Genomic DNA, 72089 nt, shown 5'->3' with positions numbered 1-72089 from the left:
CCTTCAAAAAGGGCTCCAACCCTCTCCATCAAAAGCACAGTGGGGGATTTCTTTTGGAGTTTCAAATGAAGAATTTCCAAGGACCTTAGTTAATGCTCGCAAGCAAAGTCTTCAGCTTTAAATTTCCATCAGATGCACTGTGATTGGGACGTGATCCCTCTTTCAGGAAGGCTCTAATGTGAAGCCGAGCCATATCTGGGACAGGGAAGGTTTTTGGCAGTGCACACGGAGCGAAACCTGGCATATGCAAAGTCAGGAAAAAAAGAGGACATTTCAATCTCATAACCGGCCAGCTTGCACTTTCACTCTTAATGCAGTGCGGCACTGATAGAAGCTAATAGATGGGGTCTTACCTGTTTACTACCTCCCACGCTAGCATCCCTCTACCCCCCCCCTCCTTTTACCCGGTTACTGCCTCATCCTCATCTTCTGTCTCAGTCCTGTCTTCTACGTCTCCACTCTCCACCTCCCACGATTCCCTCCTCCCTTCTCTCATCACCGACAGTCTCTCTTCCTCTCATCTTGCTTTCTTTTTCCTTCCTGTTGAGGAAGGCACGCCAGGACTCTGACGTTCTCATCATTTCTGTCCACGTCCCTCGCCGTATTGCTCCATCTCTGTATTTCTTTCCCTCCACATTCCACAAATTTGCATGTCGTCTTTTTGGAGAGTCCTCGCTGATTCTAATTTATATGTTTTGCATGTTTTGCTTCGCTTCTCTTTTTCCCTTCCTCTATGTTTTTGTCTCCCTTTCTTTTTTTACTTTTTTTTTTTCTCTTTGCATGCTGGAGATTGGAATGCAAGGTCCCTCTGGTGAAGGTCTCCGGGAGAAATAACAGAGCAAGAAACACTACTCTTCAAAAGCAATTAGAGGAAACTGCGCGGCAGAATGATTAAAATAAATCGACCGGTCCCTGCCAGATCAGTGTACGTCCCGTGTAGTAAATGTAAAGGCAGCTTTCTCATCCAAATGCTGTGCCTGATTTTACCCCGATCCTTACGTGGTAACGCCAGTTTTGAGAGTGGCTTGTTAAATGCATAACTGTAATTGCAACAGGTGAATCAGTCCAAGATTGCCCCAGGATGATGTGCTTCCTAATCAGTGCTAACCCATTATACGCTCAATCTACAATACATTCACACTAGTTGAGCGGCATGCCTCTCAAATGCCAACAAATACATAGTTTCTCACAATACTTTGCATTTATTCAACTTATAAGGCCTCTTGATAGGGATACCAGTCTGTTTGTATTGGTAAATGCCTGTAAATCAGCATGTGGAAGGAGAGACCACGCTACCATACCAAATTAATTGGCACTACTAACCAAGGTGCCAATCGCGACCATGCTCATTGTTAGCTGTGCATACACATTTCACGCCCTTGTGAGCGTTTTGGCGACCTTGCAAGGATTTGACGGTAGCATTGCTAAAAAGCTTTAGGTCCGTGTACTGTTGACACATTTGAAGCGCGATCCAGCGTTTTGTTTTCACCCAACAAACAGCCTGCGCAGGTTTTCTCTCTGATATGTGAAATTGCATATCTCTTTTGATCCAGAATAAATCTTAAAAAAAAACCTGTTGAGACTGCGTCGGGGGCCTTTCTAATAGCAGCCCAAAAAAGGGAAAGAGGTGTCACGAGAGGTAGCTGCTAGTGTTGGCCATTCAACCTGGAGTGAATGGACTTAAAAGCTAGATTCCTTTCTCTTTCTCCATTTTCTTGTCTGCCTGGTGAAATATCTTCATAATTGGGGGTTTAGTGGATTTTATAGCACATGAAAGCAGCATGGATTATATAAAAAAAAAAAAGCTCCGGATTTCAGTTTTGACAGATGAGTTAAAAAAAAATCTCTAAAAACATCATGAAACAATGAAGCTAATCCATGCAGAAGTAAACAGAGGGAACATACTGTACAGATGGATTGCCTGAGAGAGCAAGAACAGCCTAGACGTTATGCGAACAATGCTTTAATACATAATTCTTATAATTGCACAAGCCACAGCGGACTGTTGAGGTCTGCCAGCGGATGCACAAACTAAACTTTTACATAAATACTGAAAAACTAGCCTGTTAGGGTTGCGACTGAATGTTCTCTGAAATGTAATTTTGGTCGTATGTTTATGTTGGAGAAAAATAGCCTAGTGAATACGGTCAGTAAATTATATTGTTCCAAAATGTAATCCAGAAGTGGCTTGTATAACAAACATACATTAATCTGCTTATCTATGGTGAGGACAATTAACTACATGGGGACCCCTCTGCCTAAGCCCAGCAGGCCGATAGAGCTTAATATCTGTAGGAACACTTGACTTAAAAATATTTAAAGGATTGCTATAAGTTTTTTGCACGTGTTGGTGAGAGCTTCTAACTCTCTAAATGCATCTTCTTGATCAATTAGGTGCTCAAAAATAGTTGTAAGGTGTGTGTTATTGCATTATTTTGCAAAAAAAAAAGGAAATACAATGACTTTGCACTACCTTGTGCAGCCGACATTGCAAATTACCTAGCTGATATGTCCATGGATGTATGGTTGCATGACTTGGTTTGGTTCTGTTTTAAACTAGTTGCAAATCTGGGATAACACTGTCTGCCATGAAAAATTCAGGTGGAACATGTGTTCATTATCCTGTATTCAAATGTGTGTTTGTGTGTGTGTGAAACTTGACTATTCTCTCTGGACGTCCTGAACCCATCCTCTCTTTGACATTGCAAGAACGCAACTGAGCACATGTAAGTCTTATCCCCAAACATTGTATGGGAGCGTTGCTGAAATTCCTACCAACTGCCTTGCCATCTGTTTCCAAGCAGACAGAGCTCTCAGATTTCTGTCTTGCTGGATGACTAAAAGGATGTTGCTACTGTTGGCTGCCTGGGCTGGAATTAGTGATAGAAGTGCTTTTCTGACCCAGTTGGATTTGGTAATTGCCGCTGTCCCCTTTGTGCCATTTTGGGAAAATTAGTGTGTTTGTGCGGAGCTGCGTCTTGAAATTTATGCAAAGTGTTGAGAGAAATTACGCAGCCATTTCAACGCTGGATATGTGATTAGATTGTTGTCAGTCTTTTACGAGTTTCAACTCTTTGTCCAACTTGAGGTTATTAGCTTTAGTAGAGTTAATACTTGACAAACTGAACACCACCGTGGTTACTAGATCTTTTAAATCATTTTTATTCATATAACATCAGGTAAATACCAGTGAGGAGTAGTAGCTTAGCTTTCTTATTTCGTTTTGGATACTTGCAATAGGTGAGTCTTATATATTTACAATAGTCAAGATTATAAAACCCCTAGGAAAGGCAGAATGGAATTATTAAGAGCATCAATTTTTTCTCATGAACTGACAGCAGTCAGTAAAAACAAAATAGGAGAATCAGTTCTCTGAAACAATGACGACAATGTGAACGTAGTCTTTCACACATTTCACAGTTTAACAGCGATGCTCTCCTGGGGTCCTCCTACAAGATTCACCTGGATAGACATACATGTTTTCTTTATAAGTATAATGTGAGACATGAAACATGGTGAAGAATGATTTGCAAAGACATTCTACAAAGTGATTAAAGCACTTTTAATTATGAGGTGGGCTTTTACCTGAGGTGCCTCCGTAATTAGAATCTATGGCTTTTTCATTTATAGCCTCTGTTCAGACAGGATTAGGCTTTGGCATGCGCTGTTTTTGTTCCTTTCCAGTGCACACACACATTTTTCTTTTCTTTCCCCTGCATGTATTTGTTGTAAACACTGCCATTGTTAAAAGAACACCTAAACGTCCTTGTCTTTTGGCTTTTAACGTGATTGACGGATTGAAAAGATTTAAATAATTACCAATTACAAATCTTGTTTTTTTTTTTTTTTGTTTTTTTTTATACATTTTAGTATTTGTGCACCAACAAATTCTCTGCATGCCAATTGAGTTCAACAATGAACAATGGAAGTAGTTAGTTGCTACATTTTTAACCTGAATAGAAATCCATTAACACAAACGAATGAGAAAGAAACTGCTTCGAAACGTAGACCTTGTAGGATCATAATAAGAGTTCATTGTCACATCAAGTGTTGTTTTTTTTAGCATTACTAGCAATGTTCTTGAAACTCCACTAAGGTTACTTGACAAACCTTCTGTTGAAAGAATATTCTGTATAATGGATTATTTTGGGCGTTCTGTCCAGAACAATCCAGTTACCAAGCAGCGTTTGTTAATGTTTTGTCACTCACTTCCCCTGGGAATATTTGACTCATCCTCACGGGACTCGATGGTATCCAGGAACCCACTTTATTTGATGCTTGAATTCCTCGGGTAAAAACTGTAAAATAAGGACACGCTCAATTACATAAGGCACACAGCTCATTTCGTGAGTCCTAGCTGGAAAGCGAGGCTGCTCTAGAGCTTTCATATCAATGGAAAAGGAGACGAGTGCACCAAAAATAAGATTGTCTGCTTGAATTTCTATTTTAGAGTTTCCTGAAATAGAGAAGAATTCAGTCTGGAAGTTTTCAGTCACGTAATAAAGAAGCTCTGACTGGATTTGATCCCGATAACGTTTTAGTCTGCATTGGATCTGCTTCCATACTAAAGTTTGTTGAGCAGCCTGAAGGTTGAGAATGGTATTTCCTTAACAGACCTTTCTTATGTGCTATTGTCATGAAAACCTCTACTGCCCAAGCCGGGGTAACAGAGGCCCAGCATTAAAGGAAGACATATCCTGGTCATTGTTCACTGGTGGATGAAATAGTATCTTTGTATTAAGGGAAACTGTAACTATTTGAGGTTGAAAAAGCTGTTTGTATTAGGTTATCTCTTTAGATCATCTGCAGTCCATACTCCATACAGTGTGTAATACTATCTATAAGCTTGGAAGTAGTTGACTGTGTGCCATATCAGACATTGCAGATGCGCCGCAGCATGAAAAGGTGGTTCAGAGAGAAAAATCGGGCTTTAAAGTCAACAGGCCCTCGAGATTTTTCCCAGCCTTGAAATGGATTCATTAAGTGTGCCGTAATTGACAGTCCCTGTGATTTCACTGTCAGTTTGAGTGCTCCTCCTCGGCTGTAATGTCCCACTGAGCCTCAGCAAACCAAACAGATAATCTTGTGGCCATGTTGATGTTTATGGTAATGCAGCTTGGGAAGGTTTGTGTTAAGATACCGAGCACGCATCTCAACCAGAGATGTGGTTTAGCGCTTAAGATATTTTAAACGTCAGTCAAAATAGGACTGCTCTTAATCTGAAAGGAATGCTTATGTTTCAGTGTTTTGCTCTACTTCGTCTTTTCTTAAAAATATCCTTACAACTGTAACCATTGTGAATTTATCTGTGTTAGATACCCTGAGAATGTGGTTTCAAATCTTTTGTAATTCACTGTGACATTTAATATTTATGACTAGATACTTTATACTTCGACAAAGCTGAACCAAACAGCCATTCAAATACACAGAATTAAGTCAAGGGGACACAAAAAATAAGTATATAAAAGAACAAATGCAGTATCCATAGTACAAAGAATATCAACCAAAATAAAATGGTGTACCTATTAAGAAAGATTTCTGTTGTGTTTTTCAAAAGAAGTCACCGACTAGGCTACCCTGACATCCCCTAGGAGGGGGATCTCATATTGTGATGCTGATCAGTCTTTATTTCCAAAAATAAAATATTAATGGAATGGGCTTTTACTTCCCGTCCGCATGCACTGAACATTTGCCAAGTCCACTGGCTTCCAGTCTCCTGAGACCTTGACAAGAGCATTGGTTCGTTCACATTGAGAGTTACAAAACGGCAAAGCCAGATCACCTATGTTGTTTGGCGAGTCGGCGTTGAGGTGTTGCTTAAGAGCTCATTGATGTTGTTTGATGAAGGTGTGCCACCGTGTCATTGGAGTGTTGAAACGAGTTAAATCCAGCTCAAATTTAATATTAAGTGTTGGTCATCAGTTCATTGCTTCATATTGAAAAGGTCTGTTGCTTTTTTTGCTGCTAGTGTGAACACACCTTAAGGATCAAATGGATAGATGGGTATTTCTTGTGTACTATTTAGCAGATGTGTTATGAAACTCTTACTGTGCAGAGCAGAATGCACATTGAATTGTAGATTTAAGAATGGTCCAAGAAAAGTAGCAGTGTTTGGCGAGGACACATGCATTGAGGGCATTTTCATCTCGGCACGAAAACTTGAATGAATCCCCACCACAAAGTCATTGAGCCACAGAGGCAAAATGCTCGTAATGAAAGACATCATGGTTTTGTTTGTTGGTTCCGCTGAGGTCCTAGATTGTGCCAGGGGTGGTTGACACATAAATCCGAATTGATTTACTGAAAGTAGCAGCAGCAGCAGCTTTTGGCTGAACCATCAACAGCCTTCCTGCTTTGCAGATCCGTGTACAAAGCCAGAGATTGTGCTGATCATGGAGGATTCCTCTCTGTCACTTGTTAGATTGGATGTGGTGCTCATTTTGTAGCAATTATATTTCAGGTTGATGGAAGATTTTCATCATTTTCTTTTATTCAGCCTACTTTTTAGTCTATCAATGTCCATTCTAATTTACCAAGGTGATGTTCTCCTTTTACTTTTTTGATCTGCACTCACAGCAAGGCTTTCAAGTTACAATGATAAAAAAAACTAGCAAATCCCACTGCTTAGATAAACTGAAACCAGATACTAGTTTGCCTTGGTTGTTAATAAATTGAGTGATTTCTACATTATAGAAGTATTTGATAATTGTTTTAGCATTAGTGGATTCCACTGCCTACTCCTCAGATACACATAAACTGGGCCAGAAGATGGGACAAGTTCAAGTAGACCTGTAAAAAAAAAAACTTTTAATCCATAAAAATGAGTCAGAATTCCCAGGCTTACAACATCTGGCTTGCAGGTGGTGGAAGCAGAAACCAAAACAGGAAAGTGGCCTGTCATGATCTGCAGTCCTCACCCGAAATGTTTCTGCTCACTTATAGGTGACGGCTTTGAGAGTAAGAGTGGAGTTTCCCCTTCTTATGTGTACTAGATTTCAGCTTCATGGCTTTGTAAAGAAAAAACATTTGGTATAACAGCATCACTCTCTTTACTATTCATCCCGTCACGTTTTCAGCCGAGCCACGGCTCTGCAATGGCATTCAGAGGAATGTGCGAGAATGCCGTGTGTACACAATAGGGATGACCTCATCCTTTTCTACTTTGTTTAAGCTCAACATGCTGAAAAACAATGAAATCTGCGAGTCCCGCTACCCAGGCCCACCTTCCTCTGCTTCGCGTGTAAGCGTGTGTGTTTATGACCCATCACAGAGGTGTGTATTTACCTCCTAGATTACAAAGGTTCTTGAAATATTTACCCAGGGATGAGCTTGTTAATGATTATTTGGAAATAGCAGGGTTGGAAGTCTTGGGCTGCACTCACTGGGGCATGTTGCTGCAGAGGAGCCAACTCCGACGGGGCTTTGTGCCTGGTGTCAGTTAGTGAATGCCGTCTTAACCTTGGTGACCCTCAGAGCTGCTCAGATTGTGGGGTCTTTGGAAAGCATAAATTAGATGTTCCTTTAGTTTAGAGGATGACTGAAGATGGCTGGTTTTACAGCTTCTCGAGATTTTTGTTGTTTCGATCTAACAACATTATTTTGGGCTGCAGTGAGGAATTATTGTTTTTGTTAATTAATTTTTTAATGTGTTTGGTACATTCGACATCCGAAAAGTCTTGTTTTATCCAAACAACATCCAGAAAATAAGTCCCAGTTTACTTTAATGAAAGACAAGAAAAAGCAAATCAAATGCATTTTTAAATATAGTGATAAAAATCATTAATTATCTCGTCAATTGACCAAAAATAATCTGCACCTTCTCTGTAGATTCCCAACAAAACGATTGGAGCAGTTTCTTAAATATGAGGTTTGGCTTCGTTTTTTTGGCCGTGTATCATAGTCGACTTAACAGCCTTATGTTTTGACAAAACTAAAGTACTTGTTCCTCAATAATGAAACTAATTGTTATTGGAATTCACAAAATATCTATTTCTGTGTTGTTTGTTCTCTCTTACAACTTTCGCTGAACCCTTTTTTGCCTTTGAATTAGACACTTATGACTAGCTTTCTGTCATCGTTCAGTCATCTGGAAAATGCTCTCAACTCAGCGAGAAAGGGATGGCAACCCTCTCCGCCAGAATACCTCTTCAGCGAACTCTTACTTTCCCCCTGTCACAGCTGTTTCCTCTGCGTCGCTCCCTGTCATCATAAACGTATGCTGCCTTCTTACTCAGTCACTCAGATGGAGTGGGCTTGCTCTATGGCGTTAGAGTGCTTTGAATGGTCATTGGAGGTGATTTACCACATAGCGCTTTCCATCCATTCCTGCGGTGTTCAAACAATTTCTAGCTAGTGCCTCTGCTGGCTCTCACCAACTACGAGGAGGGAACGCTTGATCGGTGGTTTGTGGATGTGAGAGCTGGTGTTTTTCATTAACTGGCACGTGGTACGAGAGATGACAGCCATAGTAATGACAGCAGGCCGGTTAGTAGCTTATTCAGCGAGGTCCCACAGACTTGTTTTTAATGCAATGGCTACCTGAAGCCGTTTAACGCAGTTTAAACTTCCTTGCCTCACTATTTCTCTGTAATATATCGTCTCATAGCGAGTTCAATTTTGTGCTTGCGCAGGATTATGTTGATGATTGTCAGGGGTTAAGACATAACCGGCATCTAGCAGATGACTTGAATAGCATGATTGTAGTTGGACATCACAGTCTGTACCCGAGATGTGAAAAAGTATCTAGAGGTTTGCAGCTCCAAAGCACCGGTGGTTCTCATTGCTTCCTGATATGAGATTCAATAAGCTAATGTTGCCAGGCAACGGGTGCAATTCCACTTTTGGCAAGTATTGCTTAGTAACAAAATTTGTTTCCAAGAAGCAAAGGCAGAATCAGTGGATGGATACAACCCTGGGATCTATCACCTGTTTTACGACTAATGTGTAGCTGCCTCACAAATTGTGTGAAGAAGCAATGAACACAATAAGATAATAAGATAATTTATTTATTTTTTTGTCGGAATTAGTAGCTTAAATATTTTGAGTTCCTAAGCCGAGTCCTCCACAAATACCACCACAAGCTGTGTCAATACTGGAGCACTCTTGTCTCGCAATGCACCTATTCCTGCAAATAGCCAGTGGTGCACTAGAGAGGTGGAGTAGGAGGAGAGGGGCGGTTGTGAACGAGGCCTGCGGGGGTGGTGCTGGGTTACATAATATCAGATGAGCCCAGCTGTGCCGTGTTGTTTTGCTCATGGGTGAAGTGCTGCCAGCCAGGCCGACTGATGTGTCCACCTGCGCTCGTCCGACGAGGTTGGGGATTAGGGTGCAGGTCAGTGAACACATTGACACTGATCACATGCAGTTGGTGTGGATCAGAGGCGAAATTGAAATGGGCCAAAACATCAAACCGCCTAGCACCAACGTCCCTTTTTTTTTTTTTTTTTGCTGAAGTGTGTTGCCATGGCAGCGCAGTTGTTGTGTTGTCAGAAACCATGGCGTGTAATGATAATGCAGGGTTCTAACAACAGTAATTAGAAGTCCTTTTTACTTTTTTTTTTTTTTCTTACAAACAAAGCTTTCTCCTCCTGTGCCTTCTTACTGGAGCGATGCACTAAAAACTTTTATCCTGTTCTTAAAAAAAAAAAAAAAAAAAAAAAAGACACACTAGTTGGTATCGGTTCACTCTATTTTCTCTCCTCATGTTGGCAATGAGCAGCTCATTCATTGTGGACAGGAACGTCTGTGAGCACGCAGTTACTGTTAATTTCCCAGGCCGACTAGTCTGTTTCTTTTGGCAGACTATTCATGTTGCATGGAGCATGAATAAAGACTGAATAATATGCTACAGGTGTCTTCCAGGAAGGGGCCTATCACCCCTGCAAGCTCTATTTAAAAAGCCCGTGTCAGAGTCTCTGCCATTAAAAGCTCATCACGTTGCCCCCGGAGTCCTCCATAATTAAAGGAAGAGGCGTCTGAGTTTTAGCTTGAAATTTGTGTCTTTGATGCGGCATTGCATCTAGATTTGCAGGCAAAGTGTTTTTTTCTTGCATGTCCTGTTTGTTAGAAGAGTGTTTTGAAATCCACACAAAGCCATCTCACCTCTCTATAGAGATCAGCCATTAAAGCACTGCAGCCACTGAAAGAAATGCAAGCACCTCCACTGGCCGACCTTTGTTTGTGTTGTAAAGCAATCTCTGTTGTGTTTTCCAAAGCTTCAGCTCTTCATTTGCTGGTAGACACACCATAACATTATGACCACCTTCCCAATATTGTGCCTCAAAAACAGTTGTGACTCATCAGAGAATGGACATGAGTCTTCTGAGGGTGTCCTGTGGTGTCTGTCAACAGAATTTTGTTAGTTGGGGCCTTTGGGTCCTATGGGTTGAGGGGGAGGGGTCTCTCACTTGAGCAGTTTGGGATCTAGTGAATTTGGAGGCCAGGTCAACACCTTGTGCTGTTCTTCATGTTTTTTTCGTGTGTACCTGTGTCAGACTGCATCCTGCTGGGGATGGCTGCTGCCATCAAGGAGTGTCATTGCTATGGGATGGGGGTGCCTGGTCTGGTCTAGGTGGGTGCTACATGTCAAAGTAACAACCACATGAATGAATCCAAAAGTTTCCCTTCAGAACATTGAATTGCCACAAGATGGTCAATGTTATTTACTTCTCCTCCTGTCAGTGGTTTTAATGTTGTGGCTGACTGGTGTATGTTCAACCTCCATGAAAAGCTTTCTCTCTCCGTGTTTCTGTCTTCTTCATGAAAATGTAATTGGGGAAATGAAAGCTTTCCTATAGGTTGTCACATTCCTGTCATACCAGTGGCAGTGCAGCAGACAGGAATGTAAAGTTGGGCAAAACAATTTCACTACCTTGTGTGCATTACATCTAAGGGCAACAAATAGAGACCGCCCGGACAGGCCTCTGCCGCTGTCTGAAAATACCTTGTCTGATAGTTTCCCCTTCACTGAGGCTCTCTGCTTCTTTTTTTTTCTTCTGCCCCTCTGTCGAGGTTTGATGGAAGCACGGTGGAGATCAGCAGGCTTCCTCTGGGGTTGTTGTGCAAAAGTTAGTACTTTGCCTCTGGCGCTGTCTGACTGCACCCAAAGTCTCCCTTGCCTCCCTGTCTCAGCCCTCAAATCAGTGGATGAAAATACAAGAGTTTGGACAAAATTGGAGGTCGGATGTGGTCACAAAAGTTGCACACAGAAACATCTGTAGAGCCTGAGAAGTTGATGGCATAAAGACAGGGTAGAGATACGACAGAAGGATAGAAAAAGTTTGAGGTTAGACAGGTAAAAATGGAGTGGACAAACTAAAAGCAAAGAAAAAAGACATTTCATCTGTGTGGAGGAAATAGGCAAAGGGTAAAGACAAAATACTAGTGGAACAGAAGAAGCTGTGATCAATACGAGGGAGAAGGAGGGAAAGGTGAACCTCAAGAAGATCCAGCCCCCGCATTTAATTGTTTTGTTTTGCCAGGAAAAGCCCCAGATGCCTGTAGTCAAGCAACGGCCTGACCCTTTCTTTGGTTTTTGAGCTGTGGGGCTGAGGGCACTGCACAGAAAGCTCAGCAGTAGGCCTATTATTCAAAGGGCCTTTTTTTCTGTGCCGCTTTGGGAGGTGCAAAAAAAAAAAACCTCATATCTGTCAAAGTGTCACAGGGCTTGCCGTCTGCAGCCTCATCCTCCTCCCTTTCCATCCCTTATAACGGCGATTACCCAGGAACCCTTGCACAGTGTTTCTCACGGCCATCAAACACGCACTTGTCAATCTGCCTTGTCTTTGTGTGACCGATGGCCTCGTAGCCATTTGCTTCTCAGCTGGCTAGGTCTAATCGATACAAGCCTGCCTTTGTGTTTGGTTAGAAAGCAACTACTTAGACATTTATAGATGGGCGTTACCACTGTGGAGATCAATGCAGGCTTTTGCAAACTAAAGCTAGTTAGAGTAAAACTGGTGTGAGGCATGCTTCTGTAACCATGTGAGGATCCACATTTTAATGTGTGCAAAACAACCATATGTGTTTTTATACACCAATCAGCCACAACATTATGACCATTGACAGGAGAGGTAAATAACATTGACCATCTTGTGACAGTTCAGTGTTGTGCTTGGAAACTTTTGGACCTGGGATTCATGTGGATGTTACTTAGACATGTAGCACCCACCTAGACCAGACCAGGCACCCCCACCCCATAGCAATGACACTCATTGATGGCAGCAGCCATCCCCAGCAGGATGCAGCCTGACACAGGAACACACACAAAAACGCTTTAGGAACAACTCAAAAAACATGAAAAACTGCACAAGGTGTTGACCTGGCCTCCACATTCACTAGATCCCAAACTGATCAAGTATCAGTGAGATGCACTGGGACAAGCCTGATCCACAGAGACCCCTCCCCTCAACCCGTAGGACCCAAAGGCCCCCCACTAACAACATTCTGTTGCCAGACACCACAGGAGTCACAAGGCACAAGGGAGACCTACACAATGTTAGGAAGGTGGTCATAATGCTATGCCTGATCGGTGCATATGCATATATATATATATAAGGGGATACATGGTCGAGTTGTATATGCTTGGTGAGTTGATAGTTATTGTGAGCCATGCAGGAATTGATGTTACGCAACTCATTCTCTAGATTGCTTTTATGAAAGTAATAGGTTTTATTGGACCAAGAAACATGTAATGTCCTGCTGTTGACAGAATATGATTTATGATTAGAAGTAAATGCACTGTGCTGTGTTGCAAATGAATTTTCACTGGTACAATGAAATCCTGGTATGTTTAATTTAAAAAAAAAAACAAAAAAAAAAACAAAAAAAAACAAAAAAAACCTTGGGGACTGGCTTCAATTCATTCCAGTGGATTTTTTGCTTTTATCGTGTTAGCTATTCACTACCAACAGTTTAAATGTGGGACTGCACCACCAATCAAAAAGCTATTTGTCTTTTGTTAAAACACGGCAATTCGTTTATGCCTTTTATTCACGGTTGACTACCCTCCCTCTGTTAAATTGATCAGTTAACTTGTGCTGTCCTCCCACAGAACTCATCAGACATTATTTTTGGCTTCGCCTGTACTGACGCTACCTGATACTCAGTCTGCTGCTTTTTAGATTGTTTAGAGTGTCAGCACAACAAAGAGAAGAGAGAGAACAAGAGTCTGGGCTAATTACTGTAAGTAGTGGGATTGTGTCTTCAGATGTCAGGTTTAAAAGCGTTAGCATACTCTTTCGTTTCTCTCCCTCCTCTGTTTACCTTGATGTTCGAGCGGCATTATTTTTTCTTCTCGGCTTTGTTTGAGAGCCGTTCTGTGTGTGGTTGGTAAATTGGCCTACCTCTAAATAGCATTGACTCAAATTTCCAGACTTTATATCCTGTGAAGTAACACACGTATGTAATAACGTTTAATTTGATTCAGTGTGGAACGATAGAAGAGAAATTAGATCAGATTGCATAGGATTCAGTATTAGATTCCTTTACGAAGATGGGTTCTTATATATAGACTCATCAGTGGCATCTATTTATGTGTAATGTGACGGCATGTCACATCCCCAATTATGAGTTCTGCTGCCGCCAGTCGTGCCAAACATGACTGAAAAGCCAGAACTGCCAGCATAAAACAAGACTGCAGCATCAGTGTTTGAACTATTACAGTTAGTTTTGTCTTGATTGTTGGTCGATGGTCGGTGTCTGGGAGTTGTAGATGAGTCCTCCTCTGTTGTTTTTCAGATAGAAAATGCAACCAGAACTCTTTGAGCAAATGGAAATGCTGCACTTACAGTAGAAATAGATAACATTGACTGTCTTGTGACAATGCAGTGTTCTGCTGGGAAACCTTTGGACCTGGCATTCATGTGGTTGTTACTTAGACATGTACCAACCACCTAGACCAGACCAGGCACCCCCACCCCATAGCAATGACACTTCTTGATGGCAGCAGCCATCCCCAACAGGATGCAGCCTGACACATGCACACACAAAAACACCTTAGGAACAACTAAAAAAAAAACAGGTGTTGACCTGGCCTCCAAATTCACTAGATCCCAAACTGATCAAGTATGTTTGGGATGATCCACACCCAAAGCCCTTCCCCCACTGATAAGATTCTGTTTCCAGACACCACAGGACACCCTCAGAAGGCCCATGTCCATTCTCTGATGAGACACAACTGTTCTGGAGGCACAAGGGAGACCTACACAATATTAGGAAGGTGGTCATAATGTTATGCCTGATCAGTGCATACACTTATAAAACTAAACTGCATAGATTTTAGATTAGACCCATAAAGTAGTGGACTGATCAATAATTTAAAAAAGAATCAATAGAAATATTAGTTTTTTGAAGCCATAAAAGCACTTTATGGATGTAGGCACACGCATGACTCAGTCATCTACAGTAGTGAGACACATGTGTGACGTTTGGAGGGCTGATTAAAAAAAAAAAAAAGGTTTGAGTCAGAGGGGGAACAATGTCTTTAAAAGGATTACTGACTACAGCAGGGAGTTCTACACTAAATCCCCTTGGAGACCAAGCGGTTAGAAGAGGATGGGAGTCTTTATGGTGACTTGGCTGTGCCATGGCTACCCCTGTCACTGCAGTTGTTTATAGTGTGAACTATAGTAGAGAATACATTCATTCATTCATTCATTCATCTTCTGTAACCGCTTGTCCTCTGGAGGGCTGGAGCCTATCCCAGCTGTCATCAGGTGAGAGGCGGGGTACACCCTGGACAGGTCGCCAGTCTAACACAGGGCTATCACAGAGAGACAGACAACCATTCATGCTACAATTTAGAATCAACAGTGAACTTAACCAGCATGTCTTTGGACAGTGGGAGGAAGCAGGAGTACCTGGAGAGAATCCACACACACACAGAAAGGCTGCAGTCGGCCTGGATTCGAACCCAGAACCTTCTTGCTGTGAGGCTAGTAAAGAAAATACAGAGTGAAAAAAAAAAAAAAAAGGAGAGCAGCATGTTGTTGTTGTCAGGCTGTTGTAGGCAGGAGTTTTATGAGCTTTGAGGCTTGGGATGTTGTAGCGGTGATTTATAGCTTTCATTATCAAGGTTTTACCACAGTGTTGGATCCCAGTAGGCACCAGGCACAACTACACACACACACATATTTGTAGACTTGTGCTTTACCAGACTGTGGTTAGACAGAGTCACTGAACAGTTAAAAGTTTTCTAAGGTGCAGATCTAACCACAAGGATTAAATATTAATGTTCCCCTCCAAGGTATGCATCAGGTGCTGGTGGCTTTTTGGAGACACACACGAATACACACACATCCTGGCTACCTTAATCTTTGATATTTGTGCATTTCCTGTGCTCAACACACAACAGTGTGCAGATGGGAAGTACACAGAAGGGAAAGATTTTGAACTTGTGAACTCAAGTCAGGACTTCTCTGCCTTTAACATTTTCCTTTTTGCCTCACATAACCTTTTTATATTTCTCCCTGTAGCACACTGTTTGGCCTTAAAACTGCTTTTTCTTTTCTTTTTTTTTTAACAATGTTTCAGCATGCTCTTCTTAACGACACTTTCTTCCTCACTTTGCTGTCCCCCTCTGTTGCTCGTAGACTTCAGCTCTGATGTGATTTACAGTCGTAGCAGACGATCTGTTACTTTGGTCATGCTTTTCTTCCATGCCACATTTTCTCAATTCTACTCCGTGCAGATGTTTCCCAGGCTGTTTCAGAAACACACACTTGCTTCTTTTTTTCCTCCTTTTTTTTGTAGAAATACTTGGTTATAAAAATAAGCAAATCACTGTCATGGCACTTCTCCTCAATACTCTTGGGCTTACCGTTAATTTTCTCAAAAGTCTTTGTATGTAGACTTGTTGGAGAAAGACACACTCACGTGGCATTGGTTATGAGCACACACTACTGGAGATTATTAACGTAATGATCGTAAGGCAGAAGCTTGTGTGGCCGTTTGGTGAATTCCTTTTGGCAAGTAGGGGGAGCCTCACGAATAGCCCTGCCTGTCAAGCCTCACTGGACGTCGGTGCTAGCGAACGCACACTCGCCAGGTTTGCTGAATAGCGGCAGCAGCAAGCTAAAAGCAGGCCTAATCCAGGATCCAGTCTGAAGAAGGTTTAACAGACAAATAGATTTGATACAGTGACTCCGCCAGCTTGTGTCCCTGTTTTCCAAAAGCCTGCAGAGTGTGGGAGAGGAAAACGGAGGCTTATGTCTCCATGACTGAGGAATGCGAAGAGCCGGCATCTGAGGATTGATAGAGAGCTGTGGCCAAACAATAAAAGATAGGTTTAGAATGGGCGCAACGTTGGGATAAGGTGGCACAGGAACAAAGCTGCTTATGCAGTGGCTTTGAAATGGCTTCGGAAGGGAAATCCACAGAGAATTCGATGCACTATGAGTTTCTGCAAGTTCTCTGAGCCTTCCCACTTCCCTTCATGAGGTTTTACACTGTATGCTACTTTCCTCCCACCTTCAGTCTACCCCACACTTTATTGACTCACTCCTGTAACACGGGGCATTCTCTTAGTATGTGGTGTGACGTTGATATTTTTATGGGGCAATAAAATAAGGTGTTGATTTTACATCAGTGCGGTGCAGTTTTCCTTTTTCACACTCCTGGCATTTGTAAAGCGTTGCCAGCTGAGGATTAGAGCTCAGGCAAAGGTAGAGTGGGTTACGTAAGAAGTACTTCAAAGGTGTTAATTATTCTCCAGGTTAAATGCTTCTTCTCAAGTAGACAGAATGCGAGAGCCTAATGGGGCACGTGGCAACCCTTGATTTTGTGTCCTTAATAGGTGTAAGTAATTTGTTACAGGAGCAAGCATATTTTGGTCAAGCCGTCCATTGGGATCATTAATTCTCCCTTGTCTGTATTAAAACAGTCACAGGCTTTCATCAGTCTTCATGATTAGACCTGAACTGGAAGAGAAGTGTGTCATTGTGAGAAATGTTCTTTTCAGTCTCTCGAATCTGTGGCAGTTTATTATTTTTTTCCCGAAGAAGATGTTAAAGTATGATGCACCCTGGGTCCCCTGGCCCACCATCACTGCTAGACAAAGAGCTAAAATCTCTTAAATCCTGGTTAAATACAGCGGACATTGACTTTAGATTAATAATTTCCTGTGTTGCCAAAGCCTGAAACAACTTATCAGCTTGGGCTTTACACCTCCACTGTTGTCCAGAACTTTAAAAAAAACACACACAGCCGAGCCACAACATTGCATTATTGGCATTCCTTCATCCTAAAGTTTTGAACTCGGAGGAGCCACGACCCTCAGTAGCTGACTGCGAAGAGAACTACTTAAATCCTCTGCCGCGTTCCTGTACGTCCTGCCAGACATCTGGACATTGTCTGTTTTACGAGCTGCAACTCGAGCTCCATCTGAATCCAGTATACCCCTGCATGATTTGCATTGTGATGCTGTCTCCTAAAACAAATCTTCGCCAAAGTACACATTCTTCTTAATCACTTGAGTCCTTTTTTGTCATATTGGGTTTTGTTTTGTAACCAGAGTTAATGGTTGGAACATGCTTCTTGTCTACAGTAAGAATGCCTCATCTTGTGTAAATCATCAACAGTTGGTATTTTGGAAGTTTACATTTGAAGGATCTTTTGCAGATTTAATTTGGCATCAATACTTGACATACCTGGGCATCATGAATCACTAAATCCAAGGTTATGCAGAGCTCAGTGGTAAGAATGCATCTGAAAAGCTGATATTTACATTTTCATTGAACGCACAACAAGATGCTCTTTGCTTTTCTTTGGAGGTCAAAGCATCTGGAGAATCTCGTAGCTTTGTCTTAAGGCATGAAGCACCAGTTCACATTAAGGCTTCATCTTTGACTTTTCTCACAAACAAAGCTTTCACAACGTTTTTTTTTTCTATTTTTTTTTTTAACTCTCCTCTGTCATTTGAGCCCACAGACTTCAACCACATATATGTGTGTGTATACATATAAATATATATATATATATATATATATATATATATATATATATATATATATATATATTTTAATGTTTCGCAACAGGGCTCGCGATCATTAACTAGTAATCCTAACAGGGCTTGACTAATGGCCGAGTTCCTGCGAAAGTGGGGCCTTGCTAAGCCGATCGACGTTGAGCCGTGCAGCAGCAGTCACCACCAGCGGACACCCATAATGATATAAACACGTGGACAATACGTGCAAAGTGGAATGTGCAAGCTGCTGGTCATTTCCTGAATATTAGTCAGACACATCAGTCAGTAAGGAGAAGTAAGAAAGAAGCTGCTTTGTTAATGGATAATCAGTGGGAAGCAGTTCTTTTTGTTTCTTTCGGAAGTTGCTGTTTCACACAAAAATGAGTTTTGTAACAGTGCTAAAGCTAATTATAGTAACCCAAGTTAATAGCCGCAGATCCATTGATGTCTATCTTACCAGGAAAGAGGAGCACAGAGTGTGTGATAGAGTAGGATTGATGGCATTGTCTCATGCTTAGGTTATCCTTGTCCCTTTTATTAACTAAGCAACTGTGTACATGTGTTCCAGTTTGAATAGAGTAGAAGGTTTTCCTCAGAATGACATGAGAGGACCATTAGCAAGCCTCATTAGGCTGAATGCCATCCTGCAGAAACAGACTACAGAGAGGTCCAAGGTCCAGGTCTGCACTCTGTGCTAATAGCCTGGCGCACGGAGAAATGACAATGAAGATGACTAGTTTGTGCTCGGAGAATACAAATGGGTAGGAGACGAAAGGTAATAAAGTTTGGAGTTTATTAAAACTTGGAAATAGTACTTTGAAGTAATGCAGTTTCCTCCTTGGCTCAACATTTGACTCCGACCGAAACAGCTCACGGGATAAGATGTTATAAGCACTGAATATGTGTCTGAAGAAATGATTACATTATAAAATAGCTCAGGTGCTACAAGGCTGGTATTCTATGTATTATGGCTTCACTGACTGAATAGATCAGAAAATTAGATGTGAATGTTCCAACCCTTTGTAACAATTTCCTCAATTGTTGCCTGGTGTTTGGTAATATTGAAAATGGTTGCGATAGCAGCGGCGGACGCTAGCTGGTAGACCACTTTCTGAGAAATGACTGCTTCCTGAATAAGAAATCCAAAACTAACCTGTGATTTAATCTATTTACAAGACAATGAAGACAATACGTTACACGTCTTGTTGAATTTCAAAGATTTTACTACTTTGCTGATATCTTCAACTTACTGCCACTTGGCTTAGTCTTTTTTCTATGCAAGTTTGCCGTTGGCAGTTCTGTTTCAATGAAGCTGTCAGTCACACGAAGCCAAGCCATACACATTGCATTGTCAGATCTGTCAGACCGCGGAGTTTGGACTAACTAAAAATTGGTGATATCTGGCAAAGAGTAGAAGTTAAAGCTGGTAGCCATGGGCACCAACCACAGATCTAGTCAAATCAAATTAATTCACAGACCACACAGATGGAACTCATAACAAGTGTTTCAGCAGTGTGCAGAATTGGCGACTGCCGCTGCCGGTCTCTCCAGGAAATTCAGCCAGCCTCCGTGGAGAGGAAATTAAATATGTGTGTGCGTGTTTGAAAACAACTGCCAGATGACCGGTTTGAGTTGTGATTACAGTGGACTCTGCACTCGACGTGTTAGCCTTTGTCACCAACTGTACAATTTGGATTTTAGTTTGCAGCACGTTTTGGGGTCTTGGGATTTTACTTTGCACCCTCTTCTTTGGTGTCCACCCACCAAAGCTGGCTATGAACATCACTAATACATTTCCCTTTGGGATTTAATGCTTTTTTTTTTTTTACACTGTGTCATTTAAGACTTTATTATAGACATGATGATTTTTAGAGTCTTGTTAGTGATGGTCCTTGAACTGAGATTGCCAAAGCCATTTTGAGATACTCCATTAAAATTAGCGCTGCTATTTTTTCCCCTTTAGAAGCAGGCTTTTAGAGCTGATTATTACGGGCTAAAGAGATTAGAAAAAGATAAGGGGTTTTACATTTTGTCGCTGCTTTATTAATAACTTGATCAGCAGTGATTGGATCTAACTCAGTTTATCTGTCCTTCAAACACAGCATAATCAAAATATGGCCATGGTTGTTATTGTTATGTATCTGCAGTGAGACGTCTGTCTCGCTTAGCACGTCATAGGATGATAATGTGACGAAAATACACTAACTTATAGGTAACTTATGAGTAGCAGCAAAGTAGACTATAGCGGGTTACTAATGGGAAGCGCTGCTATCTGACGATCTTGATATTTTCATCAAGGATTTAGACAGAGATCAAACTAACATTCTGACTTTATGGTGCTGTTGGACAGGTTCAGTCTTGAAGAATAAGGACTGCACCTAATAATGATTGCCGACTTAAACTTTCCTGAACAGCCGTTACCGCCAAGCCTGCTTTAGAGCAATTTGTTGCGCATTGTACTTTTATTTTCTTATTTAAGCATCGTTTTCATACGCTTAATGTATTCTCATTATTGTAGTCTGGCTTGCCTTCACTATGCTCACCGTTCCTCATTTGAAAATTTATTCCAGGTCCCTGGCTGTGTCATCTGTAATTCAGTGGTCTGGACAAGATACTTGGACCATAAGTGAGTATCCAACTCTCTCAGCTGGAGCTGTTCTCCTCAGTCTGGGTTAAATTAATCGCAGATGGTGATACAGATGTTGTCAAGAGTAATGTTCTTCTATTGTGCTTATAGTTTCTAAAAAAGAATTAGACACTAGAACGTCTTGGAGTGAATGTCCCCGTCTTATAGAGCTACCACAAGAAAAGCACAAGCATCGGTTAGTTTGTTTGTTGTCGTTGCAACCATCTGCACATTAAAATAATACGGACTTTTCTTGAAATATTTTATAGTAAATCACCTGCAAATAAATATTCCTGTTGTCCATGGTCATATTCATAGATCTAGACCATACAAAAGATGGACATAAACACCAGTCTGTAAAGTGAAGCCAATTTTGAGTAGGATAGGAGTGCAATACCAGTGATGGTCACTAGGTGCTAACCTCCATGCCATGTCATTATGGCGTCAGTAGCTAAATTCACTTCTGCTGATCAGTTTGATTGCTGATCCTTTTGAGAATGTTGTCATAATTACGTAGATAATGGGGCTTGATTGACATGCCTGTCTGGTGTAGAGTGATTGATGAACCCTTCGCTCGTCCCCAGCTCCTCCCTCTTGTACGAATATGTCAGGCGTCAGATCGGTAGTCCTCAAATCAGTTGGTGATAATAATGTGTCTGTTGCTGTAAAAAAAATTAAAAAAAAAGTGTAAGGGGCTGTCTCCATACTAAAAATCTAAAGCCATCCCTTCTTGAAATGTGGAGTTGCACTGTAGACACAGGACAGATGGTAGGTCTAGCGACTCTAATGTAGTTCAGCTGGGCGGTAAGAATCCCAATGAGTAATGTTCCTGTTGTGCTAGAGTATAAATAATTATCATAATAACAATATATAAAACATAGGGAATAATACAGATGGTGGGAAAAAAACAAAAAAAAACGAGGAGTAATCTGCCGTGAGATAAAGACGGGTGAGTAGGCGGCTCTTATCTATGAGTTAGAAACGGCATGTTTTGTTCCAGTAAATGCCTTCCTTCTCTCTCTGCGTATTTCTTTCCCTCTCTCGCTTCTTTTTCTTCCTCTCTCACCTCCTCCTCCTCCAGCCAGCAGTACTGCTCTCTTCCCCTCCCACACACGCACATACGCACCGACACATAGATACAGACACTACTATAGTCACACAAGTAAGAGGGGGAGAAAGGGAGAGAGAGTGAGAGAGGGAGGGAGGAACGAATGAGACACGGTGGAGAGAGATAATAGAAAGTGGAAGAAATGGAAAAACATAAACAAAACGCTTGTGAAAGAACGAAGCGTTAGTTAACTGAAAGAAGGTCGATAAAGTGTCTTGTAATTTAGAGCCCTGGAAGTCAGTCAGTCTGTTTAAAGAAAACAAGATGTAATCCAATTTTGTGATATAAATCTCAGAAAAACATTCTCCTCTGCAACAAATACAAATAAGAGTATACTTTATGTGTGTATTTGGTACTAAGCTCTACGAATGGCGTACTCGACTAGGTTTTTATTTATGTTTCTGTCTGGGTTTACACTATACTTCGGCACCGAATTACATTTGTTTAGAAATTATTGCTATTGGAGCCAGCTTCATGTCCTAGTAGGTATGATTGAGATTTACTTTTAATTAAAATAAGCTTGTGTTCTATTGCATGCAGCTGTTTATATTATGCTGTAGCACTGGCACCGGCACTGATTACGTATGGATTTTCTGATTACACTTGAATCTAAATGATGTACAAGAGCTACATACACCGATCAGCCGCCACATTATGACCACTGACAGGAGGAGAAGTGAATAACATTGACCATCTTGTGACAATTCAGTGTTCAGCTGGGAAACTTTTGGACCTGGCATTCGTGTGGGTGTTACTTAGATATGTAGCACCCACCTAGACCAGACCAGGCACCCCCACCCCATAGCAATGACACTCCTTGATGGCAGCAGACATCCCCAGCAGGACGCAGCCTGACAAAGACACACACACAAACAGTTTAGGAACAACTCAAAAAACATGAAGAACAGCACAAGGTGTTGACCTGGACTCCAAATTCACCAGATCCCAAACTGATCAAGTATCTGTGGGATGATCCACAGAGGCCCCTCCCCTCAACCCATAGGACCCAAAGGCCCCCACTAACAACATCCTGTTGCCAGACACCACAGGACACCCTCAGAAGGCCCATGTCCATTCTCTGATTAGTCCCAACTGTTTTGGAGGCACAGGGGAGACCTACACAATATTAGGAAGGTGGTCATAATGTTATGCCTGATCAATGTATGTGTTCAGTCTAGTACATTAGAGATCCCATTAAGATTGTGCCTGAACGGAATGAATGGCTCCTGTCATATGCTTGCTCTGGTTTTTCAGGTTTTGTTCTGCTCCCAGCAAATGTCGCTCAGCAGCAACGTGTCAGTAGTTGCATTACAGGCTTAGATGTGTTTGCACGCAGTGAGACTTAAATGAAGGTTTATATCATTATGGGTGTTTCCCCCAGCGCTGCCTTTGGCAGCCGTGTGTCTTTCACTGAGTCGTCTGGATGGACAGAACAGAGGGAAGATAGTTGTCTTGATGGACGGACTACTCACTCACTTTCTGCATCCATCTTTTTCCCACTTTCAGTCTCAGCATCTCATCTCCTCCCACATACTCTCACATCGAGTGAGGAATCAATCCTTCTCACTTCCATTATCTCTCCCTATCTATCTCTGTCGCTCTCTCTGCCACTTCATTCCGGCCATTCTGTACCAATCGAATATGCCTGCTGTGGGCTCAAATGAGTCCCGCAGCAATCATACCACGTCCTCATTATGTCTGTTCTAGTGGCCAGCCTTATCCCGCTTCATCCCTTTTCCCCCTGTAATTGGACGAAAACCTCTGCCTACCTGTCAGCAGCACCCCGAGTTCAAATGCTGCATTTTATTCTTCACTGCCACTGGGTTTATTAGCAAGTGTGCTGGCTCTGACAAATGTCTCAGAGTTAGCAAGGGTCATTTCTGTCCAGTGTCGGTTTCAACAAATGGGTGTATTCCGGTGAATCAGATCTCACTTAGGCCACCGCCACCTTTGCCACCTTATAGATAATGACTGTAGTGCAGACGGCAAGAGGCAGCTTTCAAAAATGAAATGTTTGTTGTTTCTGTTCAGGCTTTCTAGGTCCAAGTTTGGAAGCTCATTAGTGCTTTCTTTTTCTATCATGACCAATTATGAAGATGGTGATCTCTCTCTTACATAGTAAACTACACAGTAAAACATATAGTAATTTCTCATTATCAAACGAGAAACATTCATCTTTACAAGTCTCTTTATACATCTTAACCCTGAAATGGCCTTAAATGCAAAGCCTTTACACTTGAGCAAAGAGCTGCTGTTTATTGTATTTCTGAACCAGTTTGTCAGTGGTTTTATTATTTATTTTTCTTGGAAAATCACCCTGTGCCAGACTTAAAAGTCTTGAGTGTGACTGGCTCCCCCCGTTCACCGACCTGTCACTTCCTCAGGGGAAGCAGGAAGTGGCTGAGATGTGTTTCCTGTTGGAATGTGAGACAGTTTCCTTGGCAAAAGCACAAGCTGGCACAGCCCCCGGGTCTGAAAGCGACAGGAAGCAGCGAGATTTCCTTAATACTGTATATTATTCTCCACAAAACCTGGTGTGGTATTTTCACTATTAGTAGTTCTCTAATGACCCATTGTCAGGAACTCCAGACTCAAGATGTGAATGGGGACAGATGTTCTAACCCTGTTGTAAGTGCCTAAGCGATATTTTGTTTCTCAGAAATGGTGCAAGAACAGTTTTTTTTCATTTTACTTCACAAATCAATCAAAACGGGCAGCACAGTGGTGTGGTGGTTTAGAAATGATGCTTCACAGCAAGAAGGTTCTGGTTTTGAATCCAGGTCGACTGGGTCCTTTCTGTGTGGAGTTTGCATGTTCTCCGTGTGTCTGCGTTGGTTCTCTCCGGGTACTCCGGCTTCCTCCCACCGTCCAAAGACATGCTCGTTGGGTTTATTGGTGATTCTCTGGGATAGCCTCCAGCACCCATGCGACCCTTGACAGGACAAGCGGTTACAGAAGATGAATGAATGAATGAATGAGTGAAATCAATCAAAACACTTTCAGAAATATCCAGACAAATAAGTGTGTCAAATACGTGCAGACTTACTCTGAAGTTGAGCGCTTTCTGTTCTTTATCAGATAATATCTGAGTTCTTTAATGAATCTGAAAAACTGATTCATAAAAAATATGAAAAAATAAATACATAGACAATGGAGGAGCTGACCTCAGTGAGAAACAAGTAGGTGGTATTGTTACAGTAGTGTTAATAGCTGCTATATGTGTATATGTTTTATTAAAAATCTTTATTTTATCTCGTATCCCTGGGAAATTAACAAGGCAACACTCGTAAGGCAGTCTTGTTTTAAGCTAATAATAATTATAAATGAACAACTTCCCCTTAAGAGACCCTAAAAAAGCTGCCCCCTACCGTGCAACTGGACAAATTCCCTTCTAATACTGAAACTGAATACAGCATCTGCTCCTGTTACATTTCAAAGAAAGAAATCTGATTCTCTTTCATATAAATCTAGTTGTTACTAGGCATTACTCCAGTGCAACGTTTGATTTATGGGGGTTTTGTTTGTGAATTTAAGGCCGCGTCTGTGTTACGACTACATCTACACCAAGCTGTCTCATTTTCAAAACACTGTTTTCACAAACACCAGCGTTCTCAGGTTATTTGCACATAGCCTTTTCCTACTTAAATACCTGAAAACAATGGGGAAACGGGGAAATCTTTTGTTGTTCATCCTCATTGCAGTCGGCAAACAACAAAACGGCACATCAGTGCAACACAGCCCCCGACCCCTGCTGGGGAGACTGGCAGGTTCAGATTTTTTTTTGCAAAAGTATTCTTCCCATACACACTAAAAAAAAAAAGAAAAACCAGTCAAAACAACAAGATTGAGAGCTCAGGTGGAGATCAGAGGATTTGACATGCCTCCATTCATATTTTCTGTCCTTAGCTGTCACTTCTCACCCGCTGTAAATGCTTCCGTCCATCTTTCGCTTCTTTCTTACATGGATGCCACACATAACAAGTGTTGAAGAGTGAGCTGCTTTCGTTCTCAGTCCCACTCGCTCCTCTCTTACTGCAGAGCTGTTCCAGCTCAGCGTTGCCCACGCAGAGCTGCGCCATTTTGGAAAAATCTGCAGCTCTTTCCTGATGGCTGTGATCCATCGCTTTCTCTCTCTCTCTCTCTCTGTGGATAGAGAAGTCACCTGTGCTCGTGAGGATAAGTGGAAAAGAAGACGCCCTTGATTCTCTCGGGCGTCTTGTTTTTATTTGATTCAAAACGTGGCACCAGTTAAAAGGATGACACCATTGAGATGGAGCAAGTGAGACCATGTTGAGATGTACTCGCTGCTGCATTTCTGTTTCTGTCCTTTCCTGTCTCCCCTTGTTTGCGTAGTAGTTTAGTATTTTCAGCAGTATTTTTTATTAACTTTTTCAGTTTGCTTTGCTCCCTAACTTACGCTGCTGCTTCTGGTTTTCCTTCTTCCATAATTTCCCCTTCTGACACCCTCATCTTTTCCCTGCATAAATCTTCTCCATCCTCTCTCTCAACGCCCTCACATCATTCCCTTTCTTTATCTCTCTACAGTACATCAGCCCCCAGCCACAATGTTAATTACACCACAGTTCTTTTTTCCTCTATTATTCACCCCTCTGCTATTTCTGTCACCCTCGCTGCCGTGCCTGCTTTTTAGCTACGTCGCCAGCATTTCGCGAGGGGTCTGTGGTGGCTGTTGAAAACGAGGAGGGGGGCGTGCACTGGTGCCCCGATTCAACAACAAATGGTTGTTTAGCGTCATCTGATTGGCACAGATTAGAGGGCTCGCGGTGGTGGTGCGGAGGTGGCTCTCGCAGAAGACCAGGCGGCTTCATTGCGGCTGTCTCTAGCGCCGCAGAGAAACGTGTCGTACTTACCATGTTTAACCACATTTTGCTCTGTTATGAATTAAACTGATTGGACAAAGATGGAAAGAGAGACTCGGACGGTTAGTAGGCAAAAAAGTTGAGGTTTGATAAATGGTGGTATTTTTTACCAAACGCTGCCTCAGGTTACGAACACATCTGACAGCCCAGACAAGTAGGAGTGCAAAAAAACAAAATGCAAAACAATTCTCCGCTGAATATCATTACACCTTCTCAATCATTATTCACAGTACTGCTAGCCACTACTAGAGTAGGTAGATGTCAGCTGCTGTCTTAACAGATGACCACATGGCTCGGTCTCTCTGAATACTTTTACACATTGAGGTGAGGACACATTTTGGGAAAGAGGAGTTACCGACCGAGAGTGATTAACAAGCTGTTTGGCTCCTAATGTTGTTTAGATCCTCCCTGAAGACACGTGTTTATTAAAATATCTTTATTTTGTTTTAAATATAGGTTTTTCTTCTTGTATTACGCACACTCGGCACCAGCTTAACGCATCACTAACACCCTCTGCAGCTCCTGCCAAATCCCTCTGAATGTGAGGAGCCCGAACAGCATCCTTCAAACATGGTGCCTTCAGCTTGGTTTGTTTCAGCTGCTTTATTTTTAGGCACCGGAAGGGCCGCTCTAAATGGATTGGAACCTCTCTGATAGGACCTTAACTCAATCTGCGTGTGCCAGAGTGCATCCACGTGTTCCCCACTGTTTACTTATTTATTTTATGTTTGTTTTATGTGGACACCTAAGGTGTGACGGCATGCATTTATGCAGTAAATATCTGCAGGAATCTGCCAAGCAGATCCAAAGAAAGAAGGAACTGCCTGCCAGGCTCGCAGTGCAGAGATTCTTTGCTAATTGCTTTTTCTCAGATTAGCCCATTTTATATATTACTGTATAGTTGGGTTAGGTTTAGATACTGCAGTTTAAGTTAGTGAGTGGTGACTAAATAAGCTGCTGTTGTACACTTCTTTCATTATTTGCAGGAACGTCTTGAGCTTAAGTTATTACTCATCAGTGCAGTTATCAGTCACCTGTCTGTCTTAGGGTACACAGCCAGAACCCAGTGTACTAGTTATTTAATGGCTTCCCTCAGAAGGATGACATGGAAGAGAGTAATGTGCATGGCTCAGTATTCTGCCATCATTACAGAACAACCTGAACCTGGTGCACAAACAGAAAGTGAAGTGGAAAAGCCAAAACAACCCAAAATTATCTAGAGTGAAGAGGATCCTACAGCCTGTAGTTTATCATGATTGCTGTGCATGTGACCCGTGAAATACTTTATTCTCAACTCAACTTGTGCAGGCAACATAAATATTGAAGCATCTGTTGGTCAAAAACTCAAATGTAAAATGTACTTAATGAAAGGTTTTGAGGGCGCTGATGGTTTGAATAGTGAGGTAACACAGTTACATCACTGTTATTAGCCTATAAATAACAGATGAACCTAAAGGCAAAATCACTCCACCTTTTAACCAAGCAACCAGCCCTCACCCTCCCAAAATACTCCACGGTTACATAAATAATAGATTGGCTCGTCCTGAGGGCAATTGGCTGGATGGACCTGATTCATCAGAGATCACGCGACCCAGATGCCGTCCTGTGTGAGTGGTTTTTGAAGCCACCGTAATGGTGAAGAGCTTGGTTGTTCGTGCTTTGTGTTTTGGCTTGATATCGATCAGCAGTGCTTTTACACATTAGCTGTGGGAAAACAAACATGCACACACATGCTTGCATGCACGGGACACAGGAAGGCCTCAGTTCTTTGTGTAATTTTGTTTACACTGCAGTCCTAAAAAAAACAAAACTAATCTTTGCTCTCACTCGTCTAAATCCCCATCTGTTTTCAGTCCATTTCCTATCAGCCCCATCTCTTCTTTTCCCATAGAGAGAGGCACCATTATAGCTGTTATAAAGTGCACGTTTACAACTTGACAGAGTCACTAAATATTAAACTAAACTAAAATCAGTATCAGTGTAACACAATCCTATCCAATCACAACAAACTGCAGCATCAAACATGACCATAACATTTAATTAAACAAAAACACAAAATGTGAAACCGTTTTAAACAAATAATTATACATAGAATTTTCTGCAAAGAAGTTTTTTCTAAAAAGTTGTACCTTTTGTGCTTATGGGCACAGCATAAACCATGTTATTGACCCTTTGTTGACCTTTGATTGGTCTGCAGACCATCAACCAGGGGACTCGTACCCATTTCAAGACTTCCTAGTTACTGTGGCGGGATTAGACAAACTAAATAAATAACTATACACAAAGAGAGAACTGGTGAAAAGACCATTGATATTTCCGGTGTCTGCAAAAGTTAGGACGGTTGCTAATGTTACAGGCTTTTCTGTAACACTCGTTTTTCCATGGGAGCCCTCTGGTTGGTGGTCAGCAGACCAACAATACGGTCAATAGTCACTGAGCATACACCATCGAAGAACAGTTTAATTCAAATGCTGCCGTCTTTACTTTGTTTTTTATGTCATTTGATGCAGTTTTTACACCGTATAAACAAGAGTAAATGTAGTCCTTAAATTATCCCCGTGATTTGACGTTCATTGTTTAATACAATTTTGCCGCATCTCAGTACTTAATTTCCTTTGAAGTAGAGTTTAATCCTAACAAAACTCAACGTTGTTTTCTACTTTTAGGTTCTTTGTGTGGTCAAGAGATCCAGACAGCGACAGTCAAAAGAAAAGCCCTTTTTTAGTTGAGGTAAGATTTTTTTCTTTTTCTTATTTTAATAAACTATTTTTGGTAACATACAGGAAAAATAAATAAATTATAAATTACAGTAGCCCTATTCACACGGGATTAGTTTTACCTGGGAACGTCGTGGCATTTGCATGGGATAAGCAAACTCTGTGTTATATTCAAATTCACTATTCATAGTTATGTCTCTGCTACTTTCCACCTCGCTCCACTGCATGTCAGAGGACATTTTACACTTTTTGACACGTTTAGTTACTTTGCATATTCCAACTGATAATAAAAAATCTATTTTTAAAAATAAAACATGAAGTGATGGAGCTATTTGATCCCCAGGAAGAAATTACGAACAACCTGGCAGTATTTAAATCAGCCCTACCTTTGCCAATGAACACAACAATGCTTGGTTTAATGATTTCATCCATCTAAATACAGCACTTCCTTCATAATTCTTAAGTGACAAGAGACATAAAAAAGCAGTGAATCAAACAAAATTCTTGAAAAAGTAAACACAGAAACACAGAAAAATCACAGAGATGACAATTCACGCTGGATTAGTTTTATCACAGGATCTCTGAGTTACGAGAAATAGGATAGGGGTAGGTCATTTGTGGTTTAATTCTTACTTTACAAATTATGGACATGGCCGATTCGCACAGGATTAAGATCACAGATGACCTCCGCTACTATTACAAATTACCGGAGGCCCCCCAGGTAAACTAGTCCCGTGCGAATAGGTCTAAGGACACCAATGAAATTCACAGATTTGGAAATTTACTGGTCCATATTTATGACTCATTGCTTTTGAAAATTATCCAGTGGCTAAGCTGTTGTTGAAGTGAATGTGTGCAGATTGATTAGCTCTCACATGCAAGAAAAATAAAGAAATACCCTTATCTGCATTGGTGTCTATCTTAGCACTGGCTACTACAAGCTGTAACTTTGTAAGTAATAACACAGAACTCCACCATTAACTGACAGCCACTTACTCTTAACTATAGTTGAGCAAACACAACCCCTCTGTCATCACTCAAATCTCTGTGCTCACCTCCTCCCGCTGCCTCCATTGCCATTCCGTGGAAGCTGAGGATGGTGGAAGTGCCATAGAACGCAATTTCAACAATTTCACACTCCAGAGCAAAAGACAACAGCAGACTTCAGAGCACTCAAAAAAATCCCCTTTTACATTTCAGCGAGCCAGAGAGAGGAGACCCCACCCCACCGTCGAGCTCTGCAGAGGCAGAAAAAACAGCCGGCCACGTTTATCTTTCCACACAATTACAGTTTCGCTTTGAAAGGCTCTGAGCTGAAACTCCAGCACTTTGGACAGCCTGCTGCCTGGCAGCTTTCAAACAGAATAATGTTTGATTTATTTTTTTTTCCCCCTCCTTATCTTTCCTCTGTGTCTTGGCCTGCCATTTCCTCATCTAGGCTCAGAGATGAATCGCTATTTGTCTTTCAAATTTCTGAGCACTAGGCCACTATTGTTACACTTCAACACACAAGGGGTTTGATGTACTTGCATTTTAGTTTTGGGCACATTTTTGGTGCAGAACACCTAAAATTTCAGACTTCAAATTATTATTACTACTTGAATTGAATCTTTCTGGATATCATATTTCCTCAAATAGTGTTTGGGCCTTTTATTTACCTCGTGCAGAAAGTCAAAGCAAGAAATTTGTTCTCGCACTGAGGGCTGCAAGAACAAAATTACATCATTTTGTTCTTACAGTCCTCCTTTGTGAGTTCTTGCAGCTTGTTCTTGACACATCAACTGGGCAGAACGTTTTTTCTCGGGTGGTGTCCGGTTACTGTTCTGTGATTGCTCAGAAATTGGATGTGGGCGTGGTTAATGTGGAAAAACGTAAATACTAGCGGCCACTCTGGGCTCCCAGATGCTAATATTTGCAGTGTGACCACCAATCTCTCCTGGGTAGTAATCAGCGCACTGTGTGTGGGTACATGCTGAATGAACGGTGTGATCCAATGGATACTGTTCTGTGACTGGTCAGAAATTGGAAGTGGGCGTGGTTAATGCAGAAAAGTGGAAATGCTCTGTGAGCTCCCAGATGCTGATATTCGCGGTGTGACCGCTAATTTCTGGGCATACTTATCTGTCTCCCGCATCTCCCACATTTCTTAGCACATGTGACGTAGACTGCAGTGGGAGGGGCCTATGAGGACTTCCCCGGAGTTCGGCACTTGAGTTTCTTGTGAAGTATAAATGTATAAAAGGTAGATCTTTATTTCTCAGTTAGAATAATTGACACAGAGGCCCCTCCCCTCAACCCATAGAACCCAAAGGCCCCCACTAACCACATTCTGTTGTCAGACACCACAGGACACCCTCAGAAGGCCCATGTCCATTCTCTGATGAGTCACAACTGTTTTGGAGGCACAAGGGAGACCTACACATTATAAGACACCTGACTGTTAATTAGCTACTGAGTTTTATTTGAGAAAATACAGAATGGTAAATGGCCTTGCTTTTATATAGCGCTTTTCTACCTATTGGTACTCAAAGCGCTTTACAGTCATAGACACATCTACCCATTCGCTCACACAAGCACACACACATTCACACACCAGTGCCACGCACTGGGAGCAACTGGGGGTTCAGTGTCTTGCTCAAGGACACTTCGGCATGTGGCACATTCCGGGGATCGAACCGCTAACCCTCTGGTTCGTGAACAACCCGCTCTACCTACTGAGCCACAGCCGACTGATATTCCGCTGAATGCATGATATTCAGTGAACTTCTGTTGGATACTTTCACTTTTACACTGACACACACTTTGAACCAACTGAAAACTGAGAGCCTGGGAACGATGACACGGGTGAGAAAAGAAAGGAATGTGATGCAATGTTCCTCATCGTCTGGGTCCTTTGTGTTATGTGTGCGTGAGACACTAAACGTCTGAGTCACATTCTGGATCCGCTCCATGTTTTCTTTTCCTGGGGGCCTCTTTGTATAACCTGCAGTGGCTTTGTACACTGTTATAAATGTCTTGCTTTAATGGTCACACCAGTGCCAGCAGGTGTCCAAGAGGACATGCTGTCAGAGTTTGAGTCAGTGTCTCTCTGTTTCTGTTTATTTGTAATTTGTATTTTCCCACCTAAGGCACACAGAGCTATCTAGAAGGGGAATTTTTATTTATTTTTTTTCCTCCATTATTTCCTTAATGTCCAAAAGGTCCCTTCCTGTCTTCCTTAAGAGCTTGGGTTGGGTCAGAAATAGTTTCTGTTTCTGTTGCCTTTAAAACCCATTGAGACATAACGTAGTGTGTGCTGTCAGGATTTACTAAAGCAAGACGTGACTTGACTTGACTCACCAGTCGGTGTCTCTCTGAGGAAACAGGTGTATAATTGTGAAAGATTTGGCAACATAAAAAGCAGCAACGCAAGTTTAAAGACTTGTTTCTTCTTTCTCCTTTGATTTACTTTATTTATTAAATTTTCCTCTGTACTTCTGTCATTAAATATGTTCTCTGTGATTACGAGGTTGGAATCCTGGCTAAATACAGGCTTGGAAAAACTATCCTTTTTATTATTATTATAATACAGATTGATTAGTGGCTACAGAACACTAATCCACTTTTTTATTGTCTAGAAATGGAGAGAAGCAATGGATGACATAGTGTTTCAGCCTTTGTACCGGAGTTTCAATCACACACACACACTCACACAGTACATGTACGCAGACACAGTCAGAGAACCTCCTGCTCAACTTTGGGTGCCCTCTCTCTTTTCACGAGCCTCTCAGTGGCTGTCTCCTTTCATTGTGCACCACCAGCCTTTGTCAGACAGTTAGTCAGTCAGCTCATCTGCTCTGTAATTTTCAGGTGCGCATGAGTCACTGTGTGCTGGAGCAGATTCATAGTCACACAGTAGTGATGGGCACCTGCACTGCTTGACAACAGCCTTAGACTGAGGCAGCCAGAATCGCTTTGAAGAATACTAAGCGGTGATGTAGTCTGCTTGTTTTTGAATCCGCATATCGACAGCTATGACATATGTCATGTTCCAGACCAGTTCATCAATTATTCATTCGTTCATTCCCTGTAACCACTTGTCCTCTGGAGGGTCATGGGGCGGCTGGTGGGGTACACCCCGGACAGGTCGCCAGTCTATCACAGGGCTAACATAGAGAGACAGACAACCATTCACATTCACACCTTAGAATCACCAATTAACCTAATGAGCATGTCTTTGGACGGTGGGAGGAAGCCGGAATACCTGGAAAGAACCCACGCAGACACAGGGAAAACATGCAAACAGTAAATTAATTAAATTTAATTAATATTAGTCTCTAGTTTACATGTACTTGCTACCAAACTGTGCTTGGGACAGATGGTTTGCAGTGGTGAAAGGCTGCCATGCATAACCTCTGTTGTATGTCAATTGTACTGCTGTTACTTTTGCTTCGGCATATGGTGCTAGTTCTATTGCCATTACGAATATAAATACAATCATTATGAACATAATAATAGTAGTGATTAATGACTAATCGCTACTGTTGATTAATGCGCCCGTCTACTGCTTGATCATTGCTTCACAACACTGTAGAAAACATCTTCCCAAGAGTGTCTTGAAACAATAGCTGTATGTCTTTATGTACATCGAAAGAGTTATTGGCCAATGTAGTGGTGACTCCTATCAAAGTTGGCTGTGAAGTGATCACTTCCTAGCTTGGCTTCAGTGTAAGAATCTGCAGTTTACATCTGCAGTTGTACAATAATGTGTTTTATGAGGCTTCAAATTGTCTTTTTTTTTTTTTTTTGCACAAAATCCCTTCTGCAGACGATTACCTCTCACTCTCCTATGAATTACCACATTTTTATTTCTAATATTCCATTGTAAGAAGCAAATATGTCCCTATGACAGTTTCCAGTCAGCTGGGCCAACCGACTACATCTGTAGCAATTAGCAGCTCCGAGTCGCGATGCTACATATTTACCTCAGGAATCAACCTCATTTAGACACTGCTAAAGGTTACCGAGTGTCTGTCTGTGTAATTGGTCCTCTGTGACTGCAGAGAGGACTGCAGTGCCGCATTCATTCGTTTCAATTTCCCAGTCTGCTTCCAACCTAACATGCAGTTTAATCCGCTCCCGATTTACACACTTCTCCAACTCTTGTTCCCTCTTTCACTTTGTTTTCACATTCTCTCCAACTCTCATTAAAAGAGTGCTATCAGTCCTCACCGGGGAAAAGAGAAGTGCACTCTGCAGGTAGTTGTTTGGGATACCCTTCGGGAGGTTTTGGAGGCCTCATTGAGTCACATTGGACTCTGTGTGGAAAGTGGATGAAAGAGTGGTTCAGGGAGCATGAGACATCATTTTCACACATGGATTGGCCACAACAGAGTCAGATCTTAACCCCATTGAGAATCTTTGGGATGTGCTGGAGAAGGTTCCTGTTACTACTGTAATTACTGTCACTAATTACTGAGAAGACTCTCCCATCATCAATACAAGATCTTGGTGAAAAATGAATGCAACACTGTATGGAAATAAACCTTGTGACATTGCAGAAGCTTATCGAAACGATTCCACAGCAAATGCGTGCTGTAATCAAAGCTAAAGGATGTCCAACAAAATATTAGAGTGTGTGACATTTTTATTATTGTTTTTTTTTGGTCAGGCAGTGTATATATCGCCAAGTAGACAGGTACATCATATACATACATTTTATACTGAAATAATGCTAAATAGCTGGGATAGAGAACTAGTCTTTGAGTTTCTATAAATGATTAAATAAAATGCTTATTTCGTTTTTGTTACAGCAGATTTTGTATAATGTAAGCAGCTTTTGTACTTATTTTTATTAAAACAAACAAAATTGATTTTTGCCCTTATTTGGTAAAAAGGCATCAGTCCCAAAGTCAGTAATCAATGCATGAAGTTACGCTCATTCTTTTGTGATTGGGACCAAAGTCTGTCTGGATGTCAGGAAGCTTATTGTTTGAGCTGAGCAATTTCAACACAGTTTGGTGAATACTACTCTGGTTATTGTGCTATAATTTATTTGTCATTTTGTTTTGTGAATCTGACTCTAATTGAAGCCACTTAGAGGAAAAAACTGGTGAACCAATGCTCCTCATTGGGTTGTTGGCATACCTTTTGACATTTGCAATGAAGTAAAACGTTTTCGTGATTAAATTATTTTATTGGCATGAAAGAAAAGACCCTGGAGAAAATTTATTTATCTTCATGGTCTTTTACAATTCACTTTTATCTTTTGAGAGTCAATTGAAATAGTTTACAAGGTGATCGTATGTCCTTTGTACAAATACATGCCCTTTGAGACAACTCACACAATGACTTCTGGTCTTTAAAGTTTCTAGGAATTTATATATTTTGGTGAATATGATCTGCAGAAATCTAAAAAGGCCTCTTTAGCATATCAAAATGTTCCCCCAGTTCCAGCCTGTTCATTATGTATGTCAGCAAATGTAAATTTCCTGGTGAAGCACACAGCTCGCTGCGGAACAGGAAACACTTTGAGTTTTTACCTTTCAGTTCTGCCTGTTGTACATCAAACACACACAATGTTTAAAGCCAAAGCCAAGCTCAGACTAGGATCTCATGCTCCTCAAACAGACCCACCCGAACTATTCACAGCTTTTTGTGCATAAAGTAGAGGTGATAGAGAAGTTTCACGAGCATTGGCCTCAAAGCACAGTGATCTTCGTTGAAGGGTTAGTTCACCCAATTTATAAAAAATATTTTCTCACTTACAACTGAGAAGATTCATGCTGATTGCTTTGGTTTGGGGAATATCTGACTCCAAAGTATCATAATGATTTAGGGCTACAACAAATGATTATTTCTGAGTCGTCAATTAATCCCTTGGATAACCACTAAATATTAAAAAGAACTTGTACCACATAAATCAATGTATTTGACGGATCGTTTCAGCCCTGTAACGACTGATATTCTGTCTGCATTACTTTAAAGATTTAATTTAAAAGGTCAACAACAATCTATACCAGTGCCCCAGTTTCTCTGGTTAATCCACACACCAGGTGGAGGTTGTTCCATCCAAACTGCTCACAGCGAGGTCGGTGGGGAAGGAATGAATCAATAGCTCTTTTCTCGTTCTCTCACTCACGCATGAGCACATACACACACACACATACACTTGTGCAGAAATGCTGCACAGTGCACTGTACAAGGCTCCTTATCTCCATGGTGATACAAAGTGTGGTCTGAAAGAGAGAGCGAGGTGGTGCATCATTATGAGCCAGAAGACAAGCACATACTCGAGCACAAACTGAAGTCCTCCCGAGCTCTTTCATCAATTGCTAATGCTATAACTGTCACTTTGCTTTTGGCTAAATGAGCTGCATGGCTTTACTGTTGCATACACGTATGGAAATGTTGATTTTGTACATGTTCTATATTTTAAGCCCTTAAGGACAAATCCACATTGTGTGGGCTAAGCTCTCCAAGGATCAACTTAAAAACCTCTCAGAGATTGAAACAAGGGTATTATGGACACTTTGACCTCATATAAACAAAGGAGACACAACGTTTGGTGATGGCAGAAGAATCGAATTCCGAAGCTTCTCTAGATGTAGGTACTGACAAAAATATGTTACGACATGTCATGACCACCTTCCTAATATTGTGTAGGTCTCCCTTGTGCCTCCAAAACAGTTGTGACTAATCAGAGAATGGACATGGGTCTTCTGAGGGTGTCCTGTGGTGTCTGGCAACAGAATGGATGGCTTTGGGTCCTGTGGGTTGAGGGGAGGGGCCTCTGTGGATCATCCCAGAGATACTTGATCAGTTTGGGATCTAGTGAATTTGTTGTCCAGGTCAACACCTTGTGCTGTTTTTGTGTGTGTGTCTGTGTCAGGCTGCATCCTGCTGGGGATGGCTGCTGCCATCAAGGAGTGTCATTGCTATGGGGTGGGGGTACCTGGTCTGGTCTAGGTGGGTGGTACATGTCTAAGTAACATCCACACGAATGCCAGGTCCAAAAGTTTCCCAGCAGAACATTGAATTGTCACAAAATGGACATTGTTATTTACTTCTCCTGTCAGTGGTCATAATGTGATGCCAAAGAAGTGTAACATCTGTGTATGTTAAAGAAGAATGGTTGCATTTATTGCCGGTGAGCCCCTAGATGCATATCTTTACTTTACTACCGGGAATAGATTAATCTTGAAAATCGCTGCCTTCTACAGTTCCCCTGATGCGTCTTCTAACATATTTCAGCTTGTGAGGTATCTATTTCTTTCCCTGTGATTAATGTTTTCTAATGAAAGTTTTCTTTTAAGAAATTGTACTCTGTAGTATGCCCCAGCCAGTAAGTCCTGATGACAAGACCCAGAGCATCCATCATTCTCAATTTTGCAGACAGTGTAATGCCTCTTGTGGCATTTGATCTTCTTGTTTAACATTAATGAACTCACGGGTCTAATCTGGGACCCTGTAGTAAAAATAGATGGTCTATCATACCTGCTGATAGTGGATCTCTTTTGATTTTAGTATCTCCTTGCTTGTCTGTATTATGAGCAGGTTTTTCAGGCCTCGTTATAAATAGGACTGAAATATTTTGTCATGTAGCTGAAATGATGAGATACAATACTGCAGAGACTGTGATGCTGAGAGTAACGTCCTTTCTCTGGTTCCTCTTTTCTTTCGTCTTTCTTTCTTCACTGTTACTCTCAGGTGCTGCATTCAAGGTTGAAGAAGCTGAGTCCTTCTCTAGCATGAATCCAGTGCAGACTGCTTTTTAGAGACTCCATCACCACACTTCTTTTCATCAAGCTTCACCTCTGTAAAGGTACAGCTTCTCTTTTTTTTTTTTTTTTTTTAGAATAAAAAGAATACAAATTTAATGCCACGAACTTGGCATTGTGTGATGACACTATTAAGGCCAGTGTTTCATTTTCTATGTGCATTGTATTTTAAGGTTTTAGTGCACAGTATTTTATTTGTAAAAGTTCAAAGCCAGACATGCTTGCAACACTTCATATGCTGTTGGGTTTGATAACACGTGATTGCTTTAAAACGTCTTTTTTTGAGATGATTGATTTAAATCTTTTGTTGAAGATCGATTATTCAATATTGAGTCCTTTTCATGTTTTCTTTTCTTTTGCTCTTTCTGCAGCACCTAATGTGTTTGTGATCCTCTCTCATCACTTCACTCAGAGGGCATTATGTTGGCCCAAATCTAAACACATCAGCACCCCTTCCTTACCTTTTCCCTCCCATCTCCCCTCCCCATACCCTTTCCCATCTCCATCATGACCAGTCTGAAGCGCTCTCAGACAGAGCGCTCAGTTGGGGGCTCGGTACCAGCCACTGATGAGTTCTATACCCGTCGCCTACGACTGCCCAATGGAGGTGCGCCACCACCTCGAAGTGAGAGCGCCCACATCTCATCTTCCTCAACCACTGGCACCAACCCTGGTGTCCCCAAGATGGGGGTTCGGGCTCGTGTTGCAGACTGGCCCCCAAGAAAAGATGGAGGAGGCGGTGGTGTGTGGCACATCACCGTGGAAACCGACTCACCCAGCTCCACCAACACCACCAGCTCTTCAGGATCAGGAAGTGGAGAGAGAGAAAGACTTGGAGGAGGGGGAGGAGGTGGAGGCGGAGGAGGAAGTAGTGGCAGTGGTGGCAGTGGAGGAGGAGGGGTGTCGGCCGTCACAGCCCACAGCAATCTGTCAGCCAAGCTTGGCCACCTGATAAGCCCACAGGACTCTTCCATGCTGCGTAACATCCACAACACGCTAAAGAACAAGATGCAAAGCAAAGGTAAGGACAATCGCTTTCTGTCACCAGATGGCTATCTTGGCTCACCTCGCAAAGGCATGAGACGCATCCGCCAGCGCAGCAACAGTGATATAACTATCAGTGAGCTGGATGGGGATGGGAATGAGGGCTGGTCATTCTCTGGGTGGACACCCATGCACCGTGAGTATGGCAGCACTTCATCTATAGACAAACACGGTGTGTCAGGAGAGAGCTTCTTTGACATGCTAAAGGGATACCAGTCCCATGAGGCCCCCGATCAACGTAGCCCGGCTCCAGAGAGGTTAACAGAACTCCTTACTGTGGCTCCCATAAAGCAGGCTGCCCTGGACTTACCAGATGGACCTTTAGGTCCAGCAAGAGGCAGTCCTGCCAGTCGACTGAAGGAACGAGAAAAGCACTTAAAGAGAAGGTCAAAGTCAGAAACAGGTGGAGAGTCTATATTCCGTAAGCTGCGAAGTGTTAAGGTGGAGGGTGACACATCTAGGGCTGGCTCAGATGTTGAAGATGGCGGTAAAGCAGATGAGAGTGGCTCACCTCCCAAACCCTGGGTGTGCCAAAAAGGCTTTGCTCATTTTGATGTCCAGTCCTTACTCTTTGACCTCAATGAGGCAATCCACAGTCGGCAATCTGGGGCCAAGCGCAAGAACACCACGACCGGTGCCTCGGCTGCTGCCGCCGCCTCTGCTTCAGCCACATCTTCCCTTTCCTCCAATCAAAGTGGAGTCTATGGGTCACCTTGTGGCTCACAAGAGGAGCTAAGTAAGGAGGGGACAGGAGGAGGACATGGTACCAACCCTGCCCTGGACCCTGGTGATGACAAGAGCAATGATTTGGTTCTCAGCTGCCCTTGCTTCAGGAATGAGATTGGTGGAGAGGGTGAGAGGAACATCTCTCCTGCTAAACAAGTAAGTATTGTGCAACAACAGTATGATTAGATTTTCAAAAAATACATGTGTGGAGATGGTTACGTACCCAAAAGTAAACGTCATAATGTCTTGCATCTTCCAGCAGGGCAGCATCGGTAGTGGCGGAAGCTCAAACAATTCCTCTGGTAGTACGGAAGAAGGACCTTTGGATGCCACCCTCACTACCCACTTTACCAACGCTGGTGTGGCTGTGTTGGAGGCTCCCAAGGACGGGCCAAGCCAGCATGCCGACAGGTCTAAACGATATATCGTGGAACACGTTGACCTTGGCGCCTATTACTACCGAAAGTACTTCTATCTCAGAGGTAACGAACTTAGATTTGGGGTTTGTAAATTTTGACCATTAATTTGTGGGACATGTGGCTGTCATACAGTAAATGCCGCTGGCTGAATTGGCAGAGGAAATGCTGTTCACTGCACTTTAGACAGTTTACTCAACATCGGTGGAGAAGGCATGGGCGAAATTGTGTTTTATCTGCCTATTTCTTGCCTGTCTTTGTTTTTCTGCCAATACCTGCTTAAAATCTCATTGCTCCTCACCCATAGAACACTGGAACTATCTGGGGGTAGATGAAAACCTTGGCCCAGTGGCAGTGAGCCTGAGGAGGGAGAAGTTGGAGGAACACAAAGACCACGGCCAACAGTACAACTACAGGGTTATCTTCAGAACGAGCGAGGTAAATTAAAATGGACATGTGGCTTTCTTACATATTGTATAATGATAAATGTTCTGCAGTGTGGTTTAATTAACACTGTGTTGTAGCAAATGTTTTAAGTTGTCTTTTCATTCATCAAGATATATTGTATCTGTGTGTTCCCTCTGTGAATGTTCGTGTTCACAAATGTCAATATTGTGTACACTCTGTACCGAGCAGTGTTACCGAGAAGCTATTATGAGTGCAAAATGTGTAGGAGTTAACATATAGGATCTGCACCCAGCCCTGCTTATTGAAAAAAGCCAGCTCGGGTAAGACATTATAAAAGCCTCAGCTCAAGGTTGTCAGATACAGCTCAAGATGCGGCCGCCTCCTCTCCACAACAATACCTCAAATTAATGCATCTTTGATCTGATTTTAATGTATTCTCCCGATTGTTTATTCACAATGTCCAATCAGTGGAATGAAATGAGAAGAAAGCTTTTGTGAATTCCTCTAGCCTCTCGCTGCCATCTTCTCCAGTAGAGACAACCAAAGCCAGAGATTCCATGTCCTCAATCCCCCGAGCTGAGCACCCACCCACCATCTTTGTCAGCCTTCATCTGTGAAGGACTGAGCTGCGATATTTCACAGCTAAAAGAGACTAAAATAGCACTAAAGGTATTTGAGTGAAGAAGGTAAAGCGTTGCTCTTGTATCAAAGCGCGTCATGAGTAATGGGCCTTCCAGTCTCTTGGGATGACGCACGACCTACTGTGCGATGTTTTCCTCTTGTTTTCTTTACTGCCCTTGCCTCCCTGTCTCCACTCTAATTGCTATTTCCAGCACAGGGATCTTCACAGGTATAGATGCATGTGTCTCTGTGGGAGTAAGTCAGATACACAGATGTTGCAGGACGTAAGTTCACTGTCCACTAAGGACTGATGTTCTTTACTACTGTCCTCACTTGACTTAAGAGTGCTTCTGTTCTAAAGTTTTCACAACACTGAGTCAGCTGGCATCAACTGTGGACCTACTAAACATGTGAAGACTCAGACATAAAAACAGACACTTATATGCTCCATGGGACCACTACGGACTACCAGCTGTGTTTATTTGTTTATGCTAGATGCTAAGGTCCTGGAGGTTCTACTGTCCTCTTTATTTATTCACGGTTGTCCTCCTTGAGCTCGTTCTACCCCGAGAGTGAGAGTCTTCAGAGTCTACAACAGCAAAACATACAGACCTTCTCTTAGCCAGACAGTTTCCCACACATGGTTTTCTCCTGTACCACTAGATGAAATTCGTCAGAATCTAATTTTCACAGGCTGGATTTTGAGTTAACCTCTTGTCATTATGCAACAATATGCATTATTATAGCTTTGAGAAGACCGCCTCTTATTTTTCAGATTGAATTCAGTTGCACAGATCTTTTTGGTTGATTCACAGCCTGCCTTCAGCGTTTCCCAGAACAGACTTAGACATGTTCTGTCATTGCAGAACCAGATTTAACCTCTTTGGTAATCTCTGATCTGGGGTAATTGTGACCCTAAACACTAACCTTAAGACATATAACCTTAGTTATATCCTACAGATCAAAGGAAAGGAAAAAAAAAAGCTAAACGTTAGAAGCATTGCTACATTTTTAACAGTTTATTTTAGAATATCTCTATTACACAGACACGTTTTGACTGCATGATCTCCATAGATAATCGTGTGCCTTTGCATACGCATTTAGGAACACCAAAGAACACCAGAACAAATAAGATAACCAAAAATATGATAATTAATTCTTGGGGTGAATGAGTAAGTCAACAGTGTAAGGTGTTAAATGTTTAATTATAGTCTAATATTGTATTATTTCTCATCTCCTGAATTTTTACGGCTAGTGGGAATAAGGATGTCTTATATAAATGTAAAAAAAAAAATATACCTGATCCTTGGGACTCTTGTTTTCTTGTTATTTTCTTACTTTCTCCAGCTCAATACGTTGCGTGGTTCCATCCTGGAAGATGCAGTACCTTCTACATCCAAGCATGGTCTAGGTCGAGGCCTGCCCCTCAAAGAAGTACTGGAGTACCTCGTGCCCGAGCTCAATGTTCACTGTTTGCGCCTGGCACTCAACACACCTAAGGTCACTGAGCAGCTGATGAAGCTGGACGAACAGGGGGTAAGTAGATACCACTGCTATCCATTTAGTAAAAATGTAGTGCGATTCTGACTCAGACTCAAGTATACACCAATCCACCATAACATTATGACCATTATGGAGAAGTAAATTACATCGACCATCTTGCTGGGAAACATTTGGACCTGGCATTCATGTGGATGTTACTTAGACATGTACCACTCACCTAGACCAGACCAGGAACCCCACCCCATAGCGATGACACTCCTTGATGGCAGCAGCCATCCCCAGCAGGATGCAGTCTGACACAGACACACACACAAAAACGGTTTAGGAACAACTAAAAAAAAACATGAAGAACAGCACAAGGTGTTGACCTGGCCTCCAAATTCACTAGATCCCAAACTGATCAAGTATCTGTGGGATGATCCACAGAGGCCCCTCCCCTCAACCCATAGGACCCAAAGGCCCCCACTAACAACATTCTGTTACCAGACACCACAGGACACCCTCAGAAGGACCATGTCCATTCTCTGATGAGTCACAACTGTTTTAGAGACACAAGGGAGACCTACACAATATTAAGGTGGTCATAATGTTATGCCTGATGTGTGTATGTAGTATATATTCGCTAATTCTTTGAGCCAAAGACATTCACATTGTACTATTGACTATGGAGAGAAAATTATCTTCATCTCTCGTTTGATGAGTCATTTCATGTGTGGCTTTCCGTAAAAGGAAAGTTTCATTGTGGAACCGCATGATTTATTATTTATTTATTTTTTGCTTTATTCATCTGTTCACTCCCACTGACTGTTATGTGGAGAAATCTTGTGTATGCATACTGTGTCACATGAAAAACACAAAACAAGCTCTCTGATACTCCTTCTCCATGATGCAATCATCAAATGCTGAACTTCTGAAAATGTCAACATGATTTCCTGGGAAAATGGCACCAAGATCACAGCAGAACAAGCGAAGGTTATCCTCAAAATGCCAACATGAGTTCTGGCTGAAATGTCAACATGGTTACTCAGTCATGACTTCTACGCGGTAATATAGTTGTGTCTCCTCTTTTTCACTGGAATGATCTCTGCTCTCTCTTCAGCTGAGCTTCCAGCGGAAGGTGGGGGTGATGTATTGCATGGCAGGCCAGAGCAGCGAGGAGGAAATGTACAACAACGAAGCAGCCGGTCCTGCGCTGGAAGAGTTCCTCCATCTGCTGGGCGAGAGGGTTAGACTGAAAGGCTTCACCAAGTATCGGGCTCAGCTGGACACCAAGAGTACGTACATGTGCTGAAGTGACAAAACAAAACCTTCTAATGGTCTCACGTTGTCACTGAAGCTAATCCACCGCAGCAGGCTTAATGTCGATTGACACACACTAGGCAGAAGTTAGCATTGATTAAAGGACTGTTGAGTTCAGTCACCCAGCAAGCATTTGATGGATCGGGACATGGACAAGGTCAATCCTTTTCATATATTGTGTATGTTCAATGCCTAAACTTGAGATATGATTTTCATAGTAGATGAATCACGGTTCTGATATCAGAATATCATTTTTCTTTCTTGTGCACAATGCTCATATTTAATGTATGATTCCTAGCAAACACATTTTTTTATTTTTAATTAAGGTAAGGCTGTGCAATGTGAGAAGCAAAAATGAGACAATAGGTTGAAATAGTTTGGTTAAGGGAAGTTATTAATCCATTTGGCTATATTTCATCACTTTTCCCTCTTCAAAATATCAGCTTGCATGATGAACGCACACATGCACCAATCAGCCACAACATTAAAATCAGGAAAAGTAAATAACATTGACCATCTAGTACAATACAATATTTTGCTGGGAGACCTTTGGACCTGACATTCGTGTGGATGTTAGACATGTAGCACTCAGCTAGACCAGACCAGGCACCTCCACCCCATAGCAATGACACTCCTTGATGGCAGCAGCCATCCCCAGCAGGATGCAGCCTGACACAGACACACACACAAAAATGGTTTAGGCACAACTCAAAAAAACATGAAGAACAGCACAAGGTGTTGACCTGGCCTCCAAATTCACTAGATTCCAAACTGATCAAGTATCTGTGGGATGATCCACAGAGGCCCCTCCCCTCAACCCATAGGACCCAAAGGCCCCCACTAACACCATCCTGTTACCAGACACCACAGGATACCCCCAGAAGACCCATGTCCATTCTCTGATGAGTCCCAACTGTTTTAGAGGCACAAGGGAGACCTACACAATATTAGGACATAATGGTCATAATGTTATGCCTGATTGGTGTGCATTATGTTGACTGAAGCTCCTTACCTTTGCAGGCTACTGCTCCATTCTGCTATTCTTTAAACACAAAGTCCACTTAAATCCCACTAGTTTCATTGGCTTATTTTCAGTGATTCTTAAGTTTCCTCTAAGGTTTTTTATTTTTTTATTTCAAACATGTGACAGATGGTCTGTGTCTGACCACCTCTGCGTTGGCTCCAGAAAAGATTAATGTCCATATTATCCTTGTATCAGCCAAGTCAGTTCCCAAGATTCTTTGAAGGAAACGAAACTGTCTCAGTTACTTTATGCAGACCATGCTATGCACCCCTCAGTAGCCTCTAGTAAATTAAATACAGCCACGCAAAGCACTCCCTATAGAAGGAGTGTAATTAATTGAGGTAATCCAGCTAGGTTAAGTACGACCCTTTTAACACCATGTGACTGTTTTGCTCTCTGAATAGAGCACATCAATAAACTGTGGAGGTGGTTATTTATGTTCAGTGACTCTCGTTAGGGCCAGAGTACAGGAACACAGGGTCATCTGATCAGCATATGCTGCAGAGGGACGTGGGGGAGAACAAAGATGATGTTGGGCTGTGATACATGAAAGTGTTTTTAGAGAGAATGAGTGAATAGAAAATATTCTTAATATATGCTCTTTTTATGGATGTGGACCACCTAAAGAGAGTGGTGAACTTTAGGGTTCTGCTATAATGAATCCTATTGTTTTAAGAAATTGACATGCAGTTGTATCCTCCTCAGCTGACTCGACGGGCACCCACTCCTTATATACTTCCTACAAGGATTATGAGATCATGTTCCATGTGTCCACCATGCTGCCCTACACACCCAACAATAAGCAACAGGTATGTTTATTTAGATAAATGACAGAGTTTCTACAGAATTTCTACGGTTGTTCATAAAGCACTGTTATTTTGGCCTTTTTCATGATTTCTATTCCTTCTGTTCTTCCTCTGCTGTTCTTGAACTTTTACAGTTGCTGCGGAAGCGTCACATCGGGAACGATATAGTCACGATCGTGTTCCAGGAACCCGGTGCACTCCCCTTCACCCCCAAAAACATCCGCTCACACTTCCAGCATGTCTTTGTGATTGTGCGGGCACACAACCCTTGCTCTGACAACAGCTCTTACAGGTGAGTTTCACCAAGACTGGATAGAGTATATATGTATGGAGTAGTTCACTGATCCGCCACAACATTAAAACCACTGACAGGAGAAGTGAATAAGATTGACCGTCTTGTGACAATTCAATGTTCTGCTGGGAAACATTTGGACCTGGCATTCATGTGGATGTTACTTAGACATGTAGCACCCACCTAGACCAGACCAGACACCCCCACCCCATAGCAATGACACTCCTTGATGGCAGCAGCCATCCCCAGCAGGACACGCACGAAAACGCTTTAGGAATAACTAAAAAAAACATGAAGAACAGCACAAGGTGTTGACCTGGCCTCCAAATTCACTAGATCCCAAACTGATCAAGTATCTGTGGGATGATCCACAGAGGCCCCTCTCCTCAAACCCATAGAACCCAAACGCCCCGACTAATAACATCCTGTTACCAGACACCACAGGACACCCTCAGAAGGCCCATGTCCATTCTATGATGAGTCACAACTGTTTTGAAGGCACAAGGGAGACCTACACAATATTAGGATGGTGGTCATAATGTTTTGCCTGATCAGTGTATATAGATTTATTTAAAATGTTTTGCTTTCATGTCGAGTTGTTGAGCTCTAACAAAATCCAAGACATAAGCAGTAAGGTTTATCTACTGGGACTATCCAGTTGGCTGTAGGCTACGCCAGACTTTTGTGATGGTATGAACATGTTAATTATGTTATATCCACTCAACTTATTTATTTATATATTCCTTTTTCAGTCATTAAAAAATAACATTCAGGCTATTGTATTACATGCATGTTGAAAAAGTCTAGATAAATACAACATTTACAGGAATTGTCTCATTCTTGTGGTATGCACATGAGTTACTCGTCGTGAATCACTGCTCAAACAGTACCGCTCTCAACTGTTGACTCAAAGAGTTGTACGGCGCTCATTGCCTTTGCGGTTCACTCCAACGTGGAGTAGGGTTGAGAGCCCTCTCCGAAGCTCACGATTTATTACCACACTACAAAAGCTGCGTGATATAACACACAATGTACCACCCTCAAGTCATTTTTAAGAAATAATGAACATTTTTGCCTTTCCTTTCTTTCCATTTTAAAGCCGTTCAGCTGTTTCATTCAATTCATCCCTGCCTCTGCCTTGTTATCTAGTTTTCTGTCATCCTCTTATCTTATGACTCTTCCTCCCTCTCCTACTAATGGCTGTTTTAATTGCTGTCTGAGCGCATTGTGTGAGGTCTTAATTGTCCCCCGTGGGGCTACTTCGTTACTGAGCAACAACACAACGTGCTCGCACACATGTGCACAAAGCGCCTCGTAATAGAGTGACTGTAAAGCAAAATCCTATTTACATGTGCCTTCTGTGATGCAAATTAAGTCTTCAAAAGTGAAATTTAACACTCACTATGTATAGGTGAAACACCAGATTTCAGAAGTAAATTATGATTCAAAGTTTCCACGGGAAGTTTAACCAAGTCATGATTTATTAACGATGACCCAAATCATTTGAAGTTTTGATTTGTTTCCTCCAGATTTGAGAGGACATGCATACACGCACAGGAGAAACCTAAAAGAAACGTCATTGCTCTGTTTAGTAGGGTTGCTGCTCACTTAATGTCTTGCGTTTTGGTGGTAGGGCGTAGCTGTCATTTTAAAGGTTGCTATGTTGAGTCTTCTTGAGTCACTTGGGATTCCACCTGCTGCTTCGAAGCATTTTAAGATCGTTGCATAAACGGCGCTGCATTCTGAGAGGGTGTCGCCTTCTCTGGTTGGAATACAGAAAACGTGTCGACTCGAGAGTTTCATGTTTGAATTCATTTGGTGGATATAAATAAGGACAATCACTGTGACCTGAGTTTGCTGTTATGTGACCAGAGTTGCCTGAGCTGACCAGCTTGCGTGTTTTCACATCTTAACTGTGAGGATCTAAAACATAATTGCCTGTTAATCCCGACCGCTTTGAAAACCACTCTCAAATAATGAGCTGTTGATGGCTGTAGTCCAAACTAGTTATCATACAAAGACTTCCTAAAATTAGCCAAACACATTGCAGCCCTGCTGAAAGAGACGCTGTGCAGTTAAATAGTCATCACCATAATCATCCTTGTAATCAAAAACCTAAGTAATTCAGAGTTAATATCCAGAAATGCAAGTAACGCAACAAACTACAAACAACTTCAGGGCCACGCTCGAGTAAAGGAATGTTTTTTTAATGCGCATACATCATCAGAGGAGGTTGACTGCTAGAGTAGACAAACACACACCAGATTGTAGGGTGTTGTATTAACAGTGTGTCTTGGCTGAACCTCACAAATCACTCATGAACATGTTTTGAACGGTGTGGAAAATGTTTCCCTTCCATACACAAAAGGCTTCTGCTCCGACTATTAATTTTGCATTATGACAATTTTATGTGACGCCTTTGGGGTCTGCACAAACTACTGATGTAGGGCTGTTACAGGACTCCTAAAGCCCTATTCACACGGGACAAGGTTTATCTGGTAATTTTGTAAAAAAAGCGGAGGTTAATCCCGTGCAAATCAACCATATCTGTAATTTGTAATGTAAAAATTAGTCGGGAAATGATCTACCCTATTTCTCGTAACACAGAGGTCATGTGATGATACTAATCCATCATTTTTGGAGCTGTGTACTCTGAGGGACCTGGCTGTATGGGGTCTTTTCATCAAATCCTGGCTCACTACCGGTAACTCATGAAACACAGATGTACGGGGCTAATTTCGTCCCCAGGTAAAACTACTCCCATGCGAGTTCTTAACCCCAAACTTTCCATCCAGCCCTGAAAGAAATTTCTCTCTAGTTATTTAATATTCATGTATTTTTGTAACAATCATTATCTGCTATTTCCTCTAACGTCAAAACTAAGTTTGCGATCAGGTAAAGTCCCACTAAGCTGAAATATTAGTTCTCAACTGGCTAAATTTATGGAAAAACAACTGGCTTTGGACGTCAAACCCAAACCGCTGTACTATTGTGCAAATACAAAGTTATTTTTTTGTTATTTTCTTTTTAAATTTTATTTATCATTACCATGCATATGTTTTGAATTAATCACATCTCCTGGCTCCTTCCCTGATCTGTTTCCTTTTGTTTGTTGCCATGCAAATACTGGAAACAACGTTTTGTTTAAATGCTTGGAGCAAAAGCTCATACTTTTTTTTTTTTTGTAACACGTCAGTGCTGTTTCCACATTTAAAGACACATGAACACGCCAAAGTTGGGAAAAACCCTTCCCAACTCGGGGTGCGTGACCATCCGAGAACAAGTACGTGTGTTATAACCCTACATACTGTGTAACATAAATGGTTCTGCTTTGAGGTATAGGTGTCACAAATGAGTACCATCCCCTCATCCGTGCTCTTACCTGGACCTCCCACTCCATCAGGTATTGACATGTTCTTTTTCTTGGCCTGGCTCAGTGGGCAGCAGGTCGTGGATACTGGAAGAGCAGAGCTGCCCACACACTGGATATTTATAAGACCACAAATCACTGAAACCACAGGAATTTGCTCTTTCATTTCTACTGCCAAACCTCCTGCCATGAGGATCACACAGCAGCACCACAGCCCAGCAATCCCCACTGTACTACACTCTCCTTCTCCTCTCTCTCTTTTTCCCTCTCTCGCTCCTCATTCGTTCTCCTTTTTTTTTAACCATTCATTCTTTTATATGGCTTCTCTGTCTTGTTCCCCTGCCTTCATGCCTCTACCTACGTCTCTGCCGTCACTTTTCTCTGTCCTGCATGAGTCACAGGTCTGTGGTTGACTGACTCACAGGTGTTTGAGATCAGCACAAGTGCTTTTAGAGCCCGACTGTAACGCACCGAGTGATGTTTTGTAGTGATGGAGAAGAATAAGAATTAAAGGTCACATTTTATTTTAATCATTTGTTCTGCCTGCTCGCAGCCACTTTAGCCGCTCCTCGCTGAAATACAGCGCATGATTCATTTGTCATCTACAGTAATGCGGGCAAATATAGCCACGCTGCTCCGTCAGTTAACGTGTCAGTCAAAAATGGAGTTCAGAGATTGACAACGTGCTAGTAAGAGTTTCAGTAAAAACTTATTCTCATAACATATTTCATAATCTATGAATGGAAACTAACTTTAACCAAATGGTGCTATTCTTCTCAACAGTTAAGATTCATGCTGATTGTAATTGGACACTCAGCTCCAGTATTTATCTTGAAAAAGTTGCCTCATACCCATTTGGAACACAACGTTCAAGGAAACCTAGTTGTCAGTCTACAGTATGCATGCATAAACAAATATGCAAATAGCCTGGAATGCAACATTGCCATGCTAGCATCTGCTCTACGGAGTCTTTTATCGTCTTTGTTCTCATCTGAAACAAATATAAAGATCCAGCGACTCCCAGGCACTGACCACCAAGCATCAGAAGCATCTTCTTCGGCATACTTTCCAGCAGGAACCACCATGAGTGTAAACAAAGAAATGAATCAACGTTTCCGTTGGCGTCATCGCCATAACTGGTTATGTCACTATGTTAATGCGGCCATAAATAAGCGTGATGCTAATCGAACTGCTCTGACGCTGTGTTTGAAGAACTTGTGGTTGTAGTTTCGTGGCCAATAGAAATACAAACAAAAAAAAAAAAGAGCTGCAGATGGGGGAAAAGCAACTTGCTCATCTAATCACAAGTGAAACATATGGAGGTTTTAGAGCTCACTTGGACTCGCTGCAATTAGTATCGAGTGCACTTTATACTTGATTGTGAAGCCTTGAATGCAAAGACTTATCATTTTAAGCATCCTTTTAATACCCATGGACAAATGCTACTTTTTTAAGTGTGACACATATGTTGAAGGAAACCCAACATGGTAAACATGTCAATTAACCCTTCATGGGGTAAGGAACCATATTAGTTGCGTCCCTGTGCCTCTCAGTGAGGTTTAGAAGCATGTGGTTTTCACTCAGCCAGTCAGAGAAGATCAAGGGAACATTCCCGGGTCAAATCAGGGTCAAATGTGGTCTGCCAAGGTCCACCTCTGCATGAACGCTGAGCATAACTCCTTTATTAGGTACCGCGAAGAAGTGTCCTAATGTTGTCTAGTGTGATAATGTGTATGTTGACAAGTGAATGAATCAGCACTTATGTTGTAATAGTCTAAATACAAATACCACCACTTAAAGGTAAGGAACCATATATGGTAACTTCATTAATCTTGATTGACTCCATGAAACTTGAAAAAGTCTTCTTATGCCCTATAATAATACTGAATTCCCAGGTATGTCAATGAGTGCCCTATATAGGGTTAACAGGTGCTGCCATTTTTATTCCATTGTGAGAGTCTAATTTAAAATGTGCAAGCGATTACATGAAAATGGACACAAAGTTTGACCACAACAGCTACAGCAGCCATTGTTAACATGTTTGCTTGACTTAATCCCTGCACACACACACTACCTGCGTCTTGTTTCTGTCTGTAAGAGCTCAGCACATATGCTGTGACGGTAATGCAGGCAACCTTTGGCATTCATTTGTCAGCACTTTACTGTACAGGTCTGTGTATTCACTCTAAGGGACTATCAACCAGGAAAAAAATAAGTCTTCCTCTGTCTGTCACAATCAAGGAAAGGTGGGAAATGAGGTGTCAACAATTGACGGTTAGTATAATTGAACACCACATGTCTCGGGTGAGGACAGGGAGCCTCTGAGGTATGTTTAGAAATATGTGGGTGACATAGGTATTGCCTGTTAGACAAAGCGATTAATCCCGGTGTCAACATGTATACTGATGCATGTCAGCAGGGGAGTGTGTGGGATGAGGGCTCCAACTTCCTTGCTACTTTTGTCAACCGGCAATTATCACCTGTGAGAGGATCTGTGATTGACCTAATTTGGTCATGACGAGACAGGTGACCCACGTGTGAACACAGAGCTCACTGTTGCCTTTTTTTATCAGCCGTTTCAGACTATATTTGGTTCCACAGTCTAAGGTTGTTTGTCATGCATTCTTTTCTAGCAAGCAACCTCTTCTCCCACACAGTCGTCCCTTTCTCAGCCATATTTTCCTTTCCTCTCACTCTTGGGTTTTCCTGTGCTTTGGGCCGGAGATTTAGAGCAGCCGTTTCCCCTCATCCTCCCCGTCCCTCCTTGTTCTTCATGGCTGCTCAGCTGAGTTCCTGACATTCCAGAGAGGGCATGAATCTTCAGATGGCCATTCCAGGGACTTAGTAAAGAGGAAAAAGGGATCAGGAAAGGGAAGGGTAGAGCAGGGAAAACAATAAGGGAAAGGCAGCAAATATACGTTACCTGCAGATTCAGTTGTGATTAAATGTATGACTCTGTTAGAGTTACACTACACATCACACAAACCAAAGATTATTGTAGTAAAAGGATAAAGACTAGGTATGCGTCCTTATGCGCACTACTCAAATACACATCTAATTTTTTACACATACACATCTAACAGGCATAACATTATGACCACCTTCTTAATATTGTGTAGGTCTCCCTTGTGCCTCTAAAACAGTTGTGACTCTTCAGAGAATGGACATGGGCCTTCTGAGGGTGTCCTGTGGTGTCTGGCAACAGTTAGTGGGGACCTTTGGGTCCTATAGGTTGAGGGGAGGGGCCTCTGTGGATCATCCCACAGATACTTGATCAGTTTGGGATCTAGTGAATTTGGAGGCCAGGTCAACATCTTGTGCTGTTCTTCATGTTTTTTTGAGTTGTTCCTAAAGCATTTTTAGTGTGTGTGTCTGTGTCTGGCAGCATCCTGCTGGGGATGGCTGCTGCCATCAAGGAGTATCATTGTTATAGGGGTGCCTGGTCTGGTCTAGGTGGGTGGTACGTGTCTAAGTAACATCCACATGAATGAATGCCAGGTCCAAAAGTTTCCCAGCAGAACACTGAATTGTCTCAAGATGTTATTCATTTCTCCTAAATAAACACTGTTCTATTACAGAACATGCCAGCAGCGTTTTTTTTGTTTTTGTTTTGAGCCTTAATGACATGAATACTTGAAGCTTTAGCTGTGACATTTAGAGTTGATTTACTTGTCGATAATAAAAGACTGAATGGAAGCCACAGAATCTATTATTAAATTCTTGGCCAATACTGTAACAAATGATTTGTTAACGATCGGCTCTTCTCTTCTATTTTTTTCTCCTCCCATTTTTAATTCTCTCCCTTCTCTCTTTTATTTTCTCTTCCTCTTCATCTCCCTTGCAGTGTGGCAGTCACTCGTTCCAAAGACGTGCCCTCTTTTGGCCCCCCTATCCCAGAGGGTGTGACCTTCCCCAAGTCATCTGTGTTCCGGGACTTCCTTCTGGCCAAGGTCATCAATGCAGAAAACGCCGCACACAAATCGCACAAGTTCCGGGCCATGGCCACCAGAACGCGCCAGGAGTACTTGCGTGACCTGGCCGAGCGCCACACCACCAGCACGCCGATCGACCCCTCTGGAAAGTTCCCCTTCATCTCACTGGCCCACAAGAAGAAGGAGAAGAGTCGACCGTATGGGGGGGCAGAGCTGCGCAGCCTCGGGGCGGTGACCTGGTCGGTCCATGCTGAGGATCATGGGAACGGAGGGGAGCTGGAGGCCCTTCTGGCCGTTTCCAATGACTTTCTCATCCTGTTGGACCAGGAGGCCAAGGCTGTGGTGTTCAACTGTGCCACTAAGGACGTGATTGGGTGGACACTTAGCAGCCCGGCGTCTTTGAAGATTTTCTATGAGCGGGGAGAGAGTGTCTCTCTGAGGAGTATCAGTAATAATACAGAAGATTTCAAAGAGGTGGTCAAACGTCTCGAGGTAAGAAGACACACTCACCAGTGTATTACCTGTCTCTGGTGGTTTATCAAACTTAGATGATGATAAATTAAACGAAGGCCCTGTTCAGACCTTGCATTAGGATCCGATCTGGGCTATCTGATCGCGAGTGACCTGCTTTAGGTACGTGTGTTCAGACCTGGCATTAACATGAGTTTTCAAATGCGTCTCAAGATCCAAGATCAGTTTTGTACTCTATATGTAAATAAACTCCAACATCATCTGTGGCGCAGTAAATTATTTTAACAGCTGATGTCTCTAATGAATCTCTTAGTTATTATTTATTCATTTCCGCCCTGACGTTAGTTAGACCTGCACAAAACTCAGATTAGAACTCGGTCCCTGGACGTTGGCATACTATTCTCTGGTAATAAATGTAATAAAGACGCCGGTGATTATTGAGAAAATACTACATGGCTCTGCATACATCAGCATGACCGCATCAATAATTAACACAGAATCACACTTATATTACTCATATTAAACACTTTGATTTGTAAATTCTTATTTAGATTTGTCTCTTTTTAGTTAACAGCTACAAAGAATATTTTAATAGGCTCTCATTACTAATGAACGGACATCATTTAAAATAGCGGTCGTGTGTCTTTTTCTGAATGAATGAGACAAAACTCAGAATAGAGGAGCACCCTTGTTGAGTATATCTGGTCTTTAATGCGACTCATGGCGTTCACACTACCAGAGAAATGTAGACACATGCGACCCAGACCACCCCCAAATCTGGTCAGAGATCGGGTCTCTCAAATGCGATCATCTCATTGCCCCATGGAGGTGTCTTAAGGCCCTTAATATATCCTGTAATACATTTTGAAAATAAGTTATTTGCTGGATTTTCTTAACTACATCTGTCATTGACATTTGTCGGTCTTCTGCCTCTTGTTGTTAAAGCTGTTGGCATGGCAACGACACATTCAAAAAAAATCTAATTAGGCAAGTCGGTTCCAAAATCATCCTGCAAAATCAAATCAAACTACCGTGTAATGGTTTTGAAGACTCTGGGTGAGACCAGGGTGACAAATAACTCATTCACATAAAGACTCGACTCGACTCGTACCAAGACACCAGATCAATGGAAAATTCAGTTGCCTGCCGCTGATCCACGTACCTGGCTCACTCAACAGTCACTCCCACCGTTCAGCGTTGGCTGTCAGTCTGCCAGAATGACAGTATTTTTGTGTCTACATGCCAGAGCTGCCGTCTCATTACTGGTCTCGGCTTATTGAGGGAGTTTCAGAAACACCTCTGGACCGCATACTCCTAATGGCTCATACACCTACACATGCAGTGAAGTGATGCTCGTTCGTCCTTAGCTGTTTCCATGGAAACTGGTTGGGGAGGGAAAAAAAAAAAAAAAAAAGGTGTTTTCTTATGTAATCACCAGTGCTTTAGAATGCATTCATCTCGTCAGCCTTTCCCTACCTTCAAACAGGGATGGTTTTTATCTCGTGCTTATGTAACCTGCATTGATTTCACCGTCTTTGAGTTTGCGTGCATGCATTAAAAAAAAAAAAAAAACACGTTATTTGGCTCGGCGCTCAGAGGTTGATCGCACGTTGCAGCATCTTATGCATCTGTTTTAATCTTCAATCATTTGGACGACTTCAGCGCCAGAGTGAGGAAGGAAGTGACCCTGGGCTCACTCTCCTTGTCCCTCTTTCCTCTTCTTTCTTCTTGTTTGCTATTTATCATTCCTTTTTTTTTTTCCTCTTCTCCTCATGGTCTCTTTCTCTCCCACGCACATTCGGAAACATCAGAGAGCTCCATAACAATTCTCATCAGGTGCTTCCGCTATAAGTCTGCAGCATGATTTATTCACACTGTCCTGTGAAGTTTGACTTCTATAGAGCTTCTGCTAACACCGCGTTCAGACGGAGAAATGCAAGACGCCCTGAAGCCGCCAGGCATTTCAGTACAGTGAAAAAAAAAGAGAGAGGAGAGGGGTGGGTTGCGACTGAACACAATGAAAAGTTATCCGTGAATGAGGTTTGCTTTTATCGGATCCTTTGTCAACTCCGGTTGCTCTGTTGCAGGTTGATAGGTGACCCAGGTTGTTTCCCGCTTTAAAGGAGTATCTATTTTCACTGTTTTCCACCCCAGTCTGTGTGAAACAGACCGCTTTATAGCGCCGCCTGAATGCTAAGCGTCACATCCTTACATGAAGAAACAGAAAGATTCAAAAGATCTTCTTCTAAAGCGACTCGTCTTGTGTCTCAAGTGTCAAACCGGCTTTCATTTCCGTCGTCTCTCGAGTGTTCGTGATTGCAAGCGCGCACACATCTAGTGACGCGTGTGCTACTTATTCTGAGGCACTAATTCATCTTTATCTGCGAATCTCTTCTTTAAATTAGGGGGAAGCACGTGTACATACACTATATTACCAAAAGTATTCGCTCACCTGCCTTTACTCATTCTATGAACTGAAGTGCCATCCCATTCCTAACTCATAGAATTCAATATGATGTCGGTCCACCTTTTGCAGCTATTACAGCTTCAACTCTTCTGGGAAGACTGTCCACAAGGTTGAGGAGAGTGTTTATAGGAATTTTTGACCATTCTTCCAAAAGCGCATTGGTGAGGTCACACACTGATGTTGGTCGAGAAGGCCTGGCTCTCAGTCTCCGCTCTAATTCATCCCAAAGGTGTTCTATCGGGTTCAGGTCAGGACTCTGTGCAGGCCAGTCAAGTTCATCCACACCAGACTCTGTCATCCACGTCTTTATGGACCTTGCTTTGTGCACTGGTGCACAGTCATGTTGGAAGAGGAAGGGGCCCGCTCCAAACTGTTCCCACAAGGTTGGGAGCATGGAATTGTCCAAAATGTTTTGGTATCCTGAAGCATTCAATGTTCCTTTCACTGGAACTAAGGGGCCAAGCCCAGCTCCTGAAAAACAACCCCATACCATAATTCCTCCTCCACCAAATTTCACAGTTGACACAATGCAATCTGAAATGTACCGTTCTCCTGGCAACCTCCAAACCCAGACTCGTCCATCAGATTGCCAGATGGAAAAGCGTGATTCATCACTCCAGAGAACGCGTCTCCACTGCTCTAGAGGCCAGTGGCGGCGTGCTTTACACCATTGCATCCGACGCCTTGCATTGCACTTGGTGATGTGTGGCTTGGCTGCAGCTGCTCGGCCATGGAAACCCATTCCATGAAGCTCTCTGCGTACTGTACTTGGGCTAATCTGAAGGTCACATGAAGTTTGTAGCTCTGTAGCAATTGACTGTGCAGAAAGTCGGCGACCTCTTTGCACTATGCGCTTCAGCATCCGCTGACCCCTCTCCGTCACTTTACGTGGCCTACCACTTCGTGGCTGAGTTGCTGTTTTTCCCAAACGCTTCCATTTTGTTATAATAGAGCTGACAGTTGACTGTGGAATATTTAGGAGCGAGGAAATTTCACGACTGGATTTGTTGCACAAGTGGCATCCTATGACAGTTCCACGCTGGAATTCACTGAGCTCCTGAGAGCGGCCCATTCTTTCACAAATGTCTTGTTTCACAGTCTGCATGCCTGAGTGCTTGAATTTATACACCTGGGGCCAGGCCAAGTGATTAGAACACCTGATTCTGATCATTTGAATGGGTGAGCGAATACTTTTGGTAATATAGTGTATATGGTGAATGCACATGACCCTGTATCCTGTTAAGGCTTTCCAAATAGTAACCGATTCTGCCCATGAAATAGACCGGGCCTTGTTCCTCCAGTCAACGTCTCTCACTGCTTTATTCATCTCTCTTTCTCCTCTCCTCTCTCCACGTGTTTAGTCCCTCACTAAGGGCTGCGAGACTTCAGAGATGACGCTTCGTCGGAACGGCCTGGGGCAGCTCGGCTTTCATGTGAACTACGAAGGCATCGTGGCTGAGGTACAGCAACTGTCTATACACAGCTCATCTAAAACACGTGCATTTACATAGCGTGTCTGGTTAAGATTAGACCCTATTCTGCAGCGTTTAATTATTTACTCATGAAATACACTGGAGAAAGAGATTAGATGTTTTTTTAAACATCTTGTTAGTGCTGCATAACAGATTTGTACACTCGTTTCCTATCGACTCTCTTGAGGTGTCAATATACCCTTTGTTTTAATTTAATCTGTCTTTCCGCTCAGTCGCTAAATAGTGCTCACAGGCATCCAGGAATGGCTGCAACTCATTTCAGACGTGATCTAATCATGGGGCATAAATAAATTAATGCCATAACTTTACCACTATTGTCTCTGTCATGCATGTCGGTGCATATGCTTCGTCTTTTCAGTAATGTCAAAAGTTTATTTCTCATTTAGTTTCTCTTTTATTTCTTATTTTGTCAGAGAGCAAACAACCACGAGATAAAATGTGTTGAAGCTACTGGATGTTGCCATTTAAATGTTCTTCAAACACTGGATAAATACTATGAAACCGTGTTATTTGTAAGGTGGAGCCGTACGGCTACGCCTGGCAGGCAGGACTGCGGCAGGGAAGCCGCTTGGTGGAAATCTGCAAAGTTGCCGTGGCAACTCTGACCCATGAGCAGATGATTGACCTCCTGCGGACCTCGGTGACAGTGCGTGTTGTTATCATCCCGCCACATGATGATGCCAGTCCTCGCAGGTAGGTGGGGAAGGGAAATTATGTTAGGACTGAATTATTATTTAATTATTAATTTGGTTATGCAGAGAAACAAATAATATTACTGTTATTTTATACTTTGGATGTTTAAAATATCATGAATACATCCGAGCTCTCATTGACTGAACCTTGAACCTCTTCCTTCTCTCTCTTCAGGGGCTGTTCGGAGCTCTATCGGGCGCCCGTGTCAGAATACAAGGGCAGCAGCAGTGACAGCGGCTCCTTCGAGTACAAATTCCCCTTCCGCAGCAACAACAACAAATGGCAGAGGACATCGAGCAGCCCTCAGCAGTCACTGACAGCCTCGCCGCAGCCCCACACGCCCAACCGCGCCATCAGCCTGGGCAGCTCGGTGGGAAAGACCCTGTCAGCTGAGAGGCTGGAGAGGGGTGCTGTCATCCCGCGCAGCGTCAGCAGTGACGGCCGACCTCTAGACACCAAGAGGTCAGAGCGCGTTGGCTTTTTTTTTTTTTTTTTTTTTTTAATATGGAATGTTGGAATACTGTTTCTATCAGAGGGAGGGGAGGGTGGGAAACATTTCCTAAAGAGAGTGCGCTCTGGAAAATATTTTATTCCGAACGCCAGAGCTCTGAGCAGCTGCTGAACAGATCATCCAGCCTTTTGGTATTTCTGATTTTTTTTTTTTTCAGGTTGAACAATCATTATTTGCTGCTTTTGTTTCATATTTAACCGTGGTGCAGATTATTAAAAGCCAGTGGGTCAACAAAGAATGCTTTTATCGTCATTGCATGTCAACATGCAACGAAATTACAAAGCAGATTCAACAGAGCCAGTGGTCATGTAGCTGATTTTCAAACAGATGCTTTTTAAGTATTCATGACTTTTTTTTTTTTTTATCCCGACCGCGTGGGAAATGATTCCACAAAGCAGCAATCAATAGAATCTCCTCTGAACACATAACATTAAGCTTCTCTGATGCTCTGACGCTGATGCATATAAATTCATACTGTTTTTCGGTGGCTTGTTTGTTTGTACACCAGGATGTCTCCGGGCAGCGAGAGCTACAGCCTGGCCTCCTCCCTGGCTTTAGGTCGCTCCCCTCACAACCGCAGCTCCCCCAGCAACTTGTCATGTTCCAGCGATGCCTCCGGAAGCTCTGCTCACTGGAGGCAGAAGTCCATGCCTGAGCAGTAAGCAGTTTTCTTTTTTCTTTTTCTAATGATGTATCACATGAAAACAGCAAAATGAATAAATCCAGTCAGTATCGCTTTGACGCTGCTCAGAATCACTGACTTTTTCATCTTACGTTAATATTATTAGAAGGAAAGAGAACCCATGATCAGATTCATATCAGTTTTTATCTTTAAAAGGCATAAAACCTATCTAGCACTAAGAAAGAGCAGCAAGTTGATAATCCATGTTCAATTATATATTTATATTTACCAAGCTGATTGGATTTCAACACAGTAAGTTCATTTACATGACTTTAATTTAAAATTTCTTGCAATAAAGCAAAAGTTGACTTTAAATATAATCATTTCACAGTTGTAACAGTATATGGCATTAGTGTAGGAGATTAGTGAGAGGTGCTAGCATTGGTGTCTTTGTCTGTGGACACAACTTCTTATTTTACCTCCGCCCACCATAGCCACAGGGAAAATGTATTATGTTTCAAACTCTCATTTGTAGCTTTGGTTTTTTAATTAAAGTCAACACTCACTTTTAACCGAATTAAAAGATTTAAAAAGTATCCGCCTGACTTTGTGTGCGTGTGTGCATTCACTAGGTTTGGAGGAAGCCGCCATTCTCCGATGTCCACAGAGAGACGAGAGGTGAGCGGAGAGGGCGGGTCCAGCGGAAAATCCACTCCTAACTGGTCGAGAATGGAAGAAGGGGGCGGAGCAGAACGAGGGTCAACGGGTATGAATATCTTGTTGATAGTGGCATTGACACCAGTCGGCCACAACATTATGACCACTGACAGGAGAAGTAAATACCTTCGACTATCTTGAGACAATTCAGTGTTCTGCTGGGAAACTTTTGGACCTGGTATTCATTCATGTGGATGTTACTTAGACATGTAGCAACCACCTAGACCAGATCAGGCACCCCCACCCCATAGCAATGACACTCCTTGATGGCAGCAGCCATCCCCAGCAGGATGCAGCCTGACACAGGCACACACACAAAAACAGTTTAGGAACAACTCAAAAAAACATGAAGAACAGCACAAGGTGTTGACCTGGCCTCCAAATTCACTAGATCCCAAACTGATCAAGTGTCTGTGGGATGATCTACAGAGGCCCCTCCCCTCAACCCATAGGACCCAAAGGCACCCACTAACAACATCCTGTTGCCAGACACCACAGGACACCCTCAGAAGGCCCATGTCCATTCTCTGATGAGTCACAACTGTTTTGGAGGCACAAGGGAGACCTACACAATATTAGGAAAGTGGTCATAATGTTGTGCCTGATTGGTGTGTATAGTACACCTGGCAACACCTGGACAGGTAGATTTTAGTTTTATATTTTATAACCTAACTATGTATGCAAAGTATGTGTTTTTCTTTATGCAAATAAAGGGAGGGCAGTTGACTTTTCAGAAGCAAGGAAGCGCAGGAAAGAAATCATCCATATTTATCTGTGTTGCCAAATCCTTTGAAATGACAGGTATTTCCAAGCGTGTGTGAATGGTGCTTGTGTGTGTGCGCAGTTTTTTCACAGCAGTTTTTTTCCCCCCAGTGCTGACTCTTGACAGCAGCCACGCTGCCTCGTACAGCACTTCCCTTCCACTTCTCCCCCCCCCCCTCCTTCCACCTCCTTCTCCTCTGCAAGCTGTGAATAATATTGCCTTCACAGAAAAAAAGGTCTTAATGTCTGTGCAAACAAAAAAAAGAAAGGTGGAAACATAATGAGACAAACAGAGAAAGGAGAGGGAGAATTAGTGAATAGGGGGAAAAGGAGGTGTTCAAATGGTGCTCCTGCTTACAGTGAATGACTTTTTTCTTTGTCGCTTTCCTTTCTATTCTATGAGGTTTAATAAAGAAATTCCTTTCTTTCCTGTCAAAACAAGTGGCCAACCTAGTCATTGTGTGCCTTTCCTTCCCTTCCTCCCTCCCTCCCTCCCTCCAGCTTGTTCCTCATTCTCCACTGCTACTTATGTTTGCTTCTCATTCATCTTTTTATTCTCTTGTACATTCCCTTTCATTTAATTGCAAGCATTCTCCCGTGCTCTGTTTTTAGGAGCTTTCTTCTTTATTCAAGTTCACCCTCTGGAAAACCACAGAGGCCGCATTTTCCTCCACCGCTTCCCTGATTCCCAGCAGGATGTCGCCTCGGTCGGTTGTTGACCAGCCCCAGCTTCAGCCTCAACCTGTTCCTGAGCCCTCGGCCTTTCATTTTCGCGGTTGTTTATAGCGTTTATGTCCTTATTGGTCAGGGTGGAACAATGCAGACTGGGCCAGCTCAGCCGAAGTCAGCCAAGAGTCCGGCCCTGCGCCGTCAACTCTGCTGCCTCTGTGGTTTAGGGTTCTGTCCTTTCCTCTTGACCCGCTAGTCTCCCACAAGGATGATGTGGCCGCGCTCTGTCCAGAATTGACATAAGTCAGACTGAGGGCAATTTTTGCCTGTACTTTCTGTTACACACAAATTACAGAGTAATTACATCTTTAATTATTGCAGGAAACTCTGTGCTTTTCTTTTTGTTTTTAGCTCAACACAACCTACTAGCTGTACAACAACAACAACTGCTAAGAAACTTACGGTTCTCAGATATGTCAAAACATATACTGCATTATCACAGGAAGTCAAACAAGCAGGCATGCACACGTGCAACCGTCTCTAATTAGCGGTGAGAAACCCCGTGGGCTGTAGCGCACAAAAAAAACAACTATGCAGAGTAATGAATAATCTAAGAGAGATGAATCTTCATTTCTCGATTTACCCCAGCAGATGTTATGATGCCTCCCTTAGAGCCCTCTCATGGTGTTATGGTCATTAGCTGCACGCTCTGCATGTCTTGTTGCATAACATCCAGAATTACACAATAGCCCCATTTAGACCCGGAGTTTTTTTTTTTTTTTTTTTTTTTGCTTCAGGACACATAACGCACATCCACTCACGCGGCACAGCTTGGCCAGAACAAACAAAGCCAGCGGGGAACGTCTGGGGACAAATCTCTGTTTGACGCGCGACGCTTTTGATGACAAGTGATCAGGGTTTTCCGTTCTCGGACATGGCAGGGGCAAGAGTGAAAGCAGCGTCAGTGTTGTCAGCCTCCTGGATGCCTGATTGCTGCAGTGGCAAAAAGGCACATAAATGAGCAGAGAGAAGGAGAACAAGTTCTCTGTTGAATCATCAACAAATCATCTGGTTGTGCTGCAGGGTTTGCGCATGAATTTGTCACCAACCCCAGCTGAGTGTAATACTCTATTTATTGCAGAGGCTCCAGTCTCCAAATCGGGCCAGGGATACTCAGGAGCTCCCCGCATCCAGAGGCAGGAGCAAGTCATCCATCTGTCCCCAAAGAAGGGCAGCCAGGTCAGACTTTACTCCTGAAATATTGGGTTTAAATACTTTATATGGTTCTTCTGGACTGCTGAATCTATTTTATTATGGCATAATGATGATTTAAAGCATCATTATGTTGTTTTACAATCATTTAAATGTGTCAAGAGATTAGATTTTGTTTGCTTAGTAATTTCTGCCTTTGTCTGTTTGCTCTGGCAGTCGGATGGCCCTTACTCCGGTCACTCCAGCAGTAACACCCTGTCCAGCACGGCTTCCAGCGGGGGCCACAGCGACAGCGACAAATGGTACGAAATGGGGGCCGGTGGAGGATCCAGCGGCGACCAGGGTGACCCAGAACCCAATGGCCTGGGAGGAGGGGGCTACCTCCAGGGTGCCTCGGCCGACAGCGGCATCGACACCAGCTCTTACGGCGCCTCTCACCACGCCCACCCCCACTCCCACCACGGCAGCACCACCTCGCTGCTGGCTCCGAGCGGGAGCAGAGACAGCCGGGAGCGGTCGTCATCTCCGTGGCACAGTCCGACCGAGGGAGGCCGCAGGATGCTGGAGAGATCGCCCGCCGCTGCGGAGTCTCCCGGGCCTCCTGGAGAAAGGAGCCTGGATTCGACGGGTCGAAGCCCACCTACTCACCTCCTGGTTAGAGACAGCAGTACCTACAGTCTGAGTGAAGCTGGATCACACTCAAGGTCTGTGTTTGTATATATGTGTGTGTCTTGAAGCTAAATTTATGCTTTAAAATAATAGTTCCAGTCTTCACCTGAGGAGATCCAAAATAAATCTTCGGGGTTATGATACGATTAACGAGTTAAGACAGATGACAAAAACATTTTAGATATGTGTATTATTTTTCTCAAGAGCATTGCTTCTTGGAAAAAGCTTTTCACATCCCAACAAAACTAATCCGACAGGGGGTTGAACTGCTCTCAGCTCATAAACACGAGTGACCCGCAGTGATTTCAGCGCCCTCAACAAAATGCAGAATGCCTGGGAAACCTATACCGAGCCAAATTCTTAGTAAAACCACGTCCTACTCATCTTAAAGAGCTGTTTACACTAAAAGAAACATGATCTTACCCCGAGCTGAGGTAACCAGCATCTGGAGCAGATGGCAAACACTATCAGAGTACCGAGTTTCAAATAATTAAATGTGGCTGTGTACATTTAATTACTTAGTGTAGCATTTCTCCTTTTGCATTTACCAGGCCAATCGCATATACCAAGTATAAACATTTAAAGAGAATCAAATTATCTCTCAAACGTTTCATCTGAAAGCTTTAACTAATTACAGCTTTAATATTAAATTTGACCTCATGCATTTTTGTAATTTGTCATCTCAGTGTTTCCCTTGACCTCCACAGCGTGTTTCCAATTCTCATTACTCAAGCCAATATTTCTTTCGCCCGCGAAGAACGCACACCCGACCGCCCCCTCCGACCCCCTCCCCTCTCTCCGCTCGGCTTTTCTGGAAACCGAGCGTAACTCCCCTCTTATCTTTCCATGTTAGGCCTCAGGAAATGTGCAACACGTGTCCCAACGTTTTTTTCAACGCTGAACTGGCGTGTAGCGCCGAGGGGGCCGCTCTTCCTGTTTGAGTAAAGTCTTAATTCACCGCTTCAGATGGAGTTACAGTTCACGACCTGGGCATCATCTGTCCAGCATTTATGTTCTGTCACAGTGGTGGAGCGGAAATAAGATTGCCAGGACTGCAGTTGACGCTTAAATGAAATAATAATTGAACATGTGTACGTCCTCTCTGGGAACTCCTTGATGAATTAATGTTACATGATTAAGCTTTTTATTAATAGATTTTTTAAGGGCTTAAAAGATTTAGATCCTCTTCTCTAAATAATACAGACATCCGGTTGAGTATTAAAAAAAAAAAAATCCTGTCCTTGCGTTAAGATGGATTCTAAAACCTCGGATTATGACGTAACTTCTCTCTGCTCCTGTTTCTTCACTTTGACTCTCAGTGCTCGGCACTCGGGCCACAGCTCTCCCAGAGAGGAATCATCCTCTTCGGCCACGTCCCCTTCATCTCAGTCTTCAGTGTCCCCCGGGCCCAAGAGCTTCTATCCCCGCCAGGGAGCTCAGTCCAAGTACCTGATTGGCTGGAGGAAGCCCGGCTCTACTATAAATTCTGTCGACTTTGGAGACACTCGCAAGTAAGGACAGATGGAGCAAACAAAGTGGAACATTCCCTTTTCATTTCTAGAGTTGCAGACACAGGAAAAGGAAGTCTACCACAATACAGCATAATGCAATTTATTCACAATGAATGAATTGCCCCTCATCAGTACATTTTGTGACGGTTAATGTTGCTGTCATGTATTTGTATTGGGATGAATTGAACTGATTTATCTCAAAGCTGCCATATGAGACTGCATCTTACTTATCCATCCACTTTTGTTTGCTCTTAATATTGTAGTAGTCGTAGTAATAATACACTGTCTAGCCAAAAAAAAAAGTCTCCACCAAATAAAAAAAGGTCACACACTCTAATATTTCGTTGGACCTCCTTTAGCTTTGATTACAGTACGCATTCGCTGTGGCATTGTTTCGATAAGCTTCTGCAATGTCACCAGATTTATTTCCATCCAGTGTTGCATTAATTTTTCACCAAGATCTGACCACTGCACAAAGCCTTCTCCAGCACATCCCAAAGATTCTCAATGGGGTTAAGGTCTGGACTCTGTGGTGGACAATCCATGTGTGAACATGATGTCTCATGCTCCCTGAACCACTCTTTTACAATTTGAGCCCCATGAATCCTGGCGTTGTCATCTTGGAATATGCCCGTGCCATCAGGGAAGAAAAAATCCATTGATGGAATAACCTGGTCATTCAGTATATTCAGGTAGTCAGCTGACCTCATTCTTTGGACACATAATGTTGCTGAACCTAGACCTGAGCAACTGCAGCAACCCCAGATCATAGCACTGCCCCCACAGACTTGTACAGTAGACACTAGGCATGATGGGTGCATCACTTCATCTGCCTCTCTTCTTACCCTGATGCCCCCATCACTCTGGAACAGGGTAAATCTGGACTCATCAGACCACATGACCCTCTTCCATGTTCCAGAGTCCAATCTTTATGCTCCCTAGCAAACTGAAGCCTTTTTTTCCAGTTAGCTTCACTGATTAGTGGTTTTCTTAAGGCTACACAGCTGTTCAGTCCCAATCCCTTGAGTTCCCTTCACGTTGTACGCGTGGAAATGCTCTTACTGTCACTATTAAACATGAGTTCTACTATTATTTTTCTTTGATTTGATTTCACCAAATGTTTAAGTGATCACAGATTACGATCAATCAGGATTTTTTTCCGACCACATTTCTTCCTCAAAGACGTTGGTTCTCCACTATCCTGCCAGTTTTTAATAATGCGTTGGACAGTTCTTAACTCAATTTTAGTAGTTTCTACAATCTCCTTAGATGTTTTCTCTGCTTGATGCATGCCAGTGGTTTGACCCTTCTCAAACAGACTTTTTAACATCTTTTCCACGACCACAGGATGTGTCTTTCGACATGGTTGTTTAAGAAATGAGAAGCTACTCATTGCATCATTTGGGGTTAACTAACTTGTTGCCAGCTGAAAGATAATCACCCATGCAGTAATCATCCAATAGGAGGCTTGTACGTATTTGCTTAGTTAAATTCTGGCGACTGTTTTTTTTGGCCAGGCAGTGTATATATACAGCTTGATTCCCCTTTGTGGCTGTAGAGAGTATTACACATTTCTTAATTATTAGAACATATTGACAATGCACAGTGTACTAAATATGTCTGTGTGTGTTTTAGGAAATCTCCAGGAGAAGGTGGAGTAGATCTGATTCCAACCCCGGCTGCCAGGCCATCACTGAGAGACATGCACTCACCACAGCCTCATGCAAAATCTACTATTGAGGAAGATGTGAAGAGGCACGGTACTCCCGACAGTCCTCCTCCGCCACGCAAACACAAGGAAAAGGTAATTTAATGCATGCGTGCTAGGCAGATTTCTACAGCAAATCTTTCTGGTGAGTGGAGTAGTACTACAGTAGTCTCTTTCCAAGAAATGAAATCTAATCCAAACCTAAAACTAGATACTGAAGCTCCTGGTCTCTTCACAGGTGTTACATCAAATAATGTATAGTATTAAATGTCAACTTTAAACTAACACCTGCTCACCGCTTTGATCCTTTATCCCCGGCACAGCATGGCCAGAAAACACCGCCCAGCCAGCCTCTGAACCGCCGCCGCTCTCTCCATCGCACCCTGTCAGATGAGAGCATTTATCGCGGCCAGCGCCTTCCTACCCTCAGTGACTCGGTGACTGAACCGGCACTCGCGGCAGATGTTCTCTTTAGCTGCTCCACTCTTCCACGGTCGCCCACCACCCGGGGCGTGCCCCTCAGGCGGCCTTCCTATAAGCTGGGCGTCAAACTCCATGGTGAGGAGGAGGAGGAGGAGGGGGGACTGGCTCTGTGGGTGTATTACACAAATATTTCACTGCTGGTTCCCACTCACTTCACATTGTTTCCTAGCAATGTAATGTGCTAAATGAAAATTGATTAAGCAAATCTCATAAACACACATCTGGTTATAGTTAAGTTTGTTTAGCGTGATGCACCTTGTCATATTTTCTGCACAGTTGTGGAACTATTAAAAAGAGTTTTGCAGAACAAGCATGCTGATCCATTCATAGCAAGTTCTGTGGTTTACTTTTTTTATTAAATTATAAATGTAATGCACTCGAAGCCAATGTGAAAGATCCTGTTTAGTAGAAGTTATAGATGTGTATGTGCTGCCCCCTTCTGATTGGACGTGCATAATGTTCAAAGATGTAGAACCATGTTTTAGTTTTACATTCTGTTCCTTCCACAACTTTTCCACAAGGAGACCTCTCAGCGTCCGACACGTCACTGGTGGATTTGGTGGAGCGTCATCGTGGGCCTCTCCCTCAGGAGCTGATGCCCCTCCCGTCTGCAGATAGAGACAGCCCCCTAGAGTGGACACACCTGGTGGATGTGGCCAGCACCTTTGAGAACGACAGAAACACACACTATGGTATAGTTCAGCTACTCTTACTATTAACCAAATGAGCACACATGTTCCTGTAGGTGCATGTTGTCAGCATATCTTTTCATTTCTCTTTTCCTTTCAGTCCAGAGAAGTTACGTGTTTGGGGATTCAAACCACCGGAGCAGCGGTGCCTCCAGTCCCCAGCAGCCCCACATAGAGCTGCAGCCTGCTCCACTGTCACGGCCCTCGTCAAGGTCTTTTTATTTTACATTTGATATACACTGCACCATCTATTGAGACCTGGAGTTGAATACGATTACAGACATTATAGCCTCGCAGTGAAGGTCAGAATAATCACACAGGAAATATGCAGGAGACGCAGATGGCTTCGGCACTTCAGCTCAATCTGTTTCTCGACACGTCCGGATTGTATCTAAATTGATTTTAGAAAGTCCGGACGGTGAAAAAACACAAAACAAAACATGACATCCCATTTTTGCAAAGTGTAAACTGGACAACATGGAGCACTATATCATCAGCTAGCACTGATGCTTTTGCACTGGCAACGTGATGAAGCCTGGACACGCCAATCTAATCTGATCATTTTCAAATAATGTTCTCTCCTAAAGATTTAAAAAACAAATCTCATTTGCCTGTCAGTGTGAACAGTGTCTGTTACTTTCCTTTTTGAAGGATACCTCAGTACACACAAATCACTGTGTCGCTCCAGACCTTTGCTGAGTGTATATATTTAGTACAATATATAAATCATCCTTGGGTTCACGGTAGATTAGATTTATCTTAGCTCAGTATTGATGTTATTGAGCATAGCAAGTACCAGTTAAACAGAATGCAGGTTAGCATTGAATTAAAGAGTGGCAAGTGTGTGCGGAAGGATAAAGAATGAGCGTCTGTTTTCTTTTAATGAAAACTATCATATGGATGTCGACCACAAGACTCACTCGAGTTTTCGTTTAATTAATACTGGTAGTCGCCATTATGTCACATCCTTTTCAATAGCATCAACTAACTAAGATAGAACTTATCCAAAAAACTGACACTTGAACATGCATCAACATTATATTAACTATTTAAAATGACAGAAACCGTCCTTGAAAAAAAAATTATTTGACGTGTATTTTAGTGTTTTAGTTCGTCCCAAGTCCCATCCACTAACATGGAGGAGGTGGAGCTTATGACCTATACTGCAGCCAGACACCAGGGGGAGCTCTACTTGCTTTGGCTTAACTTTTGAGGAGCAGTTCAGCCGTCCATCTTTATACAGTTTATGGCGATTGCGCATAAAAGTGATGTGCAGTATTGTGAAGAAAAATTTGTTTTTGGGAAAATAGACTGTTTTCACTGCAGACATGTTGACATGTCACAGAATCGGGGTGTACCCTAAGTGGAATTAAGCCATCATTAATATACCTGTACCTAATCTGTATGCATTTATTATCCTGCTCATGGCATATGTCTCTTATCTCTCCACAGTGAGGGCCACATAGGGCTGGAGAGGAAGGTGACTAAACTAGAGGCCATGGTGAAGATGCTCCAGGAAGACTTGAAGAAGGTGAGACAGAGCACGAACACATATATGCACAATCCCAGTTGATTTGCATGCACTGTGTGAACACTTGCCTTCATGTACGGTACGCCACCTCTACTCTACCCTGCTGCAGGTTTATTTTCTGGCTCATTTTTTATTTTTTTTGTTCAAGTGCCGGCAGGGATGAAAAATGAAAGGCTTCGGTTGATTTGCATACAGTGGAACAGGGAGCAAGGGGGCGTGTAAATAAATATTTCGTCTGCAACAGGAAATATACAGTCAGCAGCTGAGCACTGCCATTGTTGTTTTAGTTCCCACTCCACTGCTCTCCGTTGACTGCTGTCTCAGATTTTACTGCAATCACTTAAACTTTAAGGATTAAATCATCTGGAAAAAAGAGGTTTTCTTAAAGTATTTTACTGGAACAGCTTTGTTTAGTTTGTATTTGCATTTGTACGTTTGTAAATGTAGATGCATGGTTTGTTTTAAATGTGTAATGTTATGCAGCTTTATTGAAAGCCTACCAATGCTACGATGCAAAAACGCGCAGTTGATTGGCAGAAGATTAGTCCACAACAAGTTTTAAGAAGGAATTTCTGAATAATATGTTAATAAATTCTATATATATATGGATGAAGACATCACTTTAGCTTCTGAGGAAGCTGTCATGCAAATTTCCTCGCCGTTTTCTGACATTTTCTAGTTCAGATTATTATTATTCTGTGAAGAAAGCGGTCGCGTGCTTGCATTTCTTCCGGTACTTCCTCACAGAGCTGCAGACAAACATTCCTCTTGGCGATCACGTACAGTAGATCTGTCGCCTCGTTCTCAGCCGTGGAATCCTAATAGGTCCCCTGCTGCTGTTCTTGTGAAGCGTTGAGCTCCTTTGAGCTGCTGGCTGCTGACTTTCCGGCCTACCTAATGAGTCTGACCTCTTATAGCAGTGAAAGTTTTCATCCCCAGGATTACTGTAGTTTGATGTGGTTGGTAAAATTCCTGAGGAACTTTCAGCTCTCTGCATTTTAATAGTAGAACATTATGACCTCCTTCAATCACTCTCAGGCCAGCAGCAATCAAGAGCAGATGGCCGACAGCACAAATCATCTCACTCCTTGTTTATTGTTTCTTTCTTTCTTTAGCTTGCTAGCCTCAACATTTGTGTTTTTGTTCTAAACTCAGGATTTTAATGTGTTTTCCCTTCAACACTGACTCCTTAAAGGCTGTTTTTTATTTAGTAGTCTGACCTAAACCTTCCTCCCTCCTCTCACAAGGAGCGGGAGGAGAAAGTGCGTCTTCAGGCCCAGATCAAGAGGCTCTGGGAGGACAACCAGAGGCTGCAGGAGGAGTCCCAGACCTCCGCCGCCAAGCTCAAGAAGTTCACCGAGTGGGTGTTCAACACCATCGACATGAACTGACTCCCACCCGCACACTTCGACTCTCTCACACACACACACACGCACACACACTCTTCACAGTAACATCAGCACACAAAGCCTGGACGGAGAGAGGGGGGGGTCGACGTAAATGACGTAAAACTGTAAATGTTGGACTCAATTAGCCTGATGCTAAAAAAAACCATCCTATACATCAGTAGGTAATATTGTCGAGCAGTGTCCACCCTCTGTTTAACCAACTTCTAAAGATGAAACTCAACAACGATGGGTGTCATTCATCAAATAATAAAACCTCTTCTCTCCTATGGGACCTGTTAATCTTTCTCTTATGACAGATTCTTTTTTTCCTTAAATTGCCAACAAGGAGGAAGCTGTTCTCCTCTTTCTGAAGACTTTGCCTCTTGCACTTATCCCAGAGGTGAATGTGATGTTACTTCCTTCCTTCCTGCCATCTTTGCTCAGTGGACGTGCTTCTCTTTTTGGGACATTTGGCTTTTTTTTTTTTTTTTTTTTCTTCTCCGAAAAGAGACTTCAATTTCTTCAATTTTCGGTGCCAAATCAAACCTGCCACAGCCGACGGATCACAGCCACATCCAACGCAGCGTTAGAGAGGTACGCACCACCAAGCTCGCATAATAAATCTGAAGCCACAAAAACCGCATCACGTTCTTCACAAGTAAATGGGATAAAGGAATTTCTGCATCCGTGTTTCCTCTCCTGGAACCACTTCACTGACAAAACACAGACGAGTCGATCTGCCTCTGCTCGGGAGGGAATCCTGGATTATTTGTACAGTTTTTTTTTTTTTTCCCCTCCTCTGTCTCCTCTCCTCAGATTTGGATTACAACATCCTTTCTGTCTCTACAGCACAAACCAACACCCGACAGAGGAGCTAAGGTTAAAAGCCATCGGCAAGCAGTGCCACAAAACACGACTGATCCTTGTGCTTTGGTTTATCCGAAATTTTACGTGTCTTATAAAAGCAATAGGAAGAACTCCTGTGTTTCTCTCTCTCTCT

At 42.6% G+C, this 72089-nt stretch overlaps 1 protein-coding gene across 1 annotated transcript; it reads left to right on the top strand.

Moving 5' to 3' along the window:
* The first annotated feature begins 20097 nt into the window (after positions 1-20097).
* sipa1l1 (signal-induced proliferation-associated 1 like 1) lies at positions 20098-71507 on the top strand. The gene is made up of 25 exons (XM_084560405.1): positions 20098-20588; positions 29243-29306; positions 37982-38096; positions 38424-39978; positions 40082-40304; positions 40546-40676; positions 42615-42803; positions 43870-44044; positions 45799-45902; positions 46034-46191; positions 53406-53985; positions 57793-57891; positions 58442-58617; positions 58792-59079; positions 59637-59786; positions 60383-60516; positions 63040-63137; positions 63327-63814; positions 65099-65290; positions 66926-67094; positions 67322-67556; positions 68003-68173; positions 68271-68382; positions 69623-69701; positions 70949-71507. Exons 4-25 carry the CDS (start codon positions 38560-38562, stop codon positions 71090-71092), a joined length of 5514 nt encoding a protein of 1837 aa, XP_084416531.1. The 5' UTR covers positions 20098-20588; positions 29243-29306; positions 37982-38096; positions 38424-38559; the 3' UTR covers positions 71093-71507.
* The last annotated feature ends 582 nt before the right edge of the window (positions 71508-72089 follow it).

Source organism: Chelon labrosus (assembly GCF_963514085.1).
Source record: "Chelon labrosus genome assembly, chromosome: 14".
NCBI lineage: Eukaryota > Metazoa > Chordata > Actinopteri > Mugiliformes > Mugilidae > Chelon > Chelon labrosus.
Note: the sequence above shows the minus strand (reverse complement) of the source record. Positions and strands in the feature narration are given on the sequence as shown.

What these genes read in the sequence shown, in the direction of transcription:
- sipa1l1 (XM_084560405.1), top strand. Translation starts at nt 38,560, where the DNA reads ATGACCAGTCTGAAGCGCTCTCAGACAGAGCGCTCAGTTGGGGGCTCG. An exon ending in ACATCTCTCCTGCTAAACAA is followed by an intron (nt 39,979 to 40,081) that starts GTAAGTATTGTG and finishes TGCATCTTCCAG; the next exon opens with CAGGGCAGCATCGGTAGTGG. An exon ending in CAGAAGTCCATGCCTGAGCA is followed by an intron (nt 59,787 to 60,382) that starts GTAAGCAGTTTT and finishes TGCATTCACTAG; the next exon opens with GTTTGGAGGAAGCCGCCATT.